This window comes from Myotis daubentonii, chromosome 12 (genome assembly GCF_963259705.1).
Source record: "Myotis daubentonii chromosome 12, mMyoDau2.1, whole genome shotgun sequence".
Classification (NCBI taxonomy): Eukaryota; Metazoa; Chordata; class Mammalia; order Chiroptera; family Vespertilionidae; genus Myotis; species Myotis daubentonii.
The window spans coordinates 24,319,843-24,390,787 of NC_081851.1; the positions used below are offsets into that span (position 1 = coordinate 24,319,843).

The 70,945-nt window shown below is 48.3% G+C and overlaps 2 protein-coding genes and 1 pseudogene across 2 annotated transcripts; 2 read left to right on the forward strand and 1 right to left on the reverse strand.

Moving 5' to 3' along the window:
* The first annotated feature begins 19,008 nt into the window (after positions 1–19,008).
* IL37 (interleukin 37) lies at positions 19,009–24,570 on the forward strand. The gene is made up of 5 exons (XM_059660711.1): positions 19,009–19,134; positions 20,292–20,354; positions 23,214–23,333; positions 23,659–23,798; positions 24,054–24,570. The coding sequence occupies exons 1-5, from the start codon at positions 19,053–19,055 to the stop codon at positions 24,297–24,299; spliced, it is 651 nt and encodes a 216-aa protein (XP_059516694.1). The 5' UTR covers positions 19,009–19,052; the 3' UTR covers positions 24,300–24,570.
* An 8,650-nt stretch (positions 24,571–33,220) lies between these two features.
* Positions 33,221–33,855, reverse strand: LOC132213781 (nascent polypeptide-associated complex subunit alpha-like; annotated as a pseudogene).
* An 18,863-nt stretch (positions 33,856–52,718) lies between these two features.
* On the forward strand, positions 52,719–57,500 carry LOC132213782 (interleukin-36 beta-like). Its single transcript, XM_059660712.1, has 5 exons — positions 52,719–52,799; positions 53,594–53,680; positions 54,726–54,833; positions 56,299–56,432; positions 57,207–57,500. The coding sequence occupies exons 1-5, from the start codon at positions 52,742–52,744 to the stop codon at positions 57,414–57,416; spliced, it is 597 nt and encodes a 198-aa protein (XP_059516695.1). The 5' UTR covers positions 52,719–52,741; the 3' UTR covers positions 57,417–57,500.
* Positions 57,501–70,945: the final 13,445 nt, after the last annotated feature.

Genomic DNA, 70,945 nt, shown 5'->3' on the forward strand with positions numbered 1-70,945 from the left:
ACATAAATATTTATTTAATTCTGGAGATCAGAAACCACAGCATTAAGTGTTCCCAATGAATTTGACATTTTCCACATTTGGGAGTTTTCTAAGCAGCTTTTGACCACAGTTCTGCACACTGTCAGAGGAACAACAGAGGGTGGAGGACGGCTCTTCCAGGCTTCCTCCTGTGGCTTGGGTCACCGCACACACGGAGTTAGAAAGCTCGGCTTGGAATCCTGTCTGCCTCTGGTGTGATGGAACTCAAGTTCCATCATTTTTTCCTCCTCCTTCTTCTAAGTTTTTTAAAAATTCAAACAACTTGGAATTTGTAGAAGAAAACATCCATAGCCTCCCTTGTCCCCCCCTTCACTTCTCACTCCTAAATGCACTTCTTGATTTCACAATGGTATTGCAGTTGGTTGGTGCCCTTCTAGGTTAAAGCTTTCCTTTGCATGTGCACAGAAATACACAGACACTATTTTTTCCTAAATAAGGTCATACTTAGCCATATTATTTTAAAAAATTAACTTTATTAAGATATAATTTATATACAATATAACACCATTTTGGGGTAACATTGGTTAATAAAATTATGTACGTTTCTAGTGTACTATATTATGATCATCTCCATATTGCATTGTGTGCCCACTACCCATATTCTAGTCTCCCTCCGTCACCATATCGTTGACCCCCTTGACCCTCTTCAACCTTCCCCCACCCCCCTTCCCCTCTGGTAACCACCATACTGCTTTCTGTGTTGACTTGTTTGTTTGTTTTGTTTGTCCAATTGTTGCTTCCTATCAATAAAACATCCACTTTTAAATGCACACCTTGACGCAACTTGACAAATGAAAAACTTGGGAAGCTAATACCTCAACCAAGTCACAGAATATTTCCATGACCCCCTTAACTTCCCTAATGCCCTGTTGTAGCCAACTCCCCCCTCTCCCCGCAACCAGGATCTACTTTCTGTCACTACAGCTTCAACTGGCCTTTCTAGAATTTTATATAAATGGGCCATACTGCCTGTAGTCTTTGTGTCTGGCTCCCTTTGCTCAGCATAACGTTCCTGAGAGCTGTCTGTGTAGTTAATTCCGTTCGACTGCCAGGCAGTTTTCCATTGTGTAAAATGTACCATAATCTGTCTATCTGTTCGACTGCTGACGGACATTTGATCTGTTTCCAGTTTCTGACAATGAGGCATAGAGCTTATTCTCCTACAAGCCTTTGTGTGGACTTGTGCTTTCATGTCTCTTGGTTGAGGAGCACAGAGCAGAGTTGCTGAGTCACATGGTGAGTCTGTGTTTAACTTTGTAAGAGTCGCTCTTTGTAAGAGTTCTCTGTGAAGGTGATGCATTCTGTATTCCCTCCAGCAATGGCTGAGAGTTCCAGTGGCTCTGTGTCCTGACCCCTCCTTTTTGCTTTATTTAATGTTAGACACCTGAGTATGTGGAGGCATCTCATGGTGGTTCTAACTTTCTCCTGATGACCAACACCTTTGAGCGTTTTTCGTATGCTTATTAACCCTTCACATATCTTTTTTTATGAAGTTTCTATTCAGATCTTTTGCCCATTTAAACAACTTGCCGGTTTGTCTTATGGTTGTGTTGAAATATATGAGATAATAGAAAATAAACTATATATTGGTTTCTGTCTTTAGTTCCTGACATAGAGCTTCTGTAATTTCCTGGTGATAGGAGCATCTTTGTCTTAATGAGGTGACACTGGCTAACCCTTGGATGTGGGCTGCTCACAGGAAAGACCAGGCCATGATTAGAAGCTTGGAGTTTTCACCCCCCCTCCTCCCCCCAATCTCTTGAGGGAAAGAGCCTGAAAATGGAGTTAATGTATCTGAGATGAAACTCTATAAAACCCCAAAGTATGATGTTCAAAGAGCTTCTAGGCTGGCAGATGTACACACTGGGAGGGCATATTCACCCCAACTCCACAGGACAGAAGCTCCCACACTCAGGACACTCCTGAACCTAGCCTTGTGTATCTCTTCATTTGGCTGTTCATCTGTGGCCTTTATCCTATTTTTTTTTCCTTTTTTTTTTGCCAAGCGTCACCTGAGGATATTTTTCCATTGATTTTTTTTTTTTTTAAAGAGAATGGAAGGGAGGAGGAGAGAGAGAGCAAAACATCAATGTGAAAGAGACACATCGACTAGTTGCCACCTGCATGCACCCCGACTGGGGCCAGGGCTTGAGCCTGCAACTGAGATATCTGCCCTTGACTGGAATCAAATCTGTGACCTTTCAGTCTGCAGGCCGACACTCTAACCACTGAGCAAACTAGCTAGTCCTACCCTATCTTTTTTTTTTTTAAAATATATTTTTAATGATTTCAGAGAGGAAGGAAGAGGGAGAGAGATAGAAACATCAATGATGAGAGAGAATCATTGATCGGCTGCCTCCTGCATGCCCCGACTAGGGATCAAGCCAGCAACCCAGGCATGTGCCCTTGATCGGAATTGAACCTGGGACCCTTCAGTCTGCAAGCCAATGCTCTACCCACTGAGCCAAACCAGCTAGGGCTAGCCCATCTTTTAATAAACTGGTGTTTCCCTGAGTTTTGTGAGTTGTTCTAGCAAATTAATCAGACCCCACGCACGGGTATTGGAACCTCTGATCTGTAGCTGGTCAGTCAGAAGCACAGGTGATAACCTGAGCTTGAACTGGGTCTGAAGTGGGGGTGGGGAGGCAGTCTGGTGGGCTGAGCCCTTACCTGGGCCCTCTGCCGCTACCTCCAGGTAGTTAGAGCCAGAATTGGGTTAAATTGTAAGACATCCAGCTGGTGTGGCAGAGAATTGCTTGTTGGGTGTGGGGGAACCATCCTGACCTTATAATTGGGTCTTTGAATCATTACAGAAGAGTTACATATTTATTTTTCATTCTTTTTTTTTTATTGCTTAAAGTATTACAAAGGGTATTACATATGTGCCCTTCCCCCCCCCCTTGACAGTCCCCTAGCCTCCCCTACCCCCCAGTGTCTTATGTCCATTGGTTATGCTTATATGCATGCATACAAGTCCTTTGGTTGATCTCTTACCCTGCTACCTCCTGCACCCCCACCCTCCCCGGCCTTCCCGCTGCAGTTTGACAATCTGTTTGAGGCAGCTCTGCCTCTGTATCTATTATTGTTCAAAAGTTTATGATGGTCTCTATTATCCGTGAATGAGTGAGATCATGTGGTATTTTTCCTTCATTGACTGGCTTATTTCACTTAGCATAATGCTCTCCAGTTCCATCCATGCTGTTGCAAATGGTAAGAATTCCTTCTTTTTTACAGTAGCATAGTATTCCATCATTTAGATGTACCACAGTTTTCTAATGCATTCATCTACTGATGGGCACTTAGACTGTTTCCAGGTCTTAGCTATGGTGTATTGTGCTGCTATGAACATAGGAGTGCATATATCCTTTCTGATTGGTGCTTCTGTTTTCTTGGGATATATTCCTAGAAGTGGGATCATGGGGTCAAATGGGAGTTCCATTTTTAGTTTTTTGAGGTAGCTCCATACTGTTCTCCACAGTGGCTGCACCAGTCTGCATTCCCACCAGCAGTGCAGAAGGGTTCCTTTTTCTCCACATCCTCTCCAACACTTGTCGTTTGTTGATTTGTTGATGATAGCCAGTCTGACAGGTGTGAGATGGTACCTCATTGTTGTTTTGATTTGCATCTCTCGGATGATTAGTGACTTTGAGCATGTTTTCAATATCTCTTGGCTTTCTGAATGTCTTCTTTTGAGAGGTGTCTATTTAGAACCTTTGTCCATTTTTTGATTGAATTGTTTATCTTCCTTTTTCATTCTTTATCCATTTTGTGTACAAGCCCTTTGTCAGCTCTAATGATCCTCATAGGAGTGGTCAGGTAAGATAATGAGCAGCAGAGGGCTTTGCAATTGGGGTGCATGATTTCAATGCTATGCATTCCGGGCACAAGGCCCTCCCTGATGTGGTCACAGAAGCTGTCCCTTCCTCCCGCCTTCCACAGGCCAGCTCCTCTGTGCTGGCGGCCATTGTCACCCAGAGGCCCTTCTGTTTGTCTTTTCTTGCCACACCGCTCAACTCTGTGACACGTAATCAACCACAACAAGTGTTTTTGGTTGTGACACTGGCCTGGGAAGCCGAGGCGTGTGCGAAGTGGTTTTCCTGATTTTGCAACAACTGTGCGTTTTGTGAGTCTTTTTACTGGATTATCTGTGAAACGGATTCATGGAACCCAAGCATCTGGCCAAATACGTGGAGACCCTCTCCTTGCTTCCTGCCCTTGAATTCTCATAAATATAATATTTGTCTGTGCCCTTCTCTGAAAAGCAATTTAAAGCAAATTGAGAAAATTTGGAAAGGTATCATCGAAGGAAAAATTGCCATCACTTCAAGATCCTCCTTGTCTTCTCGAGTAAAGTATGGCTCCTGGCCTATCAAAGGTCTCTTTTTTGCCTTGGTTTGCATGTTTGTGAGAGCTGGTCTTTAGGGGTTTGTGTCTGGTCTGTAAACCCTCAGAGGGACGACTTCAGAGAAGCCTTGGGGCCTATTCACCTGTCCAGAGCTGTCCTTGCATCTACGATAGTCACGAATGACAGTCACACACCTACTGAAGGGGTTGGCCCAGCAGATCTGAGCGCGTCCACATGGAGACCACACCTGCCCTTCTCTTAACTTCTTCTTTTTTTTTAAAAATATACTTTTATTGATTTCAGAGAGGAAGAGAGAGGGAGAGAGAGATAGATACATCAACAAGAAGTATCACTGATCAGCTGCCTCCTGCACGCCCCCTACTGGGAATTGAACCTGCAACCCGGGCATGTGTCTCTGACTGGAATCAAACCCAGGACCCTTCAGTCTGCAGGCCAACACTCTATCCACTGAACCAAACCAGCTAGGGCTTTCTTAACTTCTTTATTTGGTTCTTAATCTAACAATTTGATAAAACAAACAAACAAACAAACAAACAAAAAAACCCCAAAACAAAACACCTGTTACTGGCTAGTTACTCTTCTTGCTTAGGTATAAGCCCTCCCGGAAGTGCCATGGAAATGCAGACTTGCATTTCTCGCGGTCTAGTCAGCGTCACACCGTTCCTCCTGACGCCATGCTCTCCAGGCGTGCCCAAGCCCATCTCTGTCTTGTTCTGCTTTCCCTGCTCTTTGCCTTGGGCGGATGGCTCATCCCAGTCAGAGGAAGGGACAGGACTGCACCACCTGCCTCACTCTGCTCCTCGGTGCCTGCTTCGCCCCAGGCCCTGCACCTGCCCAGGGTTCAGGTGCCCTCATTCCCGGACTCATAGCTCAGCTTCTCAACTTGTCTGCAGCTCAGCCCTTCTCGGCCCACATGGAGCTTTCACACTGCTACGAAAGGGAGCCTCCTACCAGGACCACCTTGGGGCAGTCTCTCCTGCTTGGAGGGCAGCTCCTCGGCCTCACCTCCAGTCCAGCCTGCGCTGAGGCCATGCCTAGGACAAGCAGCGTCTCCTCAGCCCCTGGCCTGGCTTTTGCTACTTTCTCTGCTGGAAAAGCCCTCTTCTCCGCACCCCTTGCCTGGCACTCCTGAGACTGTGAGCACCATGCGGGTACAACCATGACAGTGACTCCCCAGGTGGCTCCCGCACCAGCTTCGTGCCTGGCACACACTACATAGAGTTGAATGAGCTGTGAGCTGCCCGCGGAGATCCAGGTGGCCCAGCGTGTACGTGGTCATGAGCACTCTCCCCTCCAGCAGGTGGGGTTCAGGGAGGGTTTTTGCAGGTCTTTGCCCAGTTGTCAGACACCCAGCAGCCACAGAGCCTCAGCACAGCCATGGTGACTATCTCCATCACTTTCTGAGCTGCTGATCTCGGGGGTCCTGGGGCTTTTCTCTTCTTTCTGCTCCTCCCACACCCAGGGAAGCCCAGGCCTGGGCCGCAGGCAGTAGGCACAGCCTGTGTCTGCCTGGCTCCTGCTAGTCAGAGCCTGGCTGCTGGTCCCAATTCCTCCCCCCCCCCCCGCCCTGAGCTGATTTCCCAGGTTAATGACCAGACTCAGGTTTCCAGTAAATGACCAGCGGTCCTAGTTATCCAGGTAATATATGGCTATTGCCGAGAATTGGGAAAATGTGGAAAAATGGAAGAAAAGCATTATTAACCGCACCTTTCAAAAGCAACCACTGCTGCCCTAGCCGGTTTGGCTCAGTGGATAGAGCGTTGGCCTGCGGACAGAAGGGTCCCAGGTTTGATTCTGGTCAGGGGTACACGCCTGCAAACATGCCCGGGTTGCGGGTTCCATCCCCAGTGGGGGGTGTGCAGGAGGCAGCCAACCGGTGATTCTCTCTCATCATGGATGTTTCTATCGCTCCCTTCCTCTCTGAAATCAATAACGATATGTTAAAAAAAACAACACAAATGTATTATTCCACCTCCATGCAGTAAAAAGTATACTTGCACAATGTTTTTTTTTTTTTTTTTTTACAAAAGCAATCACGCTAACATGTTTTTTTCCTGCGGTGTTACAAAGTGGCCCTCAGTGCCGTTTCACTTTCTGCATCTTCAGTTGCCCACGCTCAACTGCGGTTTGAAAATATTAAATGGAAAATTTCAGAAATAACTCGTACTTTTGAAACGGCATGCCATTCTGAGTAGTGTGAGGAAATCCTGCTCCGTCCCACCCAGGATGTGGCTCATCCCTTGGTCCCGCTTCTCCATGCTGCACATGCTCACCGCCCATTAGTCACTTACACTCGTCTCCATGAGCACATGGACATCCCCGAATGCAGTGCTTGCGTTCGTCACCCGTTTTACTTAGTAAGGGCCCTAAAGCCATTTACATAACTTTCATTACTGTGTATTGTTGTAACTGTTCTCGTTTATCATTGGGTAGTGCTGTCCTTAATTTATGAATTAATTTCGCCATAGGTATGCATTATAGGAGGAAGCAGTATAGATAGGGTTCGGTACTATGGTGGTTTCAGGTGTCCACTGGGGGTCCTGGAAAGTCCCCCTCCGCAGGTAAGGGGGGGACTACCATACCTTTTCCTTATAGCCATTTTTTATAGGAATTTCCAGACCATAGTCATGCCTGAGTTTCTTAAGTGAAAAGAATATTCATAAAAGGGGGAAAAAAGACTCTTCATTGAGCTGTGGAAACCAGGGCAAACATGTCTACATAGCCAGGGAGCCACAGGGAGCCTTCAGTATTCTTTCGTTTAACAAATATTATTGGGCACCTACTGTGTGCCCCTGGGTGGCAATATGGACGAGGTGCCTGCTCACACCAAGCTGTGTTTTCATAGCAGAGAAAGCAAGGGGCCGGCTCAGTTACCATAACAAATGATGAAAATATTCAGAGAGTGACGTGTTCAATGAGGACAATGAACTAGGTGATGTGGGGCGGGCGGCAGGTCTGCAACCTGGAGAGGTCGGTTAGGGAAGGTGACGAAAGGGTGCCTGTGAGAAGGAGCCAGGGAAGGTCTGGGAGGAGCCTCCTCTCTGGCAGAGGACCCTCCAGGTCTGAAGGGACAAAGGAGGCCCGTGCAGCACAGCGCAGGAGTGGGGTGCACAAGGTGGAGCCTATCAACCTCGGTGAGGAATTTGGATTTTGTTTTAAGGGAGAGAGGAAACCATTGGAGGGTTTTTTTGTTTGTTTTTTAACTGAAGAAAGCTGCACAATGCCTGCTTTCTTCATATTCCTTTTAAAAAAAGTATATTTTTTAATTGATTTCTGAGAGGAAGGGAGAGGGAGATAGAAACATCAGTGATGAGAGAGAATGCTTGATCGTCTGCCTCCTGCATACCCCACACTGGGGATCGAGCCTGTGACCCAAGCATGTGCCCTGTCCGGGTATCGAACCATGATCTCCTGATTCATAGGTCGATGTTCAATCACTGAGCCAATACGGCTGGGCAGGAAATTAATGGAGAGTTTTGAGCAGGGAGTGACAGGATCTAATTTACATCTTAGGAGGATCATCTTACTGGGGGCAGGTCCAGAGGAAGAAGATGCCTTGGGGCTGGGTGGTAGCCATGGGGACAGAGAGAGGTGGACAGGCTTGGAATACACCTCAGAGGGAAAGCCACAGGGATGGGGTCATAGCCTGCGGAGGGATGGCGGGTCAGGGTGCAGATCCTGAGGGGAACACTGGGGAGGAAGCAGGTTTAGGTGACAGGGAATCAAGAGCTTGGTTTTGGCCATTTGCAGTTTGGGGCCAGGTGTCAATGTCAGGTTGGTAGTTGAATAACCCAGCCTGATTCCATGGGAGAGGTGAGGGTGAAAGATATAAAAATGAGAGCCATTGGCTAACAGATGGAACTGGATATAATGTCCTGAGTATGCCGGCTCCTAGTCACCAGCTTCGAGCAGTGAGAGCATGACCAAATCCTCCCAACCACGGGGACTTCCAGGAGGGCAGGGTGGAGTTCTGCGTGCAGGCTGGGTCCTCCTACTCACGAGTGGGCGTGGCTTGACTACGAAGCCACTGGTACTGCTCCCACATCTTCCTCATCCCCCCTCTTTAGCTCACATCTTTTCCAGAAGCCCACACTCTACCAGCTGCCACACCCAACTGGGCTGCAGGGCCCAGACCCTGTGCCCCGTGGTCCTCATTTCCATATTGTCTCCATAGTTGCCACATCCTGGTGTTGCCCTCTGTCTTTTATGACTGACTGAATAAAACTCCCATATTGATATTACGTGGCATCCTTCCCAGTCCATATGAGGTCCTTCATCTCAAGAACTGCAAGAGTTTTTATGTCATTTGACCTTCATTTTGAAGACGGGAAATTGAGGGCCAGAGAAGAGAAGTGACTTGGCCAGGGTTACAAAGAGGAAACTGCAGGAACTGTCAGTTCCCGGAAGCCAGGGACCATTAGTGCTGTATCTTGATCGTTATTTACACATGTGAGTTCCAAGAGCAAAAGGGGCCTCTTAAAATGAGAATGATACAGGCTTTTATAAAAACCCTTTTTAATGAGAAATAATTCTAGATTTGCAGGAAAGTGCAAAGGAAGGTACAGGGAGGTCCTGAGCATCCTTCCCCCTGGGTGTTTTGTTAGAATCTCAATGTTTAGTCTTTAAAGACCCGACCTGGTAGAGCATATCCTTTCTCAAGGATGCTTACCTTGCTAATTGTATCTAGAGGTTAATTTCAGTTCCAGCATTTATGACAATAAAAGCCAAAGGAGGCAGGCGAACAGGGCTACTTGGCGGCGACACCCAAGCAGTGCCTTAGCCCTCTCTTTCCCAGAAACGTGTGTTAGAGTCATCCATTCATCTGTCGTCCAGGGTCTGCCGGTCAGCCCTGGTAACTTTCTTCATCAGCACCACCATCACCATTGTCACCACCCATCTTCATCACTACCACCTTCATCATCATCATCATCATCTTCACCATCCTCACCGTCGTCCTCATCAGAACACCTGTGGACCCCCCACATGCCTCAGGCCCTGTGCTCTGATTTTAGCAGCTGCCAGAGTTGGCCAATATGATCTTACTTTACAACAGGAGGAATTGGGATGAGCAAAGCTGAGGTGAGCCAGGTCACAAAGCTGGGACAGACGGGGTCAGGATTCAAAACCAGTCTCTCTGCTGTGTCAGGGTTCCTGGTCTTTGCCCCCTGAGAACCTCTCTAACCCCACAGTGGGTTTTTGATGGATTTTTATAAATAAACTGCATCTACTAAACAAGAATTAAGGTCTTAAACCACGTACTAAAGCCATTCAATGGTCAATTACAACTTTTGCTCAGTACAAGATTATCAAATCACAGCACAGAATTGAGGTTATTCCATCTACTAATAAAAACAGACAGACCCAAATTCCTGGGTTAACTGGGAAGGCCTTCATGTGGTTAAATGTGTATTTCTTTTCTGAATTTTTGAAATACTGAGAAGAGCTCATGACTCCTTCACCTCATAGCTCCTACCTTGGTGCATGTCAGGCCCAGCACAACTCACGGATCAACGAGGAAAAGAATAAGAAAAACCTGTTTTTTCTGTCTGTTCTTCAGGTGAGAATGGGGTGGAGATGGGATGGGATGGCCACTGCGTGAGGAACAGAACAGAGTCTCGGGATGCTCTGGGCTGATTAAGGATCAGAAGTGAGCTCAAAATGTCAACTTTCCAGGGAAGGAATTCAGAGTGGAAGAATGCCCAGGGCATGCCCAAAAGCTTCATCTTGTAGGTAGACCTTCATGAGCAATCTGTCTTATTCACCATCAGGAAACTGGGTCTATGGATGCCTGAGGAGGGGTTGGGGATGAAGGAAGGGGTGCCGTGAGCTCGCTGTGCCTCTGGGGCAGTGGCCCTTCTCCTCTCCCATGGAAGGGAAGTGTGAAGATTAAAGGCCCACAGATGAGGTACTTGAGCCCTGACCTGCCAGGCCCCCATGGGGTCGTCATTACTCTACCTTTACTGCTGCTCATTCTAATGTTAACAATAGAAATAATTATGACCCCAAAGGAGCCCCCCAGCCCCTCTTTGGTTAGTGAAAAACCAGGTCCTCTTTAGATCTTAGTTCAAGAGTCCCGTCCTCAGGGAAGCCCTCCCTGCCCTGACTCACAGCCCTGCCCATGTTCATGTGCATGTTCCAGGTGACTTTTCCTTTCTTGGTTGCAGCAGAATGCTGGCTGGGGTCTGGATTTGAGGCTACGCTACACACTGTTAGTACAGTTGCTGGAGCCCAGTCACCCCAACTAGCTCTCAGCTGTGTCATGCATGTCACTGTGTTTCAAAGAAAACATATCAGGAAGAGGTGGTTTTCCTCCAAGTGCGATCTGGAACCACCTGCATCAGAATTGCTTGGGGAGCTTCGTAGAAATGCACGTTCTGGGCTTAACCCTGGATCTGCTCAACCAGAATCTCCAAGATACGGTCCGAGAATTTGCATTCATTGTTATTGTTTTTAAAAAGTTGAATAGGTAACACAGCCTCATGCTCCAAGCCCCAAACTCTAAAAAGACATTCAGATTTTATTAAAAACATCTGCCCAATGAGATGAATACATCTGCCTTCATGGACGTGTATGGAATACCATACATACTGTCTGTGGAATACATGTCAAACATTTGCCTACAGACACTGGTGGGAAGTGGGAGGTTGCAAGAGAGACAGACGGCCAGGAGATGTTAGCTAATGACAATAATTATGGGATTGCAGCCATCTCTTCATTGGCTTCTAAAGCTTTTATAGCAAACATGACACCCCGTCATTTTTCCACCTTCTGACTCCGTGTCCTGATCTGGATTCTGTCCTGCTCACTGTTCTGTGGCCCCTTAGGAGTTCCTGGTCTTCTGAGCCCCCTGCGCCTGCTGATGGCCTCTCAGACGCTGGATGATGGCCAGCTGGGTGTGTGACATCATCTGACCCAGATTCCTTGTCCCTCCCACCTGCTGTCTGGGTGGGACTGGTTCCCGTCTTACCTGCCGATGGCTCACAGACACACCGCTTCTCCTGCTCCCTCAGGCCTGTGCTCCGGACACTGACAGTATGTCACCCCTGGGCGTCTACAGCGGGTCAGTTTCCCAGCACTGCCCAGCCCTGGGCATGGCTAGTTCCTGAGTGGACAGTGCACCCTGCTGCAGTCCTGCTATGCACTCCTGGGCAGATCTGAGAGGGGAAGCCTCTGTGTGATGCAGGGTGGAGGAGTCAGCCTCCAGCTCTTGATTTTGGGGCTGCAGAAGTTATGCTCAGTTGGGCTTCCCATCACTCTCCCGACGGGGGCCAGGCCTCGGACTAGCTGCCCCACTGGCATTGTGTCTGCCCAGCAGGTGTCCTCCAGGACTGTGGGCCCGCACCGGGTGGACACCCCGTGTCCTTCTAGGAGGAACATGCACCCAGATGTGAGGCTTCGTGACCCCCAGTCAGCAAGGAGGGAAGAGCCATAGACTGAGAGGGCACCCCCACAGCCCTCTGTTTAGATACGTGACCTAAACACTGAAAGTCGTGGGACTTCGGTTGTCATCAGAACCGGATCCACATGACCAGCACGTAGTGGCATCTCACCTCGCGAGTGGAGGCCTGAGCCGGCTCTCACTGTGTCCGTCGCCCAGCAGTTTAGTGAAAGGCTTGAGACCTGCCTTCTTAGTCCCCCAGGCTCTGGAGTTAAGCAGACGTGAGCTCAAACCTGCGCCCTCTCACACAAGGTGGACCCCATTTCATTGCACTTCACAGACGTTGTGTTTGTACAATTGAAGGCAAGACCCGCCACCAGCAAACGATTACCACGGCTTCCTTGCGATGCTCACTTTATTGTGGTGGTTGGTGACCAAATTCGCACCTGCAGGATCCCCGAGGTCCGCCTGCGTTAGTGTGGGACCCAGAGCACTTTCTAAACCCTTCCCCCTCCGTTTCCTCCGCCAAGAAATGAGGATGGTCGCAGGGCTGACCAAATAGGGTTGTTGGAAGAATTTAAAAAGTTATTTAGTGAACAGTATTTAGCAAGGTGCCTGGACCATGGAGAAAAGATCGATAAATTGTTCATTATTATTGTTGTAGTTCTTCTTCTTCTCCTTAAGCCTCTGTCTTGTACCCTCTCCTGGGGCAGCAGTGGACACATCCTGGCACTGGCCAGGCCAATGGAGGGGCAGTGGAGGGTGCGAGGTAAAGGCAGGAAGCACAGGAGGCCGCATCCTGAGACCAGCTGGCCCTGCAGGCCCCTCAGAAAGCGGCAGGCCTTGAGCCTGGCCTTCGAAGAACCTCCCTAAAAGGGCTGGACCAGACGCAGCCAGGGCAGGGCTCCTGAGAGAGGGTTCAGGCCAGCCCTGCCCACAGACGCCCTCCCCACTGGGCCTCTGACTGCGCAGGCGGCAGGCGGCCTGCCCTCTGCGGGGCTCAGGCACTTGATCGGTGGAGGCGGGAGCCCACAGTGGGCCAATGGGTGGTGGTTGTGAAATGTCAGACATGGGAATACAGTAACCACTGCACCGAGTGATGCTACCGTGTAACTATCTGTGACGGTAATTACGCCCAGAGATGAACTCGGAGGCTCACTCTCCTCCCATCAATAAGACTGTCTGTCTCCTCCCGCCCTGGGAACAGGGTCTCTTCTGTGACACTGGCTCTCGGCCGCCTCCTCCCTGGAGCACTGCTCAGCTCCTCTGCATGGAGGCTTCCCCCCTGGGCGGTCACAGCCCTCTACAGGCACACCTGTGGCACAGGGCTGGTGTCCCTGTCTCGTCTCCCTACAGCACTGGAAGGTCCTGAGTGCAGGTACCTGTCTGACCTGGCACAGTCCTCCTGGGCCCCAGCCTAGTGCCCCAAGGGTCATGGACACTCGGTGCTTATGGCTGGGATGACATCCTAAGACACTGTATAGTGACAGAGTTTAAAATGTACTTGTAGTCGGGGGTGAGGTACCCTTGGAAATCTCAGGAAGAGAAATTTGTGAACATTCTCTTCAGAGTGTCCCCGTCTCTGTCAACACTCACAGCCTATGGCACGTTTGCAGGTGGGACCCCTCAGTGGGGCAGGGGCCTCAGAATGTCACAGAGCGGCAGTGAGGATGGCCGGGGTCCCCGGGCCGGCAGCTGTGCAGCTGGCCACTTCACAGTTCTCCGGAAATGATGGCAGATGTCCCAGCAGCTTCTGCTCCCTGATTGTGGGGCTGGTCCGAAGTGGAGCCTTGTAATTCTGTGCATTCGCGTTTGGGCCAACGCCTGGGAAACCTGATATGTAAATGAACCCGGTGTTCATTTACACTGAGCCCTGTCTGTGCTGTACACACACCGAGGAAAGGAAGGCTGCCCCCAAAACATACACATAAAAACATGCACACACCGCCTGGCTAGTGTGGCTCAGTGGTTGAGCGTTGACCCATGAACCAGGAGGTCAAGGTTGGATTCCCAGTCAGGACACATGCCCGGATTGCAGGCTTGATCCCCAGTGTGGGGTGTGCAGGAGACAGCCGATCAATGATTCTCTCTCATCACTGATGCTTCTATCTCTCTCTCCCTCGCCCTTCCTCTCTGAAATCAATAAAAATATATTAAAAAAAATGCACACACCAATAAAACATACACACACAACACACACAAAATACAGCATATACAACGCACATATAACATATACACAAAACACATACAACCACAAAACACACAGCACACAATAATATATACATACAAAATACAACACACATACACATAAAAGACATAAACACGTTATGAAAACATACATGTACACAAAGTATATACACATAAAGCATATAAACACCCCCATACACACAGAAAAAAATAAATGCATCAAATACACACACAGGCAGAAAAATATAGCATGTCAAAAAGTCTGAATGGTGATGGCTCTGTAAGGCGTGGTTAGATAAGTGAAAAAAGATTTATTAAATTAGATTCCTTAAAAGTTTCTGTAAGTCCTGGCCAGCTACCTCAGTTGGTTAGAACGTTGTCCCAATAAATTAAGGCTTCAGGTTCGATCCCTGGTTGGGGCACATAAAAGAATCAACCAATGAATACATAAATAAGGAACAACAAATCTCTCTCTCTCTCTCTTTAAAATTAATAAATAAAAAAATATAAATTCATTGTATGATGCAAAATTTTTAAAAGTATGTAAGGAAGATATGTATATGTTTTGACCCAGCAATTACACTTCTAGGAATTTATCCCAGGAACATAATCAGTGATGTATGCAAAGGCGTAAGTCCAAGCATATTTAGCATGGCATTGTATATAAGAGTGTAAAAATGAAGACCTGCTGTTCAACACCGGGGATTAGTTTAATAATGTTTATTCACAAATGACCCTTGTCCTCTTCCTCAACCTCCAACAAATAAAAACGCAAATGAGCAAACAGAGAGCATTCTGTTGTGCATCAGTGGTGACCAGATTACCAGGTTCTCTGAGGTTGTGTGGGAGGCCCTACAGGGACTTTGCAGTGTGTGCTCCACACCCACGGCATCATGCCCCCTTGCCGAGGTGACCTCCCTCTGGAGCCCGGGGCAGGGTCTCTACAGGTCTATTTCCTGCAGAACCTACAGGGCTCCTCCCACCCCATCTCCTCCTGGGCCCTGGGAACAGGAGCGCCTGCCTGGGAGACAGCTTAGTGACGGTCTTGACTTTGCTTTTACTTCATCTTTTCCTTCACCGTCTTGTCCCCATCCCAAAAGTTTATGAAGAAATTCTCCAAAGATCTCTTTCTTAGGAATTTAACAGACAAAATAGGGATTTTAATTCCAGCTCTCAAGGGAATAACCTTTTCCCAGGCCTAAAGCTGAAGAACGAAGTAACTTGCAGCTATAAAAAATCCTGTTGCAGCAAAGTATTGATCACAAGAAACGACCCGAGGTATCGTATTGAGTAGAAAAAGCAAGATGCATTGTAGGAAAGGCGTGTTACAAAAGGATCTACAGAACACCTTTCTGTCTGCATGTATGTAGATGTGAGCATGGAAAACCATAGAAGGAGAGACCGTTTAAGGGGTGGAGCCACCACACGCTCATAAAGGCCTGCGCTCTAGTCCTGTGCTGCTGGTCGTGGTGCCCAGAAGCTGTGACCTTATTTGGTTGTGTGGACTTTCATCTGAATTGACTGGCTGGTTTTGGTGTTGTGAATGGACAGGAGCAAATACAATGCAGAGCACACGGGAACACCTGGTGGGCTGTAGAGAGAAGCTGGTCGTTGGGGAGCTTTGCATGTCCCCGTTGAAGGAAAGGTGGAGGGAGATGTCCGTGACGTCCTGGAGTGCATCTGGAGGAGAGATGCCAGCAGGGCCTTTTTCTCAGGGACATGGGCATTGCACCGGTGCTGGGATCCAACCCCAGCAGGTCCAGAGGTCCTCAAAGGTGTGGACGGAGTCGGCGAAGAAGGAATGACACAGAGGCAGTGTTCAGTTGATCAGCATGGTTGGGTTCTCTTGCCTGGTTCTATTGCCAGGTTCTGTAGGTTCTCCAGCCAGGTTCTGTAGCCAGGTTCTGTCCAGGATCTTTTGCCATGTTCTCTCGCTAGGTTTTGTCTCTAGGTTGTGTGGCCAGTTTCTGTCCAGGATCTTTTGCCATGTTCTCTCCAGCGAAGTTCTTCTGTCTCTAGGTTCTGTGTAGGTTCTGTGTCTAGGTTCTGTGTCTAGGTTCTGTTGTCTTGTTACATCTGTATTTATACCAGTTGATTCCAATCCTATCAATCTCTATTCCAAAGGTTAGGGCGTTTCTTATCTCCATTCCAGGGAGTAAAGATTATGTAGCTTAAGCATGATTGTTCGTAGTTAAAGTGATTAATTACCCCCCTGGCACTTAGTTAAGGGGTTTTATTCTCTCCCTAACTTCAGGGGAAAATCCCTACCTGGGGAAACAACCTTTCTTAGAGAGGTGACCTTTGTTAAAACACATAGTGCCAAGAAGGTGAGCAAACATATTAAGAACAGTATGCCATATATGCCAGGTCCCTTGAAACAGCAAGGATGGACCGGCTCCCGGCACACCGGGACTGGGGCGAAGAACCTACTTGAGGGCGGGACTTCCTGTAGCACCTGCCACTGCCTGACCACCTTGCGTCTCCCTTTCTTTCCCTCAGGTCTCTTCCCCACCCCTTTGTTGTTGGCGTACATGGGCAGCCACCCCGTCTGTCTTGAGCACCTTGAAATGTGCTGAAGGGAGGTGGACCAGTCCTTGGCAGAGTGACATGGCCCATAGGAATTTTGCTTATGTGCACAAATTGCAAAATGGCAGGCGATGACAACTGATAACCTAAGATGCTGTTATCATTGGCTAAAGGAATGCTGTCGTGGCTTTTATATATACACCCCCCCCAACATTATTCATAAGAAGGGTAAGGCCTGGTTTCTCCAGGTCAGAGATTTCGAGGACAGAGACCGGAGGCCCAAGGGCCCAAGACAGAGCCACAGATCGCGGGGATCCCTGCCCAGGTAGGTGGTCCTCACCCCGCGCTCAAGGGGCTAACAGACACGATGGGGAGCCAGACACCCTCTCTGCCCCCTCCCCTGTTTCAGCCCAGCAGCCACGCGCTGTCTCCTAGGATGGCTTCCCCACGGAGCTTAGGACACCTTAGGGAGACGCTGGGACCTGGTCTGGAGGGTGAACTGATTTCAAAGTCTGGGAAGAACTGGACTTCAGAAAGAGATATTGGGCCCCCATATTTTGAGCGTCCCTAGGTGGGAAGCGATGGATCTCAGGTGCCTAACGCCCTGCTTCTTTAGGGAGCCTTGTGGACCCCACTTGCACTGATGCTGATGTAGGTGGCCCCCATAAGCAGCTCCTGGGGACACCCGGGGGCCTCCCTCTTGAGCGTCACCCTGTTCTCCCCCAGGAGCACATATTTGGGCACCCACCTTTCTGCCAGACACCTCTTGTCTGGTGTCCCGTGGCTGCCAAATTCTCTGCCTTCTTCTCTGTGTCCCTTACCCCCCAAACTGCAAAGGTAATTGTGCTTTGTGGGTTCAGGGGATGCAGACAAAAACCAAACATAAAATCAAATAGTGGTACCTGTGCATCCGTGAAAGCCCCTCCAGGTCTCCCTACCCCAGGGCCACAGGGACCATCCCCGCCTTTCCCCACAGTCCTGGCTGCCGGGCCCTGGCGCCCCTCCTTTTCATGTTTATTTTTTGCGAAACCGTTTACTTCCCTTTGTCACACATTTAAGCCTTTCTTGGAGGTTTGGTTTTCTACATAAATTGACCATCAACAATGTTTTAAAAAATATATTTTTATTGATTTTGAGAGAGAGAGGAAGGGAGAGGGAGAGGGGGAGAGAGAAACATCTATCGGCCGCCTCCTACCAGGGATCAAGCCCACAACCTGGGCATGTGCCCTGATTGGGAATTGAACCAGCAACCTTCTGGTGCATGGAAGGACACCCAACCCACAGAGCCACACCGGCCAGGCCCCACCTGCAATCTTAAAAGTGGTGTGGCCCTTGAGAAGTCTCTCGAGGTTTTCTTCTTGAAAACTTTTCATCTTGAAGGTTTTCAAGAACAATAATTCTTGCCTCTGCCCTCACAGTGCTGCCCTGAGCTGACGCTGGGTAAGATTCTGTGTGAACTGAGTGAGAAGTGACGCATGATATTGGGGGAGGGGAGCCTCCTGTGTCAGCCTCCTTAACACAGCAGGAGCTCAGCCTCCTGGGACAGTTCGGAGGCTCTGTTTTCCATGACAAGAGGCTGCAAAGAAACTGCCTTTCTTTGCAAAGATTAGACTGCGAGGAGGTGGGGTGGGGGGGATTTTTTTCTGTAAAGGTTAGGCTTTACTCCTGGAATACTCATCTCTGCTGTGTAGCTGGAGAGCAGCCACAGATGACAAACAGATGGCTGTGTTCCAATAAAACTTTATTTAAAAAACAAGAGTGGGCCCTGGATGGGGTGGTTAGAGTGTCACCCCAATATGCCAAGATTGCAGATTAGGTCCCGATCAGGCACATATAAGAATCAACCAATGAATGTATAAGTGGAACAACAACTCGATGTTTCTATCTCTCCCTTCCTCTCTCTCTCTCAAATCAATAAATAAAATTTTAAAAAATTAAAAACAAGCCCTGGCCAGTTTGGCTCAGTGGACGGAGCGTCGGCCTGTGGACTGAAGAGTCCCAGGTTCGATTCTGGTCAAGGGCATGTGCCTTGGTTGCGGGCACATCCCCGGTGGCGGGTGTGCAGGAGGCAGCTGATCCATGTTTCTCTCTCATCGATGTTTCTCACTCTCTATCCCTCTCCCTTCCTCTCTGTAAAAAATCAATAAAAAATTAAAAAAAAATTAAAAACACAAGCAGGAGTGGGATGGCTTGGCCTGTGGGCTATAGCTTGCCAGCCCTGGGATTAGAGCAGTGCAGTTTGAACTTTCTATGTCATTTTTATAAAATGTTGCCAAGATCCATAAAAACAGTACTGTGACCCACAGGTTGGAAAGCGTCACTTTGTAGGGGCAGAAAGCGAAGGAGCGCTGGAGGGAAGAGCACGGTCGGCCGGCCCGGCCGCCCTGACCCCTGACGCAGCCAACAGTTCGGGGCAGAGAGGGCGGCCGGCGGCCGGCGGCACACCCAGGGCATCGGCAAGGTGTCCTGGCCAGACGGGGCCGTGACAGTGTCCTTCCTGTTCCCTCAGGTCCTGCCCTTCATCCCAGGCTCCGGGCGTCATTCCATCACCTGACGATGTCCTTTCCGGAGCAGAGCGCAGGAGTGCAGGTGGACTCTGCGGATGGGGAAGGGGCCGGAGCCCAGGGCAGCACAGAAGGTGAGGTGCTTGTGAAGAGTCTCCCCGCCCCCCTCCCCCGCCCCCCCCCGCCCCCCTCCCCCTCCAGAGGAGCCTGCACAGGCCCCTGCCTCCGGGACCCTGCATGGGACGGAGCTTTGGGAATCTCCCTGGTAGGTGAATTCTAGGACACAAATCCTCAAGGGGAGATGAAGCTTGGTCGCAGGCGACAGGGGCAGCCGGTGGTAGATAAATGGGTCAACTTTACCAGCGGCTGGGGCGTGATGTCCTGACTCACCATCGGATGGTTTTGAACCCTCCACTCGCACCTCGTGCCCCTGCCCAGCCCAGCCGAGGCGGGGCCTGCGTGGGGTCTCTGCTTCTAGCTGGGCAGTGACCCAGCGCTTCTGAGCACTCCCGGGAGGAAGCACTGGGCACTGGCTCAAGGGGGACATTGAAAGCAAAACGCTGACCCACGTGGCTGTCCATTGCGCGGGTGTGAGGGGAAGGGCCTGGGACACGCCAGAGCCCACGTCCTGAGCTGTGGACTCACACGTGGCCGTCACAGTTTGAAGCTAAAATCAGGACGTTGGTCTGACAACTGTGGGTCCACTAAGGGTAACCACAGGGAGGTGGGGACCCGCCCGCTCCTGGAGCAGGGCTGCGGGTGGCTCCTGGGCAGGCCTGGGCCCGGGAACTTGTACCGGGGACACTGAGCCGTGTCCTGGCCCTGCCTCTGCCGTCAGTGCCCTCTGCTTCCCGGAAGCCCGGGCTGTCTGAGCCGGGGACACGTGGGGGCACGTGGGGACACGCAGCTCTGGGCGGCGTGAGGCCGCAGCGGTGGCCCAGCGGTGGCAGAGCCGGGCTGGCAGGTCCTGCTCGCAGAGCACAGACCAGCTCTTCTCCCGCAGCCCGTGAGCCCTGCGTCTGGTTCCCCCCGGGCGGGCCTCAGACTTGGGCCCCCACAGTCGCAGGTGAGGGGTGCTCTGCCCTGAGCTGTGCATGTGCGATGGCGGGCTCTGCACTCAGCTCCAGTTCACCTCTGTTCCCCAGAATTTTCGACCAGAAAAGTTATTTTTAATGTCACCACTGCCTCTCTTCTTAGTGCTTCTGAAAACACACACAAACAAGTAAGGCATTAAATGGGTCCTGGTGCTCCTGGTCCCTGAAACACCCAACCTCACTGTCTCTCATTCCAGACCCAGCTCAAGGCGCCCTGGAGCCCGGCCTGAGCCCCCCCTCCCTCAGCTTGGCCACGGCAGGTACGGCCCCGGGGCCTGGACAGGGTGGGGTGGGGGCGGTACCTCAGGGCCCTTTCAGGGGAGGGGGAGAAACAGAGATGGGGGACACCTACGGGTGCTGGGGTGGGGCTGACGCTTCTCCTTTGTAGAAGCACCTCTTAGCAGGACCAACAGGAAAGATGGGCTTTGGTTTCTGCAGAGAGAGGTCACACATACCTCTGAGTGGCTCAGGAGAAACAAGGCTTTGAGCCTGGGAACCATCCAGGTTCCTCTGCCTATTGCTGGCAACCGTGACTTCCTCACAGCACCTGTGAAAACCAGGAACCGGGCAGGAGGGGCGTGGGGGACCCACACCATGGGTGCCCCAGGCACACTGAGCTAGAACCCGTCCCACAATAACCCAGGAGAAATGCTAGCATCGCCGTGTTCCAGGTGCAGACACTGAGGGGGAGGGGGGCTCCCTGCCCAGGTGCATAGGGAGTAAGCGACAGATGCTGGGATCGGAGGAACTACAACATCTGTCTGCCCAGTCAGGTTTCAGGCTCCCGCCCCCTCGCCCCCTGCCCAGGGCAACGTCAGGAACCCGTGGCCCAAGTCCCAGCTCCACCGCAGGCCACGGGTGCACACCGAGCCTCGATTCCTCCTGGGGAAAGGGCCGTGAGCCCCACAGGAGACGAGGTGCCAGGACGGCCTCGCGCCCCTGGGAGCCACACTGCTGCTGCCCCAGGGTTTGGTTGGGTTGGCCCGGTGGGTGGAGGCGTCTGCTCCTGCTCCTGCTCCGCACTGTGCCGTCTGGTGCCCCCGCCCACCCGGGGGCAGAGGTGCTCAGTGTGTGGTCCCTGGACCAGCAGCAGCAGCTCCTCCTGGAAATCTGGGGAATGAGGAGTCTCTGGCTCCACGTAGACTCTCGCATTAGAAACTCGGGGTCTGAGGCTCAGGAGTTTTCGCAGCCATCAGGTGACTGGTGCACGGCAGGGAAGACACCAGCCTCTGGAACGTGGTGCTGGACCGAGGTCTCTGGAAGGACATCGCAGGATGGATTGGGGTCAGGAAAGGTGCGAGAGAGGACATGCACAGGCCTGAGCGGAGATGGGGGCCCTAGTCAGGCTGTGACAGGAGGGAACAGAGGTAAGAGGACAGATTTAGGAAATACAGGGTGCCCCCCAAAATGTACGCACACTTTAGCAGGGGATAGTTCATTTTGAAAATGAAATCTATCACTGCCTTTATTATTATTCAAAGTGTGTGCATGCATTTGTTGGGGTTACCCTATATTTCAGAGTTAAAAAGCACGATGTTAGTGCTAGAAATGCAACTTACATAGCTTGTCTGGGTGTCACTCTGGACCAATTGAATCAGAATCTCAGGGTGTGAGGCCCAGGCACCCATGATCTTTAAACATCACCCACCCGGTGGTCCAACGTGCAGCCAGGTGGCGCTCAGGCCAGCAGCAGTGCCAGCCCCGGGGCTGATGGGAAGGCAGAGTTGTAGGTGAGGTTAATGTTTGAGAAGTTGGAAGGTGTAGAGTTTATCTGGTTTCATGATTCTGAATCAACCTGCATCAGTCCCATGAACTCAGACTGTCTGGGCTGGGCCCAGAAAGCTCCTGGGAGATTCTAGGGTAAGCCGGGCTGTGACCTCAGACCTCACGTGACCCCCGGAACTCATGTGACCCCATGTCATTGCAGTTACTTAGGGTCTGGCCCAGGCCACCTATCCCGTCATAAGCACCCTTGGGGCACTAGGACTGTGCCAGGTCAGACAGGTACCTGCACGCAGGACCTTCCAGTGCTGTAGGGAGACGAGACAGGGACACCAGCCCTGTGCCACAGGTGTGCCTGCAGAGGACTGTGACCGCCCAGGGGGGAGCCTCCATGCAGAGGGGCTGAGCAGTGCTCCAGGGAGGAGGCGGCAGAGCGCCAGTGTCACAGAAGGGCCCCTGTTCCCAGGGCGGGAGGAGACAGACAGTCTTACTGATGGGAGGAGAGTGAGCCTCCGAGTTCATCTCTGGGTGTAATTACCGTCACATCGTTACACGGTAGCATCACTCGGTGCAGTGGTTACTGTATTCCCATGTCTGACATTTCACAACCACCACCCATTGGCCCACTGTGGGCTCCCGCCTCCACCCATCAAGTGCCTGAGCCCTGCAGAGGGCCGGCCGCCTGCCGCCTGCGCAGTCAGAGGCCCAGTGGGGAGGGCGTCTGTGGGCAGGGCTGGCCTGAACCCTCTCTCAGGAGCCCTGCCCTGGCTGCGTCTGGTCCAGCCCTTTCAGGGAGGTTCTTCGAAGGCCAGGCTCAAGGCCTGCCACTTTCTGAGGGGCCTGCAGGGCCAGCTGGTCTCAGGATGCGGCCTCCTGTGCTTCCTGCCTCCACCTCGCACCCTCCACTGCCCCTCCATTGGTCTGGCCAGTGCCGGAATGGGTTTCCCCCAGGCACTGCTGGGTGCAGCAGAGGGGTGAAGAAGAATAATGATGAGCATAGTAATGATGAACAGCTCAGACACCTGGTAAGTGTCGTTCACTGAGGAAGCATTTTAATCCTGCCAACACCCCTGGGAGGTAGGTGCTGTTCTTACCCCCATTCTGCACACGAGGACATGAGGTTTGGAGAGAATAGTGACGTCTGCGATGTGCTAGAGCAGAAAGTCACAGAGCTTGGGGCTGAACCCACGTGTCAAAATTGGGAACTCACGTGCTCACACATGTGCTGAATCGCTGGTCTGGAGAAAGGCAGGGAGCCTGGGGTGGGGAGGTCTTCAGTGGGCTGATGTCCGAGCCCACAGGCAGGAGGAGGGCGGGGCTGGGACCCTCCTGTGGCCTAAGAAGGATTGAGTTTTCCTTTTCAATGTGAAGTGTTGACATCTGGTATATTCATCTAGACCCAAGAGTGAAGAACCCAGAACCACAGAAATTCAGCTTTTACGACCGGGACCACAAAGTATTGGTGCTGAACTATGGGACCCTCATAGCAGTTCATAAAAAAACCTCCATACGCCCAGGTGACTCTCTCTCTCTCTCTCTCTCTCTCTCTCTCTCTCTCTCTCTCTCTCTTGTTTTCTGTCCCCCAAGTCCTTCCAACTGGGGCTCAGCTCAGGCTGTAGGCCACCTCCAGCTCCCGGGGGCAGGCAGTGGGTGGAGCAGCCCCGGGACTGCTGGGAATGCAGTGTGGAGTGGAGGGTCTGAGGGCACAAGATCTGAGGGGAGTCTCTCTGGTCTGTGGGGGAGGAGGAGGCTTGCACCCGAGTGAAGGAGCCTGTGGCCCCACAGACAGAAGGCTCATGCCTGCTCTGAGGACCACCCTGCTTTTTGTGACTCTTTTCCCAGAGACCTTCCATGTCTTAGCCTCTACCCTGAGCTCAGAGGGTAACAAGGGAAACCCCGTTTTCCTGGCCGTCTCAGGAGGAAAGCTGTGTCTTTACTGTGAGATGGACAAGAAGAAAGGCCGGCCGGCCCTCCAGCTGAAGGTGAGCGCTCATTCCCACCCAGCGTCCTGTCCTCTCAGCCACCCCAAAGGGGAAGGCCAGGCCGGCAGTGCCCCTCACTCCCCACTATGCCTCTCGCCTGGGCCGGGGCCACAGGACCCCCCCTGCCCCCCCCCCCCACCTCGGGAAAGCCGGCTAGAGAGCTGCTGGCCCTCCTTGGCTCTGAGCTCCAAGAGCCCACGCTGAGGTTTCCCTGGGCGGAGGCTGTGCTGCTGACCACTCCCTTCTACCTCACAGAAGAAGGACATCTCCCAGCTGTCTCACTCAGCCGAAAAAGATTTGAAGGGCTTCACCTTCTACAGGAAGGAGAGCAGGCGCTGGAACACACTGGAGTCGGCGGCCCACCAGGGCTGGTTCATCAGCACCTGCCATGCGAATGAACATGTCAGAATGACAGACAAGCCTGGCAGAGAGGAGCTCATCGACTTTACATTTGTGCCAGTCAGCAACGCTCACACGAGCCCCAGTGAGGTCAGCGAGTAGGACACAAATCTGATGGCTTTCTAGTTTTGCGTTTGGCTGCTCAGAAAATAAAGACATAATACCGGAAAATTAAATGCTTCATTTTAAGGAGATGGTAGGCTTTTACTGCTTCACACAGTCAGATCTTCATAATTTTTGTCATCTGCATTTTAAAGTCATTTCCAAGTAAGTTGCACTGAAAACCCACAAAAATTAAGCATGTGGTGAAAAAAATGTACTAATATGCATTCCATGCATTTACTGCTAAATATTTTCATGTAGTCAATAAAGATCTGAGTATTTTACAAAATAAATGTGTCAGTCATATAAAAACAAACTATTAAAAACTAATTTGCTGAAGGTACTAAGCCCCAAAATTTACTTTAATGAATCAGCTAAATTTGATTTTGTCAAACTATTTTTTGCATTTACTTCACTATGAAATACCTTTAGTCATTAGATTTAGGCAGGTTAATATTAGAAGTGGGTAATAAATATACATGTACATGTGCACTGAACTGGAAGGTAAATGTATTTCAAAGCGTGCGCTGTAGAAAAAAAGTTTAAAAAGCACGATTCCCTGGTTATGAAAGCGGTCCGCTCTGGGAACACAGAGCTCTCAGCTCTGCAGCCCCAGGTGTGGGCTCCTGAGGTGGTCACTCACACTCACTCAATGTCTCTCGGTGTCATGGCGCCCTCTGCTGGTCACAGAAGGCAGCGCTGACGGCTGCGCAGCTCCCCCAGGTCAGGTAGTAAAGGTGATTCAAGGTCTCCGGATGCCCTGGCAGCTGGGCCCTCTCTGCAGCAGGACCCATGAGGAGGTTCTTTAAGGGGTTTGCGATGAGCCAAACACTTTCATCTGTGAACCTAAGGTGAGCAAGGAGTGAGCAAGGAGGTGAGCAGCATCAGCTCATAACAGGTCTTGGGGTCTCACTACAGAGCTTTCGGGTAGACAGTGTGGACGGCTGTACTCAGGGGAGTGGCGTGAAGGAGAGGAAGGTGAACCGCCTGGAGCAGGGTGGACAGTTACGAGCCAGCAGGAATCCAGGTGATGTGTGCCCCCGGGCCTCAGGTGGGGTGCCCTGTCTCTACCAGCCCTACACCTGTGAGACTGAGCCTGTGGCCAGTTTCCAAGGTCTCTTGTCCTGTATTCTAGTTGTGCTCAGGCCGCGGGAGATCAGAGAAAGGGGAGAGTTAGGTTAGTGTAGATCTCTTAAAACTCATTCATATGAGAACAAACCACCCAAAACTGGGCAAAAAAAAAATTGAACAAGACACTTCACTGAAGGAGATATGCCTGTGAAAAGATGCTCCACATCCTAGTCATCAGGAAAACACAAGTGAAACAGCAAGGGGATACCACTATGTACCTATCAGAATGGCCCAAATCCAGAATACTGACAGTACCAAATACAGGTGAGGATGTGGAACAACGGGAACTATTGGTGGGGATGCAACACGTTATAGCCACGTTGGAGACAGTCTGGCAATTTGTTTTTAACAAAGCGAAACACAGTCTTGGCACATGATACAGCAATGGCACTCCACACAAAAATATGCAAGTGAATCTTTATCGTAGTTTTATTAATCATGGCCCAAACCTGGAAGCCATCGAGCTGTCCTTCAGTAGGTGAATGAATATAAAGCTGATGCCCTCGCTTGGCGTAGGGGACATCTCTTACTCGTGGAGGGAGAACCTGAGGAGGAAAGGCTTAGAGTTGCGACCCCTGAAAATACATCCTGCATATCAGATATTTACGTGACGATTCATAACAGTAGCAAAATTACAGTTATGAAGTAGCAACGAAAATAATTTTATGGTTGGGGGTCACCACAACATGAGGAACTGTATTAGGAAGGTTGAGAACTACTGGCTTAGACTTTGCTTGGTGTCTTCCAATAACCCTTCGAGATCCACAGGCAAGACACTGGATGGGGGGTGGGAGTAAGTTGGGGTTTTGATCCCCGGTGATTTTCCTGTGGGGTCACCCCAGGATGACTACTTTTCCTGATGAAGACCCCGTCTCCTATCTAGTGGTCCTCTCCACAGAGCTCTCTCTGATCTGGTAACCACCCTCGTCGTGTCCCCTCAGGCCTCCTGGTGCTAAGGGGCGTATCCTACTGTCACTAGCCTGGGTTCTGCACCCTGCCTTGGGGCTTCCTTATACTTAGCCCACGTCTTTGTAAATGACTCCTGTATTACACTTACCTTGAATTGCCAAGTTTGCATGTCATGTTTCTTGCTAGAGCTTGACTGACAGCGTGCTGCCCAAGTTGGCTCAGACAGGCATGGAAGGCTTTATGTGGAAGAGGCATCTCTTTCTTGCACGAAGTAAATGATCCCTGCTGACATCGCGTAACTATTAGATCAGCAACCCTGATCCTCTACCACTTCTGGACTTCCAGTGATGTGATCTAAACACTGTTACGTTTTATCCACTTTGAATTGGATTTTCCCAGCTTTTGAAGTGGAAAGTTACTTAACAGGTAGGTTCTTTTTTAAATATATTTTTATTGATTTCAGAGAGGAAGGGAGAGGGATAGAGAGGGAGAAATATCAGTGATGAGAGGGAATCATTGATTGGCTGCCTCTTGCACGGTCCCTATTAGGGATCAAGCCCACAACCTGGGCATGTGCCCTTGACCAGAATCAAACCCAGGACACTTCAGTCCTCAGGCGGACGGTCTATCCACTGAGCCAAACTGGGTAGGGACACGTTTAGGTTTTTAATAGCTCTTGTGAAACTGTTTTCTCACCCACACTATGACTGTTTTCTCACAACATTGCCTACCACCTTTTTAATTTGTGCCTCCTGATGGCCAGAAACTGAATCTCATGATTGCTTTGATTTGAATTTTGCTAATTACTAGTACAGGTAACTGTAATTACTTCTATTTACTGGATATTTATATTTTTCTTCTTGGTGGAATGCTTTTTACATCTACTCCTCATTTTTCTATAGAATTACTTGCATTTTCCTTATTGATGAGGTGAAACAACTTTAAAACTTTGGCTAGTAATTGTTAGCTTGCTAGATGTATTGCAATTATTTTCTCCCAAGTACCTTAGTTTTTAACTTCATTCCATGATGAATTTTGCCCAAAGTTCTACAATGGCTGATGATGTTCAGTTCCTCACTTTCTCATTCACGGCATGTGTATTTTGAGTGATGTAGCTCATTGACTGAAGGCTAAAAGTTGTCTGTCATTTGGCTCTTTGTCCAGGAATTTTAAACTTTAGGCATTAAACCTACAACCCTTCCTTAAATTTTGTACCAGGAGCTGAACAATTAAGGCTTTAGCTATTTTTGTTTTTTTGGTTGCACATGTGTCCAATTTGGTCAAAAGCTGTTTTAAATTTAGGGAAATTTAAATCCTATGTTGGTCCTATAGAGTTTGGTTCTTTTGTCTTAATGCGTTTAATGCTTCTGTCATTTTGTTGAGTAATTTATGGGTCATTTTTGTTAATTTGTCCTTCATTTTTACATGAGGGAGGGGAGGTTAAATAGCACATTGGCTCACACCCTACAATCTGGGTTTCATGGCGAGACTGGCTTCAGGAAGATGCGATGGTACAGCCCCCAGGGAAGCAAGGCATATGCGATGGGCTTGGGATGCCTGGGAGTGGGCAGAGGTTTGGTGCAACTACATTCCCCCACCCCCACTGGTAATGGTTGCCCTGCACAGGCAGCTAGGATTTCCCCCAAACATCCAGAGTTCAAAGGGCCCATGCTCTTCTCTGTGGTTCACAGCACACATCACATTGCCCCCTTGGTTGAACAGTGGTGGGTACTGGTTGCCATGCTCAGGCCAGACCCACAGCCCTGCTTGCAGGTGGCCCAGGGTAAGGCCTGAACTGCAGTGGCATTGGTCCTCTCAGAAGTCCCAGGGGAACTGGTGAGCCCCATGACCAGATTGGGGGTTGGGAGTTGTAGATTCTAAACCCAGTTCTACTATAAATTTGATTCTGTGTAGTTGTTAACTCTGGGTGCCAGATAACTTCTCCTGCTACACAATTCCTTCTACTTTATTAGTTGTAACTGTCAGCTTGGTTACATGAGTAAGTTATTATAGAGACTGAGCCTCCATGACAGATTCTGGAGATTCCACTGATGAATGGTCACCCTCTCCCACCTCACCTGGTTCCCACGGATGGTCCCTCAACTCAATGAGATCATGGACAGGTGAAGTGAGCAAGCTAGCAGTGCACGTGACCAAGCAAGCATGGGTGAGATAATATTGGAGAGCCTGAAAATTAGAATCTGGATTCAGTGATCTCTTAAAAATTATCCCCATGTCTAGGATCTTTGGCTTAATGAGTACGTACTTGTAGTCAATTCAAGCCACACTTAATGATGTACACAATTTCCCTTTGTTCTACAACATAATAAAGCATTAATAGAAAGAATCTAGCAAGCTTGGTGATTCATGTTCCTTCCTGTTTATAACCAGCATAAACATTGAAAGCCTTCTCAAACACAGCTAGGGTATCCCTTCTACCCCAAGACCAAAGTTATGGTCCATTTCTTCAGTAGATGGGCTCTCTGCTCTTCAATTATCCATCCTAATGTTTCAGTTCTTCCCTCTAATCACCATCACCCCCTTCCCTCTAATTCCTCTGGCATTTATTCACACTAACATTTAAACTGGGGACTTCTGAATGAATGCTGACTGCCGGGGAATCTGGGAAGACTGCATTCTCTGAATGTCAGGAAGCTAGGGCAAGGTCAGGATCAAGTGGGACAAGGACTGAGGCAATGAGGATGCACAATCCCATAATGCACAGATTTCTGCAACCTTCATCTGAGCATGAAAAAAGTTCAAGCTATCCCCAAAAGCTCTTGAATCAATGAAGACACAGCTCTCTGGGCTGTGCCCCATGGGCCCTCTGAGAGCCTCCTGGGCTGGCCCTTCCTCTCTGCCTCTGTGGTTCATGCACCCACCACTCTATTTTCAGACTGTCCAAGCATCAGTATGGCCGGGGATCCCTCCTGCAGTCTGGACATCAGTCCTATGAGGTCCCTCCTTTGAGCTCCTGGCTCTTTTGTTCCCTCGGTTTCCTTGCTGCAGTTGTTACTATCCAGAATTCATCAACAACACGGCTTTACTCCTCAGCCTTCTCACATGCGTGCAACTAAGTCCTTGTGCTCAGTTCTCTTGGTTGGCAATTCCTTCTGGGCTTCTGCTCTCCAGACTGGATCCTGATCGAAACAGACAGAAGGAATGTGGGGCCTTAGACATGCTGTCTTGTGGGAGCATCCCAAGAAAGGGATACGTTGACAGATGCATGCTGGAGAGGCTGGTCAGCCGGGCAGAGGGGACTCGGGCTGAGCTTGGCTTTGAACAGAATGTGTCTGAGTTCATGATCCTACTGTCTCTTAGGGGAACAGAGAAGCTGGAAGCCAAAAGTGATGGGATTGGGGACTCAACAGGAAGGGGCCCTGTCCTGCCGGGATCAAAGAGGAGATGGGGTGCAAAGTATGAGGGGCTGAGCAAGGAGGCTCTTTTCGGAGCTGGGAAGAGGGGTTCATAGAGGGGCTAACCTCGGAGCTGCTGTCTCATTCTCAGCACTCGTCTCCCAGCTAGACAGGTGTGTGTGGAGCTGTAGGTCTGCCTTCTGGTCTGCCTCTTGACATTCACTTTCGTCAGGTTGACGTGGGCCTCAGGAAATTGTTATGCTTGACCTCAGCAGATGGGATAGTAGATGTTTGGTGGTGGTGGTAGTGGTGGGGATGGTAACAAACATGATAGAAAAATAAACTGTTACCATTTATTGCGAACCTACAAAGGTTCTGCATTAGTAGGGCAGAGGGTGGGAGGTAAGTTGGGGCCGCTCAGTTTTTGGAGAAATCATTGCCGACCTCTTTTAGAACTTAGTCAGTTTTGGAGTCCACTGTATTCTGAGGGCACCAGGGGCCAGGCCTCCCTCGGTTAGGAATGTGGTTCTCACTGCCTGTGGCTCCAAGGAGAGGGCATTGCATCTCTGAGGGGTTGAAAGAGTGTAGGTAGGGGCTTTCAGCCTGACCCTCCATTCAGGGTGGCAGCGCTGGAGTGGATGGGTGGCCTGAAGCACTCAGTCAATTTTGTAATCACAGGACCCCCTTTGTGGGATATAAGTATTCTCTCTTTTACCATGTTCAGCGTGGCTAGAGGGCCATCTATGAATCCTGAGTAGGGGCGGCTGGGGATTGAGAAAATGAAAGAAAGAGGCAGACACAGAGGGGAAAAGCTGGGGCCGGGTGGGACAGCTGGCCCTCTGATGGAGAGACAGTGACCCAGAGCCGGTGGAGCGTGTTTATTTTATACAATATGATACCAGGAAGTTTTACTAAAGCTTAAGATAAAGGAAATTACATGAAATCTTGGTTAAAGATCAAACTGGAATTCTTCAATCTTGTGGCTTCTTTGTAATTGTCACTCTGGCTGTGCCCAGATAATTGCGTCTGTTCCTGGTGCCTGGCTGAACTTAGATAATGAAACCCACCCCCTGGCACTTGAGCTAAAGGTCAGGCTGACAACACACCTGCCTCTGGCAAGGCATGTTTCCAGGGCATGGCTCTGCCAGACGCCACTGGATTCAGATCAGCTCAGGGGCTTTTCTGAGGGGCTCTCTACAGTGGGCCCCGGAGATGGACTCCTTCATCAGAGCCTGCAATTCCAGTCCCAGCCCCAGACGGACAGGCAGGAGGCTATGCCGGGGGAGGCTTCTCTGTCTGAGAAACCCAGCATCTGTCACCAACCCTACTTCCTCCTGGGGATCGGCTTGGGGCTCACCTCTCAGGGAGCGCAGGTGAGATTTCTTCATCGGAGCCTCATGGGACCTTCCCGCAGGAGGAACTGGCTTTCTTTTCCACCTACGGTCGTCACACCCCAAGGAAGCTGGAGCCTCCTGGTGCCCATCAGATACATGACTCAGGCTCTGTCAGAGCCCGTCACGGCTCCTGGGGGCTGCCGAGCTGTGACTCAGCCACAGGACATGCAGGAGAGGCACTTCCTTGCCGGGGGAGAGCTGGGCAGGCCTGACCTGGAGCCCTCCCTCTTTCCTGTGCTTTGGGGTCAGTGGAGGAGTTGGCCTGCCAGCCTGGCTCTGCATCACATCCTGTGGTCCTGTGCAGACCTGGCTGCTTCTCAGGGCCCTCTGCTCCCAGGCAAAAGCAGATGCCAATGGGGAGGGGGGCGGGGGGTGAGGATGCTGTGAGGAGACACAGGGCTGTGGGTGATTTTGGTCAAAAGTCACGCCTGCCCTTCAGACTTCTAAGGAGATGCTGTTATTGGCCTGCTCTCCCATCCCTGAGGCTGCCTGGAAGTTTTTGTTTTGTTTGCTTGTTTTCCCCACGAAAAGCCATAACTTTATTAATGATAGAAATAGTATAAATTTTAAACCAAGCTGCAGTAATGCTTTTGAAACACACAAAAGAAGGGTCCTCCTTTTTTAGATGGTTACATTGTTAATTCCATAATAGCATTTACATTATCACTAGAGGCCCGGTACATGAATTCATGCATGTGTGGGGTGGTGGGGGCAGGCAGGGTGGTTGGCCAGGATGCAATTGGCCCTCTAGGTGGGCAGTGGGACGCCCTTGCTGGCCCAGGATCTGGATCCATCCTGCTGACGGTTGTCGGGAGCCACCTGGTGGGCACTTTTATATTGTTTCTTCCTTGGGGAGTGTCTAGGGAGGGGAAGTGGCCACGGTGCCTGAGGCCCACGTCCAGAAGGCTGAAGGCGCTATTGGGATCATGCCGGTGGCGCTGGTCCATCGGTTCCTGGCTTGTATTCAGGAGATTGGACCTGCAGGACTACTGAGGGAGTGAGTGGCTGCTGCTGGGCTGGTGGGCCACCAGGATGGGCCAGTTAGCTGAGTTGTGCTCCCACTATGAGGGCACACTGACCACCAGGGGGTCAGTGCGCATAATAGTGACTGGTTGACCGGTCATTCTGCTTGTTCTGGTCGTTCCGGTCTTTTGGTTTTAACAGTTGCTTAGGCTTTCATATATCTATAATAATAAAAGTGTAATATGCTAATTAGCCCAGATAGCTGAACAACCTTCCGGACATCATTCCGGACACCTTTCCAGACAAAGCCATGTGGCGGGGGCTGAGGCAGAGGCGGTTAGCGGCAATCAGGCAGGCAGGCAGGTGAGCAGTTAGGAGCTAGCAGTCCTAGATTGCGATAGGGTGCAGGCTGGGCTGAGAGACCACCCCCCGCCTCCATGCAGGAATTTCATGCACCGGGCCTCTAGTATATATATATATATATATATATATATATATATATATATATATATATATATAGAGAGAGAGAGAGAGAGAGAGAGAGAGAGAGAGAGACTAGAGGCTTGGTACACAAAATTTATGTGTGGGTGGGGTCCTTAGGCCTGGCTGGAATCAGGGCCAGTCAGGTTTCCACCTCCCCCCCCTCCCCGCCTCCTCCTTCCCTTGCTGCCCATGTCTACTGCCACCACCCTGGTTCCCCATCCCAGACTGGTTCCCAGCCCCAATCAGGCAATTGGGACTTGCCAGCTGGGGGAAGGGGCTAACCGCTACCATGGTGGGCAAGCGGTGGACCAATTGAGCCATGCTGGCTGGGTGGAGGGATGGGGGAAGGGACCCGGGGGGTTGGCCACCAGCCCTGAAGAGGGAGCCAGCCCTCGGCAACCCTGGGAAAGGGGCCATGTCCACTGCCACCCAACCCCCGTTCCCTGTCCCAGCCCAGGGGCCTGGCCCTGATCAGGTGATCAGGGCCTGTTGGCCCGGGGAGAGGACTGGGAGGTTGGCTGACAGGCCCCATTAGTGATCGGGGCCTGCAGTCTGGAGGAAGCTTCTGCATTGAACGTCTTCCCCCTGGTGATCAGAGTACATCATAGCAACCAGTCGTTCTGGTCGTCCCATCGTAACAGTCAGTTAGGCTTTTCTATACTAGTATATAGATTACTATTGCTCTTCAGGGCTTGGACTGCCTCGGCTCTTGACACATTTGCTTGTGACATGGCCAATTCTGTGTCCTTAACTTCCGCACCTGTTTCATCAGCCTCTTCCTCTTCACTCTCCTCTTGTACAGTTGGAGTCTGTGTGTTTTCTTGAATGTTTGAGGCAGCGTCACCTTGAACTTTGAATTTGTCAGCAGCTGCTAGCTGTGCTTGCTGAGGTAAAGCCTCGATCTTGGCTTCCCCCAAAACTACGTAGGTATCTGAGGCTGGACTTTTGCAGACCTCTGGTTTTATGATGGCAAAGAGGATAGTCTAGATTTCCGTATAGTGACCATAGTAACCCCGGTAACCTGTTGAAGATCCAGCTTGGACACAGCCTTGGATGCCTTCTTTTCATCTGGGTTCTGTTTTGCTTTGCTGACTGGTTCTTCATCGATTTCAGCTGCCACCGCCAGCCGGGCTTGTGTGGTTGCCTGTGTGGAATCTTGTTCCTCGAGCTCTGGTACTGATTCATCACTGTCAGATTCTGTTCCAGACCCCGTCTCAGCCTGGGCTGTGGCAACTCCTGCTCGGTAGCAGGGATGGTCTCTGTGGCTTCACCAGGCATTTTGTGTAGGGAACGCGGAACCAAGATGACGGCAGAAAGAGAGCAAGCCTGCCTGGAAGTTTTTCCCAGGACGTGGCTCAGGTGTCCTGTCTAGGGCCTCCTGTGGGGCCAGGCTTCCTGGTCCCCATCCAAGAGGAGGACCCGAGAAACCAGTGTCCCGAGAAGGTCTTGGGAATGTCTCTGAAGCTCACACTCTTATTGCTGCTCCCACAAGTACTGAGACAACCCCTCGATGATAGTCATCCGAAGAGCCCCTGTCTTTGGATTGTCCCTTAGTGCAGGTGATGTTGGGGGGTTGGGACACCTGCACTCAGACCTGGTTCTTCTGGACACCCCGGCATCCTCTGCCATCTCTGTGCATGGTCCTCAACACCCAGTGCTGTCCACATCCCCCTGGGCCAGGGCCATTCACTGGGGCAGCTCCAGACCCAGCCTCGACCCAAGCACGGCTGAGGCTGGGCCTCAGCACACGTGCACCCTGGGACGGATGGTTTCTTCTTAGGCCACTTGCCCTCACCAGAGCCCACAGCTTGACTGCAAAGAAACGCTGGGCTGCTGGGTCCCTGAGCGCTGCCAGTTTGGGTGTGTAAATCCCAGACCTTTCTCTCTGGAGGGCCTGGGTTAAATGATCTTCTAGCGTCTCATAATTGTAATATATCCTTATTCTTTGCCATTTAAACTGCAGTGAGTGGATCTCTGTTTAGGGAGGTCCCTGACTTGAGTCAGCTGGTGTGGATTCTTCAGGGTCAGACTCCGTGACAGTTCCATGGAGTGACAGTGCGGCTCACAGAGTGATAGTATGGCTCACGGAGTGACAGTGTGGCTCTGGTGGGTGGGTGGTCACCCTGTGGCAGTTCCCTCACAGTGTGGCTTTACAGAGGGGGTAGGACAATGTCACACCTGCCTGGGAAGGGTCACCAGGGAGAAGCCTGTCTGGGACCAGGGTAACAAAAGCAGAAAGGGTGAAGCAGAAGGGCTACTGGCGAGGTCTGCCAGGCTTCAGGGTGTCCCAACAGGACCAAACGGGTGGACGGCAGAGGAAAGCAGACCCCACATCACATTAGGCAAAACTTGCCAAGCAACCGACCTCTCCAAGGATCAGAGGGACAGCTTGGGATTGGAGATTTCCACCTCCAGCTGCTTTAACCATGGTGTGAAAATCTCAGGGCAAGGTATGCCCTCTGCTTAACTCTTGTGTTTGCTCCATTTCCTAGGGCAGTGACTGGCACATGCTGTGAATGAAAAAAAAGGATGGATGGATGGATGGATGGATATGATGGTTAGCCATTTGGTAGGCCTGGGGTAGCAGGAATTTCACTCTTAGGGTCTCTTCCAGCCCCACCTGGAAGACACAGGTCTTTTCCTGAATCCTAAAGGAGACTGACAATACCTCCCATCCCATCTTTTTCGCAACTGTCACCATTTTCCCACGCAAGTTTCCAGAGTCTCTTGAGCAAGGCAAAGGGATCCCCACTTATTTGGGACTCCAGAATCCAGAACGGCATCTGTCTTGTGAGGACACTGGAGGGCAGCTCACATTGCAACTGAAGGTCAGTGGCTAAGAAAAGTGATGTGGAAAAAAACACCCCTCTTTTATAGGAAATTTATTTGGTAGAAAATCTAATTTTAGAATCAATAAAAAACTATTCGCCTGTTCTTAAGCATCTTCATTCCTTGCGCTGTGTGAGTTAGATCGTGCAGTGGGCTCCGTCCCTCACAGTGAGGCCACTTGGCTTTCTTTTTCTTTCTTTTCTTTTTTTAAACATATTTCTTTATTGATTTCAGAAAGGAAGAAACAGGGAGAGAGAGATAGAAACATCAATGATGAGAGAATCATTGATTGGCTGCCTCTTGCACGCCCCCCACTGGGGATTGATCCTGCAACCCAGGCATGTGCCCTTGGCCGGAATCGAACCCTGGACCCTTCAGTCTGCAGGCCGACACTCTATCCACTAAGCCAAACCGGCCAGGGTGACTTGGCTTTCTTGATATTGAGATGTCTCAGCCATTCTTCCTTCCAGCATGTTCTTGCCTTCCTCCTGCCTTTCTCTCCCCTTGGGGTGCCTATTCACCAGCCATTGGAACTTTTAGGTCTCACTTCAGTATCTCATCTAACGTTCCACACTCTCTATCATTTATTGTTTTTTCCTTTTTATTGAATTTATTGGGGGTGACACTGGTTAACAAAATGATATAGGTTTCAGGTGCACAATTCCACAACAAGTCATCTATACACTGTATTGTGTGTTCACCACCCCACGTCAAGTTGTTTTCTGTTGTTTGTTGATGATACATTCTGGAAGAATTTCTCAGTTCAATTTTTCAGGTTATAACTACATTTTAAGTGTTTTGGGTCTGGTCCTGTCTGCTAAACTATCCTTCTATTGTGTTTTCCGAAATTTCAATCTTTGCTAGGTAAATTCTCAAGATCTCTTGTTGGTGCTCTTGTTTTTGTTGTTGTTAATCCTCACCCGAGGATATTTTCCCATGATTTTTAGAGAGAGTGGAAGGGAGGGGGAGACATACAGAGAGAGAGAAACATGAATGTGAGAGAAGCACATCGTTTGGTTGTCTCCCACACACGCCCCGCCTGGAGCCGGGGATTGAGCCTGCACCCAAGGTTTGTACCATTGACCAGAATCGAACCTGGGATCCTTCAGTCCACAGGCTGATACTCTATCTGCTGAGCCAAACGAGCGAGGGCAGTGCTCTCTTTATAACTGCCTGTTGTAAAAACCTTGTTTCTTAAACTCCAGTTCTATACACTTCAGTTTAATGTAATGACTGCAATTTAATTCAAATCAGTTTAATTCAATGCAACTTAATTCAAACCAATCCAATTCAATCCAGAAAATATGTAGGTTCTTACTGGTCATCAGCCAGAGAATGGCGCGGGAATGCTGGTGAGTGTGAGGGAAGGGAGAAGACAGGTGTGGCTGCCGCCCTCAGAGGAGGAGAGCAGGAGTGAGGGGTGCGGTCAGGCTCTCCCCAGGAGCAGAAGCTGTGGGTCTCAGGAAGCTGAGACACGGGGCCTACAGACAGCAGGGTGTTCTCCTGGGGCAGGCGGTGAAGCAGCTTCAGAGCTTGTGACTCACCCAAGGTCAAGAGGGCGCGACCAGCTGGAGCCGACCTTCCTTTTGGTTTTGCCTTGTGGGCTGTTTTCCTATTTGGATGACATTTCCCTTATTCTTTATGCTGCCAGTACACCTCCACGTGTGCAACGTATCTTTTTAAGGTTGAGAAACCTTTAAAGAAAAATAATTCTGGATAATAAATGATTTTTGTCCTAATTCTAATGTGTAAACATACTGCTAACTATCAGCTTCATGTGTTTGTACAGTAACAACACTGAGACAGATATAAAGTGAAATGGAAGGCAAGGAGGAGCCCGAGACCAGCCAGAGTGACAGAGTGAGGAATCGCAGTGGGCGCGCTGGGACTGGGCAGGGCTGGGGGAGGATGGCCCACGGGTGGTGACAAGGTGTCTGTGGTGACAGAGTGTCCCTGGAGACAGGTGTGTGGGACAGTGAGCGTCCAAGAGGGCACTCACTGCTCTGTGACCACGTTCTGTGCCGTCTCACAGCCTTGTTTCCCTCTAGTCTTCTCCATCCACACGCCCCCTCCCCCTTTAAAAACTGTGGGTGAGGAGCCCTCTTTTGAGAACAGAGCCTTGCTCTCCCACCCGCCAGGCTTCAGGTGACATTTCTGATGAAACTGAGTAACTGATTGTGGCTATAATTGTAGGGAACTGTAGCTCAGATCTGGTTCTGTAGAGAATAGATTTCTTATTTTCACTCTGATACTACACCTGCAGAACATCCTGTTTGCTTAAATAAGGTCTTCACAGCAGCACAGGTAACTTATATTTTTTATTTTTTCTTACTTCTGGATAATCAGATAGGACACTCTACAAGGAAGGCACAAAGTAAGCAGTCAGTAAGCACCGATTTAATGCAAAATCTCTCCATTATTTGAAATTTTCTTCCTCAGTTAAGTATAATTTTAGCATTTTAGTTTTATACAAATCAACATTAACAGTTACTAAGCCACTTTGTTCTGGAGTATGAAGTAGAAGAATTAATACTGGGCATTTACTGCGATGTATACTCGCTGATAATAAGTGGGGCAGTTTGGTACATCTGCCCATTTACATTGATATATTGTCAATTGTTACAGCTGACAATTGGGATCCAGAACACATCTGCTTGTGACATGATTAGATTCTGAGAGCGGCAGCATCTCCATCCTGCCTCAGGCGTGTGCTGACCCGATGTCCCCGCCTCCTTTCTCCACCGGGAGCACTTTGTTCATGCAGCCAGCGTGACACTGTGGATTGTCACTCAGCACCGACGTGCGTTCAAGCAAAAGCTCGAATGTGAGTCCTGGTGTCATGTGGCTCCAGGATAAGGTGGTCATCCTGACTGTCCAGAAGAGGTTCTGATAACATGTAGAGTGCAATAAAAATAAAGACATAACAATCTTTTTTAAAAATATGTTTTTATTGATTTCAGAGAGGAAGGGAGAGGGGAAAGCGAGTTAGAAACATCAATGATGAGAGAGAATCATTGATTGACTGCCTCCTGAACACCCCCTGCTGGGGATCGAGCCCACAACCCAGGCATGTGCCCTGTACTGGAATGGAACCCAGGACCCTTCAGTCCACAGGCCAATGCTCTGTCCACTGAGTCAAGCCAGCTAGGGCACGACATAACAATCTTATAGCTGTGCAACCAGAGAGCCTCATGGACCCCTGGCTTCCATCACACTTAAGAAATCCATAATATGGCACAGCAAATGGAGTCATGGAAGGCCCCTGAGTAGCAACACCCTTGTTTTCAGGTGACTGCCTGGGTTTGCACACATTTGCTGTATCAAATGCTTTGCATTTGAGTTGCATGAGTTCCACGTGTTTGGGATTCCTCTACACCCATTCCCTTTGAAATTCTAACTTACTAGGTTTAGGTAAGGGCTTAAGAATCAATATTTGGTCCAGCCGGTGTGGCTCAGTGTCATCCCATGAGCCAGGAGGTCATAGTTCAATTCCCAGTCAGGGTAAATGCCCAGGTGGCAGGGGGCTGGATCTCTGGTAGGGGGCATGCAGGAGGCAGGCAATCAATGATTCTCTCTCATCATTAATGTCTTTCTTTCTCTCTCTCTCTCTCTCCTCTCTCTTCTTCTCTGTGGAAAAAAAAAATCATTATTTGGTCCCAGTGAGGACACACACCTAGGTTGCTGGCTTAATCCCCAGTCAGGGTGCCTATGGGAAGCAAAAGATCAACGTTTCTCTCTCACATCAATGCTCCCCCCCCCCTCTCTCTCTCTCTCAAATCAAGGAAAACATACCTTCAGGTGAGGATTGAAAAGAGAAAGAACCAATATTTGACTAAGGTCCTAGCGGGTTTGGTTCTGTGGTTAGAGTGTCAGCCCTCAGATCAAAAGGTCATGGGTTTGATTCCTGATCAAGGGCATGTACCTCAGTTGCAGGCTAGATGCCCAGCTGGGTCAGCGTGCGTGTGGGAGGCAACCAATCAATGTGACTCTCTTATACCCATGTTTCATTCTCTTGCTCTCTCTCTCTCTCTCTCTCTTCTCCTCCTCCACTCTCTGAAAATCAATGGAAAAATATCCTTGAGTGAGGGTTAAAAAAAATTTTGACTAAGGACCCTACGGAGCACTGATGATTAACCACACTTGGAATGTGCTCCTCTGGACTTCCCAGTGGAGTTTTGCTTATAAAAACTCAGATTAATCATGCTTGAGACAACTTATGTGCTTCTTCAGAAACAAAGAAATACATAAAAATGTGTTTTTGTTACTGATTTGGTTGATATTTACTTTGGATTGTCCTCACTTGAGTAACTTAACAATGAATTGAACAAAATGACTTGAATAAAAACGTTCAAACTCTCAAATAAAATTCCTACATCTCTAAGATGGAAAGAACCCAAATTTCCATTAACCAGTGGTGGTATATTCATACAAAGAAATACTGCTCAGCAATAAAAGAAGATCAACTGGTACACATTCAACTAGATCAGTGATGGCAAACCTATGACACGCGAACTCATTTTTTTGGTTGATTTTTCTTTGTTAAATGGCATTTAAACATATAAAATAAATATCAAAAATATAAATCTTTGTTTTACTATGGTTGCAAATATCAAAATTTTCTATATGTGACACGCACCAGAGTTAAGTTAGGGTTTTTCAAAATGTTGACACACCGAGCTCAAAAGATTCGCCATCACTGAACTAGATGAATGTCAGAAACCTTATGCCAGACACTAAGGGTTCATATTGTATGATTTCATTTATACAAGAAGTTCAAGAATAGGCAAAGCTAACCTAGGATGATAGAAATCAGAACAGTGGTTGCTTTGGCAGAGGTGAGAGCAAAGAGAAGATTCTAAAAGCTGTTATAGAACTAACACTGATCACATTCAAAGAATAAGAAAAACACTCAGTGGCCACATTTAGGAGAAACTTTTGTTTTTGGAAATGCAAAATCAGAGCAAAGAGAACGGGTGAACATTTTTCTTTTTCTACATGAAAACTCAGGTTCTGCTCATGGTCTCAAAAATAATGTTGTCAAGGACACCATCAGTTGTCTAACCTGGAATATTTGAATTAAAATGGTTTTCCTTTTTTCCCAATAGTCCTCCTCTTTTAGGCCAATTGTGAAGTTGGGGCTGTAGACCAGGGGAGAGGTCCTTCTCTGGAAGAGATACTCCGTCCTGAGCTGCTGAGATTGGGGTCAAGTCCACGGAGAGGGACTAAGCATCTTCCTTCTTCATGGGCCCACGGCTTTGGTTTGGAATATCTGGGTATTTAAACTTCAAACTTTTGTGAATATTTTTAAAAATATTTTTTCTCTTTGTAAAATTTAGATCCAAGAATTTCTGGCTTTCTCATCTGACTGAATTCATTCCCCGCCCCCCCCACACCCCCACTCCCTCTTTTTTTTTTTTTTTTTTAACTGATGCCTGATTTATTTCTACCTTTCAAATAATTAACATTTTAGCTTGTTTTGTTTTGCTTTACATATGGCTTTTAAAATTGTTACATTTCACATTTAAAAGATTTTTTTAAACTAAGGAATAAAATTGTGGTAAACAATAAATGATAGCTATTGTTGCGTTATAACTAGTATATTCAGAAAATTCAGGAAATCTCTTTAGGACCCATTATCTATGTTTTAAAGTAAATGTTGAGTAGGTTTGAGGGGATATTAATACCAACTATATCCTAGATGTAAATGAATGGCACCTACATGAACTCATCACCCAGCCAAAGCTAGGACCTTTGGAACCCCTGTATGTTCCTCTTCCATCCGGTCCCCTCCCTCCCTCAGATGTAATTGTCATCCTAAATTTCATGGTTATTATTCCCTTGCATTTTGCTATACTTTCACCACATATGCATATCTCCCCCAAATAATTTAGTGTTGCCTGCCTTTACATTTTATAGAATGAAACCGTACTGTTTGTGTTCTTGTACAGCTTGCCTCATGTCCCTGGGTTCACTCTTGGTTACATCATGTCCCTTTGGGTGCTCTGAAGAGGAGACACCATGGTGAGATTAGACAAGCAGTGAATGTGTTGGGAGAAATGCACAGGAAAGATGTAGGAGGGAGGGGTCAGGAGGAGGCAGGCAGAGCCTTCAGGCCATAATGCAAGTCGGACACTAGCAATGGGGAAGAGAGGAGTGGGTAGGAACAGCTTCGGGCTGCACTGCAGCTGGGACTACTCTGAGGAAGTCTTGACCTGACTGGCAGGGAGCCCCAGGCAAAGCTTACCTGTAGAGGCTCCTGGTCCCAGGAAGGGCCTGGCTGCAGTGCTGCTGTGCTCAGTCATGGCCTGGGAGCAGCCCAGGGTTGTGGCAGCCTGAGGCTGTAGGCCAGCTCTCCTCTGGGCAGCAGCTTCTCCTAAAGGGAGATTGAAATCACTCCTGTTTTCCCAGGAGCTGAGATACAATTCACATACATCGCTGTGTAAATTTAACGTAAACAATGTGGTGATTTTAGACAATTTTATTTTAATGTGTCCTGGAGAAGATAATTTGGGGTTGAAATTTCAGGGGCATCGATGAGCTTCATGAACTTGACTGTGCAACTCTCTCTTCAGGTTTGGGAAATTCTCAGCCATTATATTTTAAATAAGCTTTCTGCTCCTTCCTCCCTCTCTTCAAATTCTAGGGCTTCAAAAATGCATAGATTCTTTCTCTTAGTAGAATTCCATAATTCACATGGGCTTTTTTCACTCTTTTCTTTTTGTTTCTCTGACTGAATAATTTCAAATGACCTGTCTTCCAGTCCATTAATTCTTTCTTCTGCTTAATCCAGTCTGCTATTGAATTCTTCAGTTTATTCATTGCATTCTTCAACTGAAGGACTTCTGTTTGTTTTGTTCTTAATGGTTTCTATGTCTTTGTTCATGCATTGCTTTCCTAATTTTGTCTAGTTGTCTGTTGCTATTTCTTTAAGAGGATTATTCTTAATTCTTTTTTAGGCAATTCATTTATCATCATTTGTTTAGAGTCATTCTCTGTAGCTTTATTAATTTCCTTTGGCGGTTTTATGTTTCTTTGATTATCCATGGTTCTTGTGTCCTTCATTGGTGTCTACACCTTTGAGGAAGAAGGCACCTCTTTCCATTTTTACAGTTTGGCTTCATCAGGAAAAGCCCTTGGCCAGTCAGTCAGCCCATACACATATTATGGGTGGGCTGACTGTGGTGTCTGTGGGAGGGCTTGCTGCTAGAGTCCTTGGATGGGCATATATGGTTCCTGGGTCAGCATGTGGGCAGGCCTGGTGCTTGGAGCCACAGGGGCTGGCTGGTTTCTGGGTCCATTGGGGCAGGCTTGGTGCCTGAGTCTGTAGTGGTGGGCCTGGGACCTGCGTCTTAGTGAGCAGGCCTGGATCTGAGGTCTGTGGGGCCAGCTGGGTGCCTGGGACTGCTGGAGGCTAAGGCCAACAGTAGTTAGCATATCAATGCAGTATTCAGCAGGGCTGAAAATCAGCATAATATTGCTCTGCTGTTGGCCAAATGGCTCAAGGCAATCCCCTAACCCAGTGGTCATTAAACTGCATCTCGTGAGCCACATGCGGCTCTTTGCCCCTGAGTGTGGTTCTTCCACAAAATACCACATGCGGGTGCGCGTACAGTGAGACTGAAACTTCGTGGCCCATGTGCAGGAGTCGGTTTTCGGCTCGGTGAGTCTATTTTGAAGAAGTACTGTTGATATTTGGCTCTGTTGACTAATGTGTTTGCTGACCACTGCCCTAACCTCATAATCCTTTTACTGTTTAGGAAACTTTATCTTTGATATGCCTATGTGAACTCCTAAAGGGAAAATGGGTATTCAAGTGAATAAAAGCAAACAGGACCCAGAAGGAGAGGCAATGGTGTCAAGAGAATCAGTCATTGCTGGAAGGCTGAGGACATGCACAGGCCCTCACAGGAATTTTACTTTGCATAAGTACAGCTTTATGTAGACAGGAACTCTCAAACGGTATTTGGTCTCACAGGAGCCAAACATTTGCTATCAAAAGCCAAGAGAAAGTCTCTCTAGAGGAGGACGCAGCCACTCTATTTTACTAAGATAACAAGCCGCAGTAGTTGGAGATTACTAGGCATACAAGTAAACAGATGATAAGAACAGGAACCAAAAAGAGAAACAAACCAAACAAACCAACAAAGCAAGCTAGTAGGATTCTGCAATTATTATACATGGAGCTTAACACAACGATCTTAACCATGTTTAAGAAATAAATGACAAATCTGAAAATATTTTTTAGAATAGCAAACTATAAAAAATTGACAGATTTGAAAGTGTCAAACAGCACCTCTAGAACTATATAATAATAAATAAAATAAAATAGCCAATATTTGCACTTGACAACAGACAGCTCACATCAGAAGAGAGAATTAGAGAGTGACACCAGCAGGATGGAGGTGTAGGAATTTCTAGCATTTGTTTCCTCCCAGAAACATTAATTTGAACAACTATGCACATATGAAAATGCCATCACAGGAGCTAAGGATTCTAGGTGAGGGATTATAGAACCTGGATGGAGTACAGAATAAGAAAAATGCATTGAAGAGGTTAGGAAAGAGTTTCATAAAGCCTCCTTCATCCTCCCCCAAGCCAGGGCAGCCCACTGTGGAAAGAGATATGCTCTCTGTGTGGAAAAAAGGGTAACATGAGCACCCAATTTCCCCATAGACCCCAGCACCAGGCCTGCACCAGCACCAGGCTGGCCCCCTGACTCTCAGCCCACCACAACACCTAGCCAGCTTTCATTACCCCCCGGCTCCCACAAATCCAGACTCCCAGCACTCCCCAGTGCCAGTGATAGCGAACCTTTTGAGCTCGGCGTGTCAAAATTTTGAAAAACTCTAACTTAACTCTGGTGCCGTGTCACATATAGAAATATCCATAATTTTTTTTATATATTTGCAACCATAGTAAAAAAAAGATTTATATTTTTGATATTTATTTTATATATTTAAATGGCATTTAACAAAGAAAAATCAACCAAAAATATGCATAAAATGAACAAAAGCAGAAAAACAATGTACATTTAGGAAAAAATAATTATAAAAACAATGATAATCAAATGGTATGAAAACTAGAAATTAGTGACCTTTTTGGTGCTGAAGTTTGTCTGCTAATTCTGTGATTGCAGGTTCATACTTGGTGCAATTCAAGGCCAAGCAAGCGCCACTAACTTCATCTGTTAGCCTGTTTCTTTTGTTAATTTTAATATTATTTAATGCTGAGAACAAAGTCTCACAAAAATATGTTGATGGAAAAATTGTTAGCAAAGCCATCGCTAGATTTTTTATGTCACTAAAAGTGTCAGGTAATCTGTTCCAAGCACTCAAAATTCCTTGCTCGTAGTTGCACTCTTCTTCATTATTCAAATGATTTCGTTCCAGATTTTCAAGTTTCGACCTTAAGTCGACAAACACAAGTCCAAATGCTACCTTGGAAATCTGCAAGTTGCATCTCTAAATCGTCCATTTGCATCCATTGGAAATCCTTTAATTCCAAAGTACTGTAAACAGCTACATCTGGATACTTAATTATTTTAATGGTCTGTTCTAGGCTTCTAAATTGGTTGAATCTTTAGCTGAACTGTTCAAATAACGAGTTTACTATATTCTGGTACATAAGTATGGACTCCATTACACTCATTGCAGTGGCCTTCTCGAAATACTTTTTTATCCGAGGAAAATACTTATAAGTTTTAGTTTCAATATCTCACTTGAAAATTTTAAGTTTACTTTCAAAAGATTTGATGTATCCAAATATAACATCAATACTTTTGCCAAAACCTTGTAATTTTAAGTTCAGTTCATTCATATGAACAGAGAGATCTGTAAAAAACATCAAATTGCTGACCCACTTATGATCATTGATCTGAGGAAAGTTTGCCAGATCCTTATTCTCAATAAATACAGTAATTTCTTCAAAGCACTCCACAAATCGCTCAAGTACTTTACCCTCCCACTCCTGTCTCCTGACGAATATGGCTATCAAGTGCGTCCATTTGCCGAGTGCACCCGAACACACGGGAAGCTTACCCGAGGCACATGTTGACAATAACGAGGCCGTTTCCAGAATTGGGCATTTTGTCACTCGAGTTAAAATAAAATGTCATGAGTAAAGATTAATCTCTTTATAGTGCAATTCTTAACCTTTTTATATTAATGTCAATATTGGAACAATGTACCTTGGATGTTTTCACTATATATCTTTGCTACGCAACACCGACGTACATGTTTACATCCGGTTTTAGAATTGCATTATTGATCATGAGTAACGTGAGTAATAATATTACTTGAGTGATGCACAACTCTGGCCGTTGCAAGAGACAAATATTTGAATTATGGAATTTTTTGTCTCTGTCGATGCATGTCACCCAAAATGAGTCCGCGTGTCACCTCTGACACGCGTGTCATAGGTTCGCCATCACTACCCTAGTGCCAGGCTGACTCCTGGGGCCCCAGGCCCTCAGCCCACTCCAGTGCCAGGTCTGCATAGATTTAGGCTCTAAATTGGCTCCCACAGGCCCAGGCTCATGACCTTCCCCAGCACCAAGACAGCCTCAATGACCTCAGGCTCCAGGTAGGCTGCTATAGACATAAGCTCCCAACCCACCCAGCACCAGGTCAGCCCCCATAGCCCCAGCCTTTAGATCAGCTTTTATGGACCCAACCTCCAGGCTGGTCCCCCATGATACTCATGGATCCAGGCTCCAGGCCCACACCCAAGGTCTCAGACTCTAGGCTCACCTCAGTGTCAGAGTGGCCCTCATGGCCCCAGACTCCAGGCTAACTCCCACAAGCCCAGGTTCCCAGCCTGCCCCATTACAAGGCCAGTCTTTGTAAACCCAGATGCCAGCTCACTCCAGTAGTCCCCTGACACAACCTTTTGCAGCGGGGATTCTGGATCTGGAAAAGGGGTCACGCACAAACGAACACATTAGACGAACAATATAAATTTAGAAGGTATGGGGGCCAGGCGGAAAGCTTTTTCTAGTGGAGAGGCTCCCTGCAGTGCCAAGATAGCTCAGCGTTTGCAGAAGGTGAGGTTGGTCTAGATCTGGCTTACTTGCCCCCTCCCTGGCTCCAGGCAGGTTTCTTTCTTGTTGTGGTGTGTGACTAGAGTACTGGCATGGCATGTGCCATCTCATCACAGAATGTATAGTGGCTTTAATGTCCCTTTATTTGAGCCCCTGATTCTTTATGTCTGGGAGGGTCCTGAGATTCTGCATTTCTGACAAGCTGCCAGATGATGCCAATGCTCCTGGTCCATGGACCACACGTTGGATATCAAGGATGTTCACAACAAGGACAATTCCATCTGGTAATTTTCCTCTATGTGAACACTAACCAAGTTGAATGGTGAAAATGATGCCACAGGATTTGGGAAGGATTTGTGGGGCTGGGGTGTCTATGTTAGACCTTGACCTGAGTGGTGAAGAAGAGATATGAATGGACTAAGGCAGTGATTTTCAACCTCTTCCATCTCATGCCACACATAAACTGATTACTAAAATTCTGTGGCATATCAAAAAAATGTATATTTTTGCTGATCTGACAAAAATATATATATATTTCAGAGAGGAAGTGAGAGGGAGAGAAATGTCAATGATGGAGAGAACCATTGATTGGCTGCCTTCTGCACATCACCTGCTGGAACCTAGCCCCAAGCCCCGGGCATGTGCCTTGAATGGAATGAAACTGGGGACCCTTTAGTCTGCAGGCTGACGCTCTCTCCACTGAGACAAAATGGCTAGGACAAAAATGGGTATAATTTTTATTTATTCACACCAGATGGCTATTGTTCTGTTGGCTATTGTCATTTTTTAAATTTTATTTCACAATCTAATGGAAATGAAGTCAGTGCCCCTAAGAAAATAGGTATTGCATGTAATAAAAATTCTTATGTCTCACCAGTTCAAAATCTCTGGACTAAGAAATGAAATCCCAAGGCGGATCTAGTTTGGCTACCTGAAGAAAGAGGAAAGCGTTTATCTACAGACTTTATCCCCACGGAGTCCTTTTCTTGCAGAGAGAGAAGTTTTCTTCTTCATATTTGACACAATGTCCTTTCTCAGGGGACTCTATCCCTTGACTATAAAAGATGTCACCTCCATACTAGGGAGAGGTATGTATAGGCCTTGGGCTATTGGGTATCACCCCTAATGCCTCCTTCCAACCCCATCACTCTGGACTAAGTGCTGGCTACACAGAGCTCCGTGTGTTTAGAGGATGAAATGAGGAATCTGAAAGGACCCTCATGTGGTGTGAATGAGTTTGCGTTAATCCCAATGTGTCCTGAATGCTTGCTTCTTTGTGGCCAATGGCAGGACGCTGAACCCCTTCCCTCAAGATATCCAAGTGGGCCAGTCCTGTAGAGGGAGCACAGCGGTGATGTCCTAGGCTCCTTCTGAGAGCACGGAAGAGAGCTCATGCTGATGGCCACCTGGGGCGGCTCCTCTTCGTAGGCCCAGCTGGATTTTGAACCTTAGTTCTGACTCAGGGACACCTGCTGCACATTTACCTGCGGAGGCTTCATGATTTTACACTCCTGAGGAGGAGGCTGTGGGGCCACCCAGGACAAGAGTGTAATGGCCATTTATGGTTCCCTGCAGCCAGGATCCTGGGGAGGTTATAGGATGTGAACATGAGGGTGTCTTTATGTGGCCAGGTAGGCTGATGAAGTAGCTCAAAGGTGAAGACTAGGGTGATCCACTGCTGGTCACAGCCAGAAGGCTGGTAGAGGCAGTGTGGGGTCTGGTGACACATGTGGGTGCCTCACTAGGCCCGTTGCTCGGTGAGCTGTTACGTTTGGGGGTCTGCATAGTGTCCTCTAACCTGCACGGTCCAGCAAGGCACACTGCTGTCACGGAAGTCACCTGGCCCGATCACAGATGCCAAAGAACTTTGCCCAGGACACAAGTCTGAAAGTTGCAAAGCCACATTTGAACACACATCATCTATAATAATAAATGGTAATATGCTAATTAGACCAGACGTCTTCTGGACATCCTTCTGAACATCCTCCTAGCGGGGGCCGAGGCATAGGCCGTTAGGGGTGATCAGACTGTCAGGGGAGAGCTAAAGTTAGGAGCAATCAGGCCAGCAGAGGAGAGCAGTTAGGGGCGATCAGTCAGGCAGGCAGAGTGTTTAAGGGTGATCAGGCAGGCAGGCAGGTGAGTGGTTAGGAGCCAGCAGTCCCGGATTGCGAGAGGGATGTCCCGGATTACAGAGGGTGCAGGCTGGGCTGAGGGACCACCCCTGGATGCACAAATTTTATGCACCGGGCCTCTAGTTTGAATGTAAGTTTCTTGCTTTTGACACTAAACTGCTACCTTAGAGTGGATTGTTCCCAGGATAACGAGGGAACTCACTGAGGAGAGGATCTCAAGAAACTCAATGAAGGGAATTCTAGTGCTGGTCAGGGCTGTGGGCAACTGGGACAGGGAACCCTCTGAGAACCCCTGGCATGGTCCCACTGGAGGGAGGGGAGACTGGGACACTTACCTACCAGTCCCTCTCCTCTTGGTTCAGCAGCCTGGAGGGCTAAGGCTGACAGAGACTAGGCACACCACAGGGGCAGTGAACTCTGACAGCATTGCTCCAGCTTCCTACATGGAAGACACACTGTGCATCTGCTAGCTCAGAGCCTTGGAGCCTCTGAGCCAGGCTCCCTTCACCGCCAATCTAGAGAAGTGATCTACGGTCCACATGGGCAGGGTGCCAGGAGCTGGCCTGGTCAGGTGAGGTGCCCTGGAGTGGAGAAGCAGCTTGCATTCCTCCTCTGAGGACCTGGAGGACTGTACCCTGGCCTGTTTTTTCCTGGTGTGAGGCTGGCAGAGCATATGCTGCCGCTGGACCAGGAGCGGCAGAAGCTGCACAGTCTCAGGAGGCCCACCCCTGCCGCACCCACTGAGGGCTTCTGCTCTTAGGAATAACTTTGCTGTGCGTCATTTTGCAGCATCAGCATCTAGTCCTTGGCCCTGGGACAGTCCCCTACAGTTTCTTTCCTCAAACTCAAGGCTGATGACTAACTTCCTGGTTTTGCTCTTGAAGGTGTGGGCTGCCCTCCTTGTTCAGGCCTGGTTTGTGACCCTCCTATCACTTTAAGCATTTTTTTAAATTAGCTTTACACACGTGGGGAAGGAAGGTGGTTCTGCCTTGTGAGGGCCGCTCCATGCACTGGTGTCGCGGGCTCCTGCTGCCTGAGGCTCAGTGAGGCTTTCTGTGAGGAGAATGTCCGCTGCAGCGGCTATGACTTATCATACACCCTGAGCAAGGATTGCTGGGAAGGTGGTATCTTCCCAAACTCAGGTGTCTGCAGGCCTCAATGCTGGGAGGGGCTGTACAAATAGGGCCTCATGATTAGAAATCACTCTCCACACTTCAGTGCACGATGCTGGCACACAGCTCACTGAGAAGTAACCACCCCGTCCTGGCGGGGGCTCTGACATGGCCATGGGCTTCCCCGGAACTCACAAGCCGTAATTCCATAGGCCTCCCAGCCATTGAGAACACATTGATTTTGAAGACTTATCTTGTCTAACTTTTGATGGAACATGGGTCCTTCCCACATATCAGTGAACTTTGTTCTCTGCAATGTGGTTCCTCAGACATTTAACCCATGTAGTCTTTCCATCACATTTTTACTGGTCCCCAAGATTTGAAGAAAGATGTTGGGATACTATTTTTCCAAACATAGTGCTGACTCCCAGGGCCCATAGGCGTTGTCCAACCTCCTCCCCCTCTGCTGAGATCTGTCTCCAGCCTCTGAGTGACCACGTTGGTGTCAGAGATTATATTTCTTCCTGGCAACAGCACGACTTTCCCTGAGCTTTCATCTTTCAGGATTCCTACAAAATTGTAGAACTGCGTCTCTTCTGCTTTTCCATTGTCGGTCATTTCCCTAGAGTTGTGGACACGGAGGAGAGTGGAAGGGGCTCTATTAATAAGTCCACTAGAGTGATGGGCACTGACTTGGGTGCTCTTGGGCCAACTGGGGTATATGGCCTCCTGGGTACAAGGCTGGAACCATGCCAAGTTCTCCCCAGAAGTCCCTCCTCACACCTGGCATTGGCCAAGGAGCCAAGATGGGCCCAGAGTTCGCTCCAGTTGGAAACAAAGCAGCTAGTCTCCTCTACTTGTCTGAGAGGCTCTCCCAGGGCACTTCAGCCCTGACATGGGGTGGAAGAGCATCCTTAGTCCCTTACCACAACTCCCTTTTTCTCCTCCCAGTTTTCCTGTTACTCATGGGAACACTTCATTCAGTCCTTTGTATATTCAAATATTAATGAATTCTAATTATGGACCAGACACCATTACTGAAACAAAGCACATAGTTAATGAGACAGACAAGTGCCCTAGCCGGATGGAGTTGGCATGTAGGTGATAAGATCATATGTGCATTTTAATTTGCATCTCTCTGATGATCAGTGATGTTGAACACCTTTTCATGTGTCTATTGGCCATCTATATGTTCTCTTTGGAGAAGTGTCTATTGAGATCCTTTGCCTGTTTTTTTTCTTTTTTTCTTTTTTTAAATTGTGTTGTTTGTCTTCTTGGTGTTGAGTTGTATAAGTTTTTAATATTTTTTTGGAAATGAACCCCTTATCAGATGTATCAGATTCACCCATGCAGTGGGGTGAGATTTTATTTTGTTGATGGTTTATTTTGCTGTAAAAGTTTATATCACCTCATGCCTGTCTGAATGACTATCAATAAATCAATAAACAACAAGTGTGGCATGTGTGGAAGGCAACCAATAGATGTTTCTCTCTTAAAAAAAACACTTTTATTTTTAATGGAACTATCTTTTGACCCAGTGATCCCACTTCTGGGAATATATCTGAAACACAAAACACTAATTCAAAGGAATATATGCACTCTTATGTTCATTGCAGCATTATTTACAGTAGCCAAAATCTGGAAACAGCCCAAGTACCCATCAGTAGATGAATGGGTAAAAATGCTGTGATACATTTACATCTTGGAATACTACTTGGCCATAAAAATGAAGAAAGTCTAACCATTTGTGACAGCATGGATGCATCTGGAAATTATTACTCTGAGTGAAATAAGCCAGTCAGAAAAAGACAAATACCAACTGATCTCACTTATATGTGGAATCTAATCAACAAAATAATTTAACAAACAAAATAGAAACAGGAGGATAGATACACAGAACAGACTGATAGCTGTCAGTGGGGAGGGACTTGGTGAAAAAAGGTAAAGGGATTAAGCAAGAAAAAAAATATAGAGATATGACACATAGATACAGACAACAGTATGGTGATAGGGCAGCTGGAGCAGAGAGTTAAAGGGGCAGGGGCAGGACCAGGGGCAGGAACAGAGGTGGGCTATGCTGAGGGATTCAGTGACTACTCTGGGTGTGATGAAGCCATTGGAGAGTTCTGACAGGGGAGTGCTATGACCACACTATGTGGTGCTATGACCCTGATTTAGGCCGGTGGACATTTCACTCCTCGGGTGAGAACAGAGGCAGGGAGACCAGGGAGGCGCTATGGCAGTACTCTGGGGAGAGAGTTAACAGTGGATTTCAGAGAATAGAACTGAAGCCCATGGTTGTGAGTTTACATGGAGGCACATTTTGGCAGAGAAGGAGTAGGATTTTTTAACATTTAGGGCTGACAGACAATATTGGGCTTCAAGGGTAATGATTCCCTTCCATGCCATTGCTGAGGCCGAGTCTGATCCCGTCAGAGCTGGGAAGCCACAGGCCTCCCAGGTCCCTTCAGCCCACGATTCCCCTGCGTTGGACATAGTGCAGGTTTCAGCACCCACCATGGGCCACAGGCACACATCTCAGCTGCTGGAAGCACCACGCAGTGGTTAAGAACAGACACATCTGGCTTGTAACTTGATGATGTGATTTTGGGTAAGTCTTGTCATCTCTTAGGGTCTCTGTTTTTTGCATAAGAAGTAAAGATTAATGGCCACTCAAGGGTTGTTGTGAGGATTAAAAGATTAATCAGGTACTTCCCTTACCTTATCAACATGGAATAAACTCTGAATATTGCTTGTGTAAAACTCCTGAATGGTTTGAAGGAGGTGTGGCTCAGTCAGTGACATGTCACACCTCTGTCCCCAAGGCGGTCCCAAGGAATTTTTGATTACAAAGCACTGGCCTCATCCATGTTTCTTCACCATTGTTCCCGGGCTTCTGACCTGCTTTTGTCTCTCTGGGACCCCAGAACGGCCACACCTGTGTTGCCTTCCAGTCACCCAGTGACACTCAAGGGACCTCTGTGTCAGACCAGCCTTTTTGACAATGTGGCACACCCAGACCAGGAAATGACCCAGACCTTAAAAGCTCATTAGAAGGCCAGAGTTCCGGATCAGTTTTCTAAAGGAGCCCTTGCATGCGGTGGAGCCTAAGGTTGCGTTGGCCCAGGGACAAGAGCATCTCTTTGAGCAAAGGTAACTTCTGCTGCTCAGAAGCCACATAGTGGGCAGCTCTTTCAGGGCCCTGTCTAGCCTTGAGGAGCCTCTGAGGTTGAGGGACCCGGGGTCGAAGGCTTAGGGCATCAGAGGAGCTGGGCTGCTTCCACGAGTGTGGGTGGCTGCCTATTCCCTCTCTAGGGATAACTGTAGAATCAGGCACCGGGGGTCCTGAGGCAGGGAGGGTGGTGAACAACTGCTTCTTACTGTGGGGAGTCTGTGATCTTCTCAGGGAACTTCCTGCTGTCCTGACCAGAAGCCCAGAGACAGGTGTCCTGTGGCCTGGAGCCTGTGGATGTCCATGGCAGGGTCCTTAGAGTTGCCTGTTTGGGTGGGGAACTGGGGAGCTGGGGGCAGAGAGACAGGCTTGCTGCCAGTTACTTAGGATGCTCAGACTTGAAGTCAGGAGAACTGATGACTTACCAGCTGTGCAAGGCTAAACAGAGATGAACACACCCTCTCTAAACCCAGAAACTCATCCTAGAAGGTGCCTGGAGGTACTCTGGAACCTCCTAGCAACTCCAGATGTGGTAGGTAGAGAGTACCCCAGGGCTATCACTGCCTGGAGAGCCAGGACCATTCAGTCCCGACAGAGATGGGAGCTTCCACTTGGGGTTGTCTGGCCTGGTAACATGCTCTTCCCATCCTCAGTCTCACATGTGCAGCTGGGACAGGATCTCAGGGCAGCTTCCTCCAAACAATTTTTCCATCCATTTCCAGGGGAAGGGCAGGGCAATGAATAACATGTTTTTCTTCCCTCCTTCCTTCTCAAGGCCAGATGATGACAACCTCCTCGCCACCATCTGATCTGCCTTATGCTCTTCACAGAAAACCTAAAGACAAGGCGGACACCCCACTAAGTAAGTGGCAAATTATAAACCAGCATGGCGGTCTCCATCCTGCCTCCCCAAGGACAATAGGTCACCAGGTTCTCTCATTTGCTCAGCTACAGATGTATTTGCTAAAATACTCACATCATGAAAGCTGCACTTGAAAAATCTCAGAGCATTTAGTTCTCATCTTATGTGTGTTTAGAATTGTTTCCTTATTTTGATAAAGAGGGCATAGAAAAAAACAAACAACATACTGATGACCAATTTTAACATTTTTTGTGGCTTTTTTTAGTACTCAGAGACTGTCAATCAGAGAAGGACAAGTTACTAATACTCCTTGTAAATCTTTGGGGACCATGATTTCAGACAGTTTGATCCAGAAAACAGCCCCTGTCTTGGGTCCCCTCCCTTTCTCCTGAAAGCCACTCTTAGAACAGTAAATCTACCCTAGAAATTCATCAGCCAGTACAGTCACTCTCCCCCCCGCCCCAATCTGTGGAAGATATGTTTCAAGATCCTCAGCAGATGCCTGAACCCACAGATAGTACCAAACCCCATATACATATATTATGTTGTTTCCTACACATCACATCAGCACTTTACAGCTACTCTTTGACACATCTGAATTGCCAGCATCACTACTCTTATGCTCTGAGGTCATTGTTAAGTAAAATAAGGGTGACTGGAACACAAGCACTGTGATACCACAAGAGTAGATCTGATAACTCAGACGGTTATCAAGTGACTCCTGGGTGGGGACTGTATACAGTGAGGACACGCTGGACAAGGGGACAATTGACATCCCAGGTCGGATGGAGTGGGTGATGGGAGGTCCCATCACAACTTTAGAACGGTATGCATTTTAAAACTTATGAATTATTTATTTCTGCAATTTTCCTTTTAATATTTTCTGACCACAGTTGACTGTGGGTAACTGAAATCGAGGGAAGTAAAACAGTGAATAGGAAGGGGAGGGTGGGAAAACCACTGTATTACAGATGCAGCCCAAGTCCTGAAAGTTGATAGTAACCTCCCGTGTGCTTTGTGCTTTTTCCCCCCCGACACCTGGCAGGGGTGAAACATCCAGGAACCTTTAGTATTCGTGATCCTCAACAGATGGTGTGGGTGCTGGAGGGAGAGTCTTTAATCGCAGTTCCTTCTAGCAAAAAAGTCAAACCTGGTGAGTGACAATGTTTGCCTCTTAAAGGGATACCACCTCCACAGGGTATGGGGCTGACCTGTATGAGCTTGGCTGTGGCCTCTCCTACTTCTGGGCACCAGCTCAGTGTCCACAGGAGGGCAAGAAGGACAAGGCGGTTCCCTCCCACAAAGGAAACCCTGTACCTAGAAACGAGGAATGAGGGATGGGCAGTTCTCCTTGGCCAAAAAAAATGTCGACAAGAAGGGGTTGTCCATTCAGTCAGGCTGCTTTTCCTTGGAGCTTCTCTCCTTTAAATGTCATCCATTGCTACCCATGTCCTCAGATTAAATTACTTCACCTTCCACCACCAAACTGCACACTCTTCTAGCTTGGTGTCCTCTCCTCTGGTAACAGGAGAATATGTCTTCCCCCTATCAAGAGTCAACCATGCCTCAATGAAGCTGTGGGAAGAAGTCAGTGCAACTCAGCTCTTTCCCTCCCCCTAGGATTCAGTGTTCAATCTCATCCCTCTGTCCCCTGCATATCCCACCTTGGTCTATCTATTGGGTCTTTTCTGTCACTGACAAACATGCTCTTATATAATATTTCCAAGCTTAATACTAAAAAGCTCTTCTTGATGCCCACATTTCATTCCTACCATTGTTGTTTTCCTATATACAACGCACCATGCTATATGCCAACCACAGCCAAATTCCATGGAAGCGTTGACTACACAACCTGTCTCCATTTTCCCTGCTGCTCATGCTTACATCATGTGAAAGAAACCTGAGCGGGCGGCTGAGGCCAGTGTGATGAGCCCATGGTGCCTTGTGAATCTCAAGGTCATGCCAACTGTCATCTAAGTGAAGGAAGCCACAGGATATATAGAAGGAGCTCAGTCCTAGCCCGTTTGGCTCAGTGGATAGAGAGTAAGTCCACTGACTGAAAGGTTCCAGGTTCAATTCAGGTCAAGGGCATGTACCTCAGTTGAAGGCTCGATCTCCGGCCTTGGTCAGGGCATGTGTGGGAGGCACACAATCTATGTGTCTCTCTCATATCAATGTTTCTCTATCTGTGTCTCTCCTCCCTCCCACCCTCTCTAAAAATCAATAGGAAAATACCCTTGGGTGAGGATTAACAAAGAAAAAGGTGCTCCTTCCAGCTGAGTGAGTCCCCCTTAAAGGACATTCTTGGAAATCCCACACTACACTTCCACTTAGAGCTCAGGGGCTACAACTTAAGGTCTGGTCAAAGTTCGCTGAAGTGTGGTGGCGAATTTTATCTTTACTTTGGGGCAACTGGGCTCTGATAGGAAGGAAGGAAAAAGGTATTGGGTTTCTACTACCCATCTCTGATGGAGCAGTTCTACCCCCTGGCTAATTGGGGGAGCCTTCTGGGCAGACCTGGCTGGTCAGCATGGGTCTGGGAGGAGCAGCAGAGTGTTGGCAGGACCGGCCTTGCTGCCTCCTGGAGCTGATGTCTGTCTCCATCTCCCTATTTCCAGCTACAGTTTTCTCAGTGCCATGCACAGACCCGGACATCTCTAATGAAAAAGGCAGTCCGATATACCTGGGAGTCAAGGAAGATCTCTGTCTGTTCTGTGCAGAAATTGAGGGCCGGCCTGCTTTGCAGCTTAAGGTGAGTGGTTGTGCAGCTAATGAGAGAAGTCCTGTGACTTTTAATTTAATTTAATATATTACTGAGTAAGAATAACATTTTTCAACCTTGGATTATTCATTGTAAGGAAACTTGACTTAGATAGTCCCCAAGCCAATACCTACTCCCTTTGGAATGGGTGCAACACTTACTTTAATGTCAGGGCATCCTCTGAATGCCAGAAAGGACACCACAAAGGCATTTCAGGAAGGCCAGGACTGCAGCTTCTCCATTCCTCGTCCTCTTCAACTGCCTCCCAGAAACCCTCTGAGATGTCGGGCACTCCCATGTGAGCTCAGGCCACGGCACACAGAGCAGGGAAGGGCAGATTGTGAGTCTGGATGCTGCAGATTTCATGTCTGTGGTGCCTGCACTGAAAGCAGTGTTTACAGTCATGAAGCTCATCCTTCTGCTGTGACAGACGCTGCAATGTGCAAACCCACTGGAGACTGGGAATCTCATGAGACTTGTCAGAACCTGTGGGTGGGTGCCTAGCAGGAGCACCCACGACACAATGAGCCCCACTCTGTTCTGGGTAAGATGGTGTTGTCTCAAAGAATCGGAAGTCCCTGGTGTTGTGTGATAACAGGGGCAGCCGAGCTGTTGGGAACCGAAGCGGTGCCTGTGCTGACACCTGGCATCCTCCTCTCATCAGCCATGCTCCTCCCTGTGGGGAAAGCAGTCACTCCTGAGGCTGAGTTAGTTGAGCTCCCTCCTCCCAGTAACCCTCTCTGATAGGCCTCTTTCTGCTCCTAGAAGGAAAGCTTAATGAAACTATACGAGGAGAAGAAGGCGCAGAAGTCCTTTCTCTTTCTGCGTGGCATAGAGGGCTCCACCTCCACCTTCCAGTCCGTCGCCTGCCTCGGCTGGTTCATCGCCACTTCCTCGCAGGCGGGGCAGCCTGTCACCCTCACCAACGACAGGGGCAAAACTTACAACACCAACTTCTATTTCAGTTCTTTGTAGCCTGGGCTGTGGGTGGCTGATTCTGGGACAGAGAACCTCTAGGTCATGGTCCACCTCACCCCTGTCAGAATGGCTATCCTCAACAAATCAACAAACGACAAGTGCTGGCGAGGATTCGGAAAAAAAGGAACCCTATTTCACTGCTGGTGGGAATGTATACTGGTGCAGCCACTGTGGAGAACAGTATGGAGTTTCCTGAAAAAATTAAAAATGGAAATTCCATTTGACCAAGTAATCCCACTTTTGGAATATATCCAAAAAAAACAGGAACACCAATCAGAAAGGATATATGCACCCCTATGTTCATAGCAGCACAATTTACAATAGCTAAGATTTGTTAACAGCCTAAATGCCCATCAGTAGATGAGTGGATTAGAAAACTGTGGTACATCTACATGATGGACTACTACGCTGCTTTAAAAAAGATGGAACTCTTACCATTTGCAACAGCATGGATGGAACTTGAGAGCATTATGTTAAGTGAAATAAGCCAGTCAGAGAAAGAAAAACACCACATGATCTCACTCATTTATGGATAATAAAGAACATTATAAATTGATGAACAAAAATAGATACAAAGGCAAAGAAGCATCGAACAGACTGTCACACTACCGCGGGAAGGCTGGGGCTGGTGCCGGGGGGTGGTGGTGGCGGTAAGAGATCAACCGAAGGACTTGTATGCATGCATCTAAGCATAACCAATGGACGCAAGACACTTGGGAAGGGGTGGTGGTGGGGGTAGGGGAAGGGATGCCGGGGAAAGGTCAATGGGGAAAAAAAGAAGACATATGTACTACTATTTGTAATACTTTAAACAATAAAATAATTTTTTTTAAATTCAAGAATAAATGCATTAAAAGTAAAAAAAAAAAAATAGATCACTGAGCACTGATGTCCATCCACAGCCCACCTCATGCTCAGCACCCAAAGTCACCTCTTCTAGACATGCACTGGCACACCACGCCTCCCAATGGAGTGTTGTTCCAGTATCGATCCTGAAAGTCACTTTTTATTCTTTCCTGATATTGTCCTATTATCCACTTTGCTGTCAAGTCAAGTTAGGTCAACATCCCAAATGCTCCTTGTATATAACCCTATCCTGTTCCTCCCGCCAACCCATGGCCTAGAGATGTGAATTGCAAACATTTTTCTTCATACCACTCTTACAATACAAATACTATTTATTAATTTTATTCATGTTCATTATAGATATTGGAAATTTACTCCCAAAGAGAAATGTAAAGGATAAGATAAATATGAAATAAAAATTTTACATGTTCATACTCATGATGAATTCACAATACTATCTATATCAGTGATGGCAAACCTATGACACGCATGTCAGAGGTGACACGCGAACTCATTTTTTTGGTTGATTTTTCTTTGTTAAATGGCATTTAAATATATAAAATAAATATCAAAAATATAAATCTTTGTTTTACTATGGTTGCAAATATCAAAAAATTTCTATATGTGACACGGCACCAGAGTTAAGTTAGGGTTTTTCAAAATGCTGACATGCCGAGCTCAAAAGGTTCGCCCTCACTGATCTATATTATAAAAATCCAGTGACTGTAACACTGTAACACCGTAATGACCAAACAACCGGTCACCAGGAAGTGCATTGATGGGTCTCATGGCATGGCAGGTCTGGGTCCTGCACGATTTTGTGTGTTGGGCCTCTAGTTAGTTAATAATTTGACACATAGTGTATATTTTGGTTAAAGATGAATTGTTAACATATGAATGCAAATTAACAATATGAATGCAAATCAATCAATGTTTCAAAGAATCATTTATATCAGTTTGAATTATTTTTTCAGGCAACTTCTTGAAACTCATTATATTGTCTTTGTTTTTACTTTTTAAAGTGGCTGGAAGTAGGTCAGCTGACATTTTCTCGTTATTTTTTGGAATTTTAGTAGAACTCTCAATCATAGTTTCTTTATTGGGATGTTTTTAAGCCCATTGTCCATTTTGTGAGGGTGATGTTTGTTAAAGCCTGTAATGAAATCTACAAATTCACATCACCAATCACATATAAACTGTAATATACTGTAATATCCTGGACATGAATGTGTGTGTAAGGGCTCTCCTCTCAGGAGACCTTGCCCTTCTTTGCACATGAAAAGTGTGATCATCAGGTTTTGCAATGTGTACTGATTGCAATGGGTAACTAAGTTTGCATTTCTCAGCCAGGCACAATCTGTTCCAAGACCTGTCCTTCTGGCATTACCTCCTTTTGCTTCACTGCTCAGGATTGCTGGGGATAAGCCTTGAACCCCACCCTACATCCTGCTAGCCTGCCTTTTCCTCAGTCAGTGCTGTGCTTTGAGAAGTCATCTCTGCTGCACCAGCCATCTCTCTCTGCCTGCTCTGGGGCGCCTAGGACACCTGGGGGAGGACACTTGCAGGGGCCTGTTTGGCACTCATGCATGCGCAAACCTGGAAGTAAGAGGGAGCTGCTCCAGAGGAGACCTTCACCAGTGGGGGATGGGAGTGGGTGGGAAATGCTACCTCTCCCATCACTTGGTGGACAATTCTGAGATGCATTCTATGTACATGGTCCTCAGAGGGTCCCAGCAGGACTTGGTCATAGCTGCCCATGGCAGTGCTGCGCCCAAGAACACATCCTTATGTTGGCTGCCCTAGCGTTCCTGCTTCCATTTTTCCAGCCCCTACTCCTGTTCCCTGCTCATCACCCTGCATGCAAGCCTTGTCTCAGGCTCTGCTTTCTGGTGTAAACTGAGGCTGAGGCAGATTTACAGTGAGCTTCTTTCCTCTACTAGTTACTCCCAGTGCATTAGCTTTCTTCCCCCAGCACCTCCTCTCATACAAACATCTCAGACACATTCATCCCTGTGTATCTCACTGCCCAAGTCTCTAACATCCCACATGTGTGAAGTGTTGAGAGACCTCTCCTCATCTCCCCAACCAAATGCACTATCTGGTCTCCTTTAAAGTCCATAGCATTTTGCCTTCTCACGTGACATTTCTTTTGCTAGACTTTGTGCTCAAGTTTTCCTTCTTGTCTTGGCCCCTTTGCTCTCTTCTCCTCAACCACATTCTAGGTACACAGAGAACAGGGATTGTGTCTTTTATGCCTATTTACTCCCCTTATTTGCCAGCTATTGCCTCTTACATAAGTTTCTCAAAAAACATTGTAAGTGCATCTTTTATTTTCAACAGATACGGGCAATCTGCCTTTTGATGTGGCTTTTCCAACTTATACTCCCAATGATGCGTTTAGCCTTCCTTCCCTGACCAAAACTTACTTTAAATTAAAAACTATTGTTCATCCAGGCTATAAAGAATATCTTGTTGTTACTGTGATTTGTATGCCCCTGAGTACTAGCATGCCATTGACTGCTCAGCACATTCTAGTCTTGGCTTCTAACTTCTCCACCAAAACATTTTTTTGAGCATCACCAATGACATCTCTGTTGCCACATCCCCATGGACATTCTGCTGTCCTCATCTTAATTGGTGTTGGACACAGCCTCTGCTCTGCCTCATTCTTACACTCACATCTAGGGGCTCTGTGGCCATCACCCCTAGTGCTCCCCAACCCCAGTGGCTTTCCCCTCTTTCCTCTTCTCCAGTTCCTCCTCCTGTGACTTCAAAAGTTGCAGTTCCTCAGGCCCCATCTCTCCTCTATGCTGTCTCCCTGGATGACATCACCTCTTCTCATGAATGGAACACTGTCCTGATGGATGGAATAGTTTTATCTGGCCCAAGGCTCTTGTTGGAATACCAATTTATGTTGTCCCAGAACATGCAAATTGAATATGTCCTAAGTAGTACCCTCAATAATTGTCCAACACGCCCACTCCCATACCCAGTTACTCAAGACAGAAACCTAAGACTCATCTTTGATTCCTCCTTTCCCTGAAGCCCTACATCCAACCCATCAAGTCTATCCTCCTTTCCCTAAAGAGGTTTCCCTTCAAAATACACCTCAACTCCACCCATCTCTCTCCAATGTTCCTGCCACCCACCACTGCAAATGCCACCACTCAACCACTGTTTTTCTCTTTGTAAAATTTAGATGCAAAAATTTCTGGCTTTATCATATGACTGAATTCATTTTTTCCTCTCTCTCTTTTATTTTATTTTATTTTTTTTACTGATGTCTGATTTATTTCTACATTTTAAATAATTAACATTTTAGCTTGTTTTGTTTTACATATGGATTTTGAAATAATTGTTACATTTCACTTTTAAAAGATTTTTTTAAACTAAGGAATAAAATTCTGGTAAACAATAAGTGATAGCTATTGTTGTTGTGTTATATTCAGAAAATTCAAGAAATCTCTTTAGGACCCATTATCTATGTTTTAAAGTAAATATTGAGTAGGTTTGAGGGAATATTAATAACAACAGTATCCTAGATGCAAATAAATGGTACCCACGTGAACTCATCACCAAGCCAAAGCCAGGACCTTTGGAACCCCTGTAGGTTCCTTTTCCATCTGGTCCCCTCCCTCCCTCAGATGTAATTGTCATCCTAAATTTCATGGTTATTATTCCCTTGCATTTTGCTATACTTTCACCACATATGCGTGTCTCCCCCAAATAGTTTAGTGTTGCCCGCCTTTACATTTTATAGAATGAAACCGTACTGTTTGTGTTCTTGCACAGCTTGCCCCGTGTCCCTGGGTTCACTCTTGGTTACATCATGTCCCTTTGGGTGCTCTGAAGAGGAGACACCAAGGTGAGATTAGACAAGCAGTGAATGTGTTGGGAGAAATGCACAGGAAAGATGTAGGAGGGAGGGGTCAGGAGGAGGCAGGCAGAGCCTTCAGGCCATAATGCAAGTCAGACACTAGCAATGGGGAAGAGAGGAGTGGGTAGGAACAGCCTCGGGCTGCACTGCAGCTGGGACTACTCTGAGGAAGTCTTGATCTGACTGAAAGGGAGCCCCAGGCAAAGCTCCTGGTCCCAGGAAGGGCCTGGCTGCAGTGCTGCTGTGCTCAGTCATGGCCTGGGAGCAGCCCAGGGTTGTGGCAGCCTGAGGCTGTTGGCCAGCCCTCCTCTGGGCAGCAGCTTCTCCTAAAGGGAGATCGAAATCGCTCCTATTTTCCCAGCTTTGCTGAGTTACAATTCACTTACATCATTGTGTAACTTTTACGTAAACAATGTGGTGATTTTAGACAGATTTATTTTAATGTGTCCTGAAGAAGAGAATTTGGGGTTAAAATTTCAGGGGTATTGATGAGCTTCATGAACTTGGATGTCCAACTCTCTCTTCAGGTTTGGGAAATGCTCAGCCATTATCTACACTAATAAAAGAGAAACATGGTAATTGGCGTACGACCGCTACCCTTTTCATTGGCTAATCAGCGAGATATGCAAATTAACTGTCAGCCAAGATGGCGGCCGGCAGCCAGGCAGCTTGAAACTAACATGAGGCTTGCTTGCCTCAGTGAAGGAGGATCGTTGGAGGAAACCAACGTTCCCCACCTGCGGCTGCAGGCCTGAGTGGGCAGTTTAAGAAACATTGTAACAAATACCACCGGACTTCAGCCAGCAGATTTGCAACATTGTAAGCAAAGGCCAGAAACCTAATTTCAGCAGCGGAGGCCTAAGAGCTGGAGCCAAGCCTCAAGGTAAAGCTGGCCCAGAATAAAAAAAGAAAAAAAGGAGCTGTTGGGAACTTCAGTCACTCCCAGCCTGAAAACAGCCCTCAGCCCCTCACCCAGACTGGCCAGGAACCCCAGTGGGGACCCCCACCCTGATCCAGGACACCCTTCAGGGAAAACCAGCCGGCCCCACCCATGCACCAGGCCTCTACCCTATATAGTAAAAGGGTAATATGCCTCCCGGCACCGGGATCAGCGTGACAGGGGGCAGCTCCCAAACCCCTTGATCGCCCTGCGGCTCTGTGTGTGACAGGGGGTGGGGCTCCAACCCCCTGAGCAGCCCTGCTCTGTGCATGATAGGGGGGAGCTCCCCAACCCCCCCCCCCATGGGCCCTTTTCTGTGTGTGATGGGGTAGAGCCATAACCTCCCCATCGGCCCTGCCCTGAGTGTGAGAGTGCGGCACCTCAACACCCTGACCGGCCCTGCTCTGTGGGTGATAGAGGGCGGCGCCCCAACCCCCTGATTGGCCCTGCTCTGTGTGTGACAGGGGGTGGCGCCGCAACCTCCCCATCGACCCTGCCTTGAGTGTGACTGAGGGTGGCATCACAACCCCCCAATCTGCCCTGCTCTGTGCATAACGGGGTGGCACCCCAACTCCCCAATCGGCCCTGTTCTAAGCCCAACCAGGGGCTGCACCTAGGGATTGGGCCTGCCCTCTGCCACCCGGGAGCAGGCCTAAGCCAGCAGGTCATTATCTCCCGAGGGGTCCCAGACTGCAAGAGGGCACAGGCCGGGCTGAGGGACCCCCCCCTCGCCCCTGAGTGCACAAATTTTTGTGCACCAGGCCTCTAGTATTTTAAATAAGCTTTCTGCTCCTTTCTCCTCTCTTCAAATTCTAGGGCTTCAATAATACATAGATTCTTTCTGTTAGTAGAATTCCATAATTCACATGGGTTTTTTTCACTCTTTTCTTTTTGTTTCTCTGACTGAATAATTTTAAATGACCTGTCTTCTAGTCCATTAATTCTTTTTCTGCTTAATCCAGTCTGCTATTGAATTCTTCAGTTTATTCTTTGCATTCTTCAACTGAAGGACTTCTGTTTGTTTTGTTCTTAATGGTTTCTATGTCTTTGTTCATGCATTGCTTTCCTAATTTTGTCTAGTTGTCTGTTGCTAAATTTCTTTAAGAGGATTATTCTGAATTCTTTTTTAGGCAATTCATTGATCTTCATTTGTTTAGGGTCATTTTATGTAGCTTTATTAATTTCCTTTGGTGGTTTTACGTTTCCTTGATTATCCATGATTCTTGTGTCCTTCATTGGTGTCTACACTTTTGAGGAAGAAGGTACCTCTTCCCATTTTTACAGTCTGGCTTCATCAGGAAAAGCCCTTGGCCAGTCAGTCAGCCCATACACATATTATGGGTGGGCTGGCCGTGGTGTCTGTGGGAGGGCTTGCTGCTAGAGTCCTTGGATGGGCATATAGGGTTCCTGGGTCAGCATGTGGGCAGGCCTGGTGTTTGGGGAAACAGGGGCTGGCTGGTTTCTGTATTCATTGGAGGCAGGCATGGTGCCTGAGTCTGCAGTGGTGGGCCTGGGACCTTTGTCTGTGTGAGCAGGCCTGGATCTTAGGTCTGCAGGGGCCAGTTGGGTGCCTGTGACTGCTGGAGGCTAAGGCCAACAGTAGTTAGCATATCAATGCAGTATTCAGCAGGGCTGAAAATCAGCATGATATTGCTCTGCTGTTTCCCAGATGGCTCAAGGCAATCCCCTAACCTGATAATCCTTTTACTGTTTAACAAACTTTATCTTTGATATGCCTGTTTGCACTCCTAAAGGGAAAATGTGTATTTAAGTGAATAAAAACAAAGAGGACCAGAAGTCAGGGAGCCTCTCCACTAGAGAAAGGTTTCCTCCTGGCCCCCATGCCTTCTAAATTCATATTTCTTATCTAATGCATTCCTTTGTGTGTGGTCCCAAAGGTTGTGGCAGGGGACTACTGGGGTGAGCTGGTATCTGGGTTTACAAAGACTGGCCTGGTACTGGGGCAGGCTGGGAACCTGGGCTTGTGGGCGTTGGCCTGGAGTCTGGGGCCATGAGGGCCACCATGACACTGGGGTGAGCCTAGAGCAGGGGTGGGCAAACTTTTTGACTCGAGGCCCACAGTTGGTTCTTAAACTGGACCGGTGGGCCAGAACAAAAGCATGGATGGAGTGTTTGTGTGAACTAATATAAATTCAAAGTAAACATCATTACATAAAAGGGTACGGTCTTTTATTTATTTATTTTTTTATTTTTATTCATTTCAAACGGGCCAGATCCGGCCCGCGGGCCGTAGTTTGCCCACGGCTGGCCTAGAGTGTGAGGCCTTGGGTGTTGGCCTGGAGCCTGTATCCATGAGGATCATGGGGGACCAGCCTGGAGGTTGGGCCCATAAAAGGTGGTCTGAGGGCTGGGGCTGTGGGGGCTGACCTGGTGCTGGCTGGTTGGGAGCTTATGTTTATAGCAGCTGCCTGGAGCCTGAGGTCATTGGGGCTACCTTGGTGCTGGGGAAGGTCATGAGCCTGGGCCTGTGGGAGCCAATTTTGATCCTAAATCTATGCAGGCCTGGCACTGGAGTGGGCTGAGAGCCTGGGTCCATGGGAGCCAGTTGGGAGCCTGGGTCCCCAGGAGTTAGCCTGGCACTGGGGAGTGCTTGGAGTCTGGATTAGTGGGAGCCTGGGAGTAATGAAAGCTGGCTAGGTGTTGTGGTGGGCTGAGAGTCAGGGGGCCAGCCTGGTGCTGGTGCATGCCTGGTGCTAGGGTCAGCAGTGTAGTTGGGTGCTCATGTTACTCTTTTTTCCACACAGAGAGTATATCTCTTTCCACACTGGTCTGCCCTGGTTTGGGGGAGGATGAAGGAGGTTTTATGAAACTCTTTCCTAACGTCTTTAATGCATTTTTCTTATTCTGTACTCCACCCAGGTTCTATAATCCCTCACCTAGAATCCTTAGCTCCTGTGAAGGCATTTTCATATGTGCATAGTTGTTCAAATTAATGTTTCTGGGAGGAAACAAGTGCTAGAAATTCCTACACCTCCATCCTGCTGGTGTCCCTCTCTAAATCTCTTCTGATGTGAGCTGTCTGTTGTCAAGTGCAATAATTGGCTATTTTATTTTATTTATTATTGCATTATATAGTTCTAGAGGTGTTGTTTGACACTTTCAAATCTGTCAATTTTTTATAGTTTGCTATTCTAAAAAATATTTTCAGATTTGTCATTTATTTCTTAAACATGGTTAAGATCATTGTTATAAGCTCCATGTATAATCATTGCAGAATCCTGCTAGCTTGCTTTGTTTGTTTGCTTGGTTTGTTTTTCTTTTTGGTTCCTGTTCTTATGATCAGTTTACTTGTTCGCCTAGTAATCTCCAACTACTGCGGCTTGCCGTCTTAGTAAAATAGAGTGGCTGCGTGCTCCTCTAGAGAGACTTTCTCTTGGCTTTTGATAGCAAATGTTTGGCTTCCATGAAACCAAATACCATTTGAGAGTTCCTGTCTACATAAAGCTGTACTTATGCAAAGTAAAATTGTTGTGAGGGTCTGTGCATGCCCTTCCAGCAATGACTGATTCTCTTGTCACTATTGCCTCTCCCCCTTAGCTCAGTGCCTGGACAGCTCAGAGTTTGCAGAAGGTGAGGTTGGTCTAGATCTGGCTTACTTGCCCCTTTCCTGGCCCCAGGCAGATTTCTTTCTTGTTGTGGTGTGTGACTAGAGAACTGGCATGGCATGTGCCATATCATCAGAAAACTTATAGTGGCTTTAATGTCCCTTTAATTGAGCCCCTGAATCTTTATGTCTGGGAGGGGCCTGAGATTCTGCATTTCTGACAAGCTGCCAGATGATACCAATGTTGCTGGTCCATGGACCACACGTTGAATATCAAGGATGTTCATAACAAGGAAAATTCCATCTAGTAATTTTCCTCTATGTGAATACTAAGCAAGTTGAATGGTGAAAATGATGTTACAGGAGTTGGGAAGGATTTGTGGGGCTGAGGTGTCTATGTTAGACCTTGACCTGAGTGGTGAAGAAGAGATATGAATGGACTAAGAAGTGATTTTCAACCTTTTCTATCTCATGCCACACATAAACTAATTACTAAAATTTTGCAGCATACCAAAAAATATTTTTTTTGCTGATTTGACAGAAAATAGGTACACTTTAAAACTATATATGTATATATAGATATATGTATATATCTATATATATATATATATAAAACCTAACATGCAAATAGACCAAACGGCAGAACAACTGAACAACTGGTTGCTATGATGTGCACTGACCGCCAGGGGGCATGTGTGGAACATGGCGGGCATTGTCAGCAGGTGGTAGAGTGCAGAACATGGCAGTCATTGACTGCTGGAAGATGATGGAGCAGGTGAGTGGGGTCGCCAGACCAAGGTGGGGCGCCAACTACTGTCATCGGGTGGTTACTGAAAATTCTTTGCTCCCCACACCGCACTCCCACTGGGTGCTTGCACCTGCTGCCGGCACCTAGTGCTGGCCCCAATCACTTGGCTCTGTCAGCAGGTATGGGTGGCAGGTGGCGGCTGCTGGCCCAATCTCCCCTCAGGGCATCTCTACCTCCCCTTGCTCCTGAGGGGCGATCAGCATTGGCAGCTGCTTCTCACACCCGCTACTGGTGATGGCCCCACTTGCACCCACTGCTGGCACCAAAGCTGCCACTCGCACCCACTGCCGGCACCTGGTTCCAGCCCCAATCACCCCTGAGGGCTTCTTCACCTCCCCCTGCTCCTGAGGGGTCATCAGGGCAGCAGCCGCCACTCAAACCTGCTGACAGTGCTGGCCCCGCTTGCATCTGCTGCTGGCGCCGGCCCCATGCTGTCAGCAGGTGCAAGAGGGGCTGCTGTGGTCAGAGCATGGGATCAGTGGCAGCAGAATCAGGGCTGCTGGCAGACAGGGAACCAGGGGCCATGGCAGGAGGGGCTAGGCGGAGCACGGAGGATGGGCTGAGACCCGCTACTGTGCCCACTGCATTCTCGCAGCCCACAGTTCCTTTTAAGGTACATGAATTGATGCATTGGGCCCCTAGTGTACACACACACACATGTGTGCACACAAGCACACACAATCACATGCACACACACCACACACATTACTTTTAGAGAGGAAGGAAGAGGGAGAGAGAGATAGAAACATCAATGATGGAGAGAATCATTGATCGGCTGCCTTCTGCACATCTCCTGCTGGAACCTAGCCCAAAACCTGGGCATGTGCCTTTGACTGGGATCCAACCAGGGACCCTTTAGTCCACAGGCTGATCCTCTCTCCACTGAGCCAAATTGGCTAGGGCAAAAACAGATATAATTTTGATTTATTCACACTGGATGGCTATTGTTGTGTAGGTTGTTGTCATTTATGTATTTCACAACCTAAATGAAAAGAGGTCAGTGCTCCTGAGTAAATAGGTATTGTATGTTATAAGAATTCTTATGGTTCACTGGTTGAAAATCGCTGGACTAAGAAATGAAATCCCAAGGCAGATCTAGTTTGGCTACCTGAAGAAAGAGGGGAGACTTTAACCACAGATTTTATCCCCACAGAGTCCTTTTCTTGCACAGAGAGAAGTTTTCTTCTTCATATTTGACACAATGTCCCTTCTCAGGAGACTCTATCCCTTCACTATAAAAGATGTCACCTCCATACTAGGGAGAGGTATGTATAGGCCTTGGGCTATTGGGTATCACCCCTAATGCCTCCTTCCAACCCCATCACTCTGGACTAAGTGCTGGCTACACAGAGCTCCGTGTGTTTACAGGATGAAATGAGGAATCTGAAAGGACCCTCATGTGGTGTGAATGAGTTTGCGTGAATCCCAATGTGTCCTGAATGCTTGCTTCTTTGTGCCCAATGGCAGGACGCTGAACCCCTGCCCTCAAGATATCCAAGTGGGCCAGTCCTGTAGAGGGAGCACAGCGGTGATGTCCTAGGCTCCTTCCGAGAGCATGGAAGAGAGCTCATGCTGATGGCCACCTGGGGCGGCTCCTCTTCGTAGGCCCAGCTGGATTTTGAACCTTAGTTCTGACTCAGGGACACCTGCTGCACATTTACCTGCGGAGGCTTCATGATTTTACACTCCCGAGGAGGAGGCTGTCGGGCCACCCAGGACAAGCGTGTAACGGCCATTTATAGTCCCCTGCAGCCAGGATCCTGGGGAGGTTATAGGATGTGAACATGAGGGTGTCTTTATGTGGCCAGGTAGGCTGATGAAGTAGCTCAAAGGTGAAGACTAGGGTGATCCACTGGTGGTCACAGCCAGAAGGCTGGTAGAGGCAGTGTGGGGTCTGGTGACACATGTGGGTGCCTCACTAGGCCAGTTGCTCGGTGAGCTGTCACGTTTGGAGGTCTGCATAGTGTCCTCTAACCTGCACGGTCCAGCAAGGCACACTGCTGTCACAGAAGTCACCTGACCCGATCACAGATGTCAAAGAACTTTGCCCAGGACACAAGTCTGAAAGTTTCAAAGCCAAATATTGAACACACATCATTTGAATATAAGTTTCTTGCTTTTTATACTAAACAGCTACCTTAGTGTGAACTGTCTCCAAGATAAACCAGGGAACTCATTTAGGAGAGGATCTCAAGAAAGCCAATGAAGGGAATTCTAGTGCTGGTCAGGGCTGTGGGCAACTGGGGCAGGGAACCCTCTGAGAAACCCTGGCATGGTCCCACTGGAGGGAGGGGAGGCTGGGACACTTACACACCGGACCCTCTCCCCTTGGTTCAGCAGCCTGGAGGGGTGAGGCTGACAGGGGCTGGGCACACCACAGGGGCAGTGAACTCTGACAGCATTGCTCCAGCTTCCTACCTGGAAGACACACTGTGCATCTGCTAGCTCAGAGCCTTGGAGCATTGAACCAGGCTCCCTTCACCGCCAATCTAGAGAAGTGATCTACGGTCCACATGGGCAGGGTGCCAGGAGCTGGCCTGGTCAGGTGAGGTGCCCTGGAGTGGAGAAGCAGCTTGCACTCCTCCTCTGAGGACCTGGAAGACTGTACCCTGGGCTGTTTTTTCCTGGTGTGAGGCTGGCAGAGCATATGCTGCCGCTGGACCAGGAGCGGCAGAAGCTGCACAGTCTCAGGAGGCCCACCCCTGCCGCACCCACTGAGGGCTTCGCTCGTAGGAATAACTGGGCTGTGTGTCATTTTGCAGCATCAGCATCCAGTCCTTGGCCCTGGGACAGTCTCCTACAATTTCTTTCCTCAAACTCAAGGCTGATGACTAACTTCCTGGTTTTGCTCTTGAAGGTGTGGGTGGCCCTCCTTGCTCAGGCCTGGTTTGTGATCCTCCTACCACTTTAAGTAGTTTTTTAGAATTAGTTTTACACACATGGGGAAGGAAGGTGGTTCTGCCTTGTGAAGGCCGCTCCATGCACTGGTGTCACGGGCTCCTGCTGCCTGAGGCTCAGTGAGGCTTTCTGTGAGGAGAATGTCCACTGCAGCGGCCGTGACTTGTCGTACACCCTGAGCAAGGATTGCTGGGAAGGTGGTATCTTCCCAAACTCAGGTGTCTGCAGGCCTCAATGCTGGGAGGGGCTGTACAAATAGGGCCTCATGATTAGAAATCACACTCCACACTTCAGTGCATGATGCTGGCACACAGCTTTGCCTCGTCCTGGCGGGGGCTCTGATATCGCAATAGGCTTCCCAGGAACTCACAAACCATAATTCCATAGGCCTCCCAGCCATTGAGAGTACATTGATTTTGCAGACATATCTTCCCACATATCAGTGAACTTTGTTCTCTGCAATGTGGTTCCTCAGACATTTAACCCATGTAGTCTTTCCATCACATTTTTACTTGTCCCCAAGATGTGCAGAAAGAAGTTGGGATACTATTTTTTCCAAAAACAGTGCTGACTCCCAAGGCCCACAGGTGGT

Excerpts from the sequence above, each read along its gene's own strand:
- LOC132213782 (XM_059660712.1), top strand. The coding sequence starts at position 52,742 with ATGCGGTGGAGCCTAAGGTTGCGTTGGCCCAGGGACAAGAGCATCTCT. Across the intron at positions 53,681-54,725 it reads CAAGGCGGACACCCCACTAA|GGGTGAAACATCCAGGAACC; the intron begins GTAAGTGGCAAA and ends GACACCTGGCAG. Across the intron at positions 54,834-56,298 it reads TAGCAAAAAAGTCAAACCTG|CTACAGTTTTCTCAGTGCCA; the intron begins GTGAGTGACAAT and ends CCCTATTTCCAG.
- IL37 (XM_059660711.1), top strand. The coding sequence starts at position 19,053 with ATGTCCTTTCCGGAGCAGAGCGCAGGAGTGCAGGTGGACTCTGCGGAT. Across the intron at positions 20,355-23,213 it reads CCTCAGCTTGGCCACGGCAG|ACCCAAGAGTGAAGAACCCA; the intron begins GTACGGCCCCGG and ends ATATTCATCTAG. Across the intron at positions 23,799-24,053 it reads GGCCGGCCCTCCAGCTGAAG|AAGAAGGACATCTCCCAGCT; the intron begins GTGAGCGCTCAT and ends TCTACCTCACAG.